Source organism: Hordeum vulgare, chromosome 6H, assembly GCF_904849725.1.
Source record: "Hordeum vulgare subsp. vulgare chromosome 6H, MorexV3_pseudomolecules_assembly, whole genome shotgun sequence".
In the NCBI taxonomy this organism is placed as follows: Eukaryota; Viridiplantae; Streptophyta; class Magnoliopsida; order Poales; family Poaceae; genus Hordeum; species Hordeum vulgare.
The window spans coordinates 287,698,687-287,770,775 of NC_058523.1; the positions used below are offsets into that span (position 1 = coordinate 287,698,687).

Here is a 72,089-nt window from a genome sequence, read left to right on the forward strand (position 1 = left end):
CCTGCTATGTGATCTAGAAGGGTACGTAGATCCAAATCCCCTCTCATAGATGGACATCACCATGATAGGTCTTCGTGCGCGTAGGAAAATTTTTGTTTCCCATGCGACGTTCCCCAACAGTGGCATCATGAGCTAGGTTCATGCGTAGATGTCATCTCGAGTAGAACACAAAAGTTTTTGTGGGCGGTGATGTGCGATTTGCTGCCCTCCTTTGTCTTTTCTTGATTCCGCGGTATTGTTGGATCGAAGCGGCTCGGACCGACATTACTCGTACGCTTACGAGAGACTGGTTTCATCGCTACGAGCAACCCTGTTGCTCAAAGATGACTGGCGAGTGTCGGTTTCTCCAACTTTAGTTGAATCGGGTTTGACCAAGGCGGTCCTTGGAGAGAGGTAAAATAGCAATTCATACATCTCCGTTGTGGTGTTTGCGTAAGTAAGATGCGATCCTACTAGATACCCATGGTCACCACGTAAAACATGCAACAACAATTAGAGGACGTCTAACTTGTTTTTGCAGGGTATGCTTGTGATGTGATATGGCCGACGATGTGATGTGATATATTGGAAGTATGGGATGATCATGTGGTAATAGTTAATATTGACTTGCACGTCGATGGTACGGCAACCGGCAGGAGCCATAGGGTTGTCTTTAAACTAATGTTTGTGCTTGCAGATGCGTTTACTATATTGCTAGGACGTAGCTTTAGTAGTAATAGCATGAGTAGCACGACAACCCCGATGGCTACACGTTTATGGAGATCATGGTGTGGCGCTAGTGACAAGAAGATCGTGCCGGTGCTTTGGTGATGGAGATCAAGAAGCACATGATGATGGCCATATCATGTCACTTATGAATTGCATGTGATGTTAATCCTTTTATGCACCTTATGTTGCTTAGAACAACGGTAGCATTATGAGGTGATCTCTCACTAAAATTTCAAGACGAAATTGTGTTCTCCCCGACTGTGCACCGTTGCTACAGTTCGTCATATCGAGACACCACATGATGATCGGGTGTGATAGACTCAACGTTCACATACAACGGGTGCAAAACAATTGCACACGCGGAACACTCGGGTTAAGCTTGATGAGCCTAGCATGTGCAGACATGGCCTCGGAACACATGAGACCGAAAGGTCGATCATGAATCACATAGTTGATATGATTAGCATAGGGATGCTTACCACTGAAACTATCCTCAACTCACGTGATGATCAGACTTGAGCTAGTGGAATTAGATCATGAACCACTCAAATGACTAGAGAGATGTACTTTTTGAGTGGGAGTTTAGCAAGTAATTTGATTAGTTAAACTCTAATTATCTTGAACATAGTCTAAGTCCACTTTGAAAATATTTGTGTTGTAGATCAATGGCTCACACGACAGTCACCTTGAATTTTAATACGTTCCTAGAGAAAGCTAAGTTGAAAGATGATGGAAGCAACTTTGTAGACTGGGCTCGTAATCTTAAGTTGCTCTTGCAAGCTGGGAAGAAGGATTATGTCCTTAATGTTGTGCTAGGAGATGAACCACCCGCCGCGGCTGACCAAGATGCTAAGAACGCTTGGTTAGCACGCAAGGAGGACTACTCACTAGTTCAATGTGCAGTCTTGTGTGGCTTAGAGCCGGGACTTCAACGTCGCTTTGAGCATCATGGAGCATATGAGATGTTCCAGGAGTTGAAGTTTATCTTTCAGAAGAACGCCCGGATCGAGAGGTATGAGACCTTCGATAAATTCTATGCTTGCAAGATAGAGGAGAATTCATCTGTCAGTGAACATGTGCTCAAAATGTCTGGGTACTCAAATAGTCTAGCTGAGCTGGGGATTGAACTCCCGCAAGAGGCTATCACTGACAGAATTCTTCAATCACTGCCACCAAGCTATAAGGGCTTTGTGTTGAACTATAACATGCACGGGATGAACAAGTCACCCGGCGAGTTATTCGCGATGCTGAAAGTCGCAGAGTCGGAACTCCGTAAAGAGCATCAAGTGTTGATGGTGAATAAGACCACTAGTTTCAAGAGAAACGGCAAAGGAAAGAAGGGTAATTCAAAGAAGAGCGGCAAGCCTGTTGCCAATTCGACGAAGAAGCCCAAAGCTGGACCTAAGCCTGAAATGGAGTGCTATTATTGCAAGGGTATGGGTCACTGGAAGCGCAACTGCCCCAAGTATCTGGCTGATAAGAAGGCGGCCAAGGAAAAATCAGGTATATTCTATATACATGTTATTGATGTGTACTTAATCAGCTCTCGTAGTAGTGCCTGGGTATTCGATACCGGTTCTGTTGCTCATATTTGCAACTCGAAACAGGAACTGCGGAATAAGCGAAGGCTGGCGAAGGATGAAGTGACGATGCGCGTGGGAAATGGTTCCAAGGTTGATGCAATCACCGTCGGCACAGTTTCACTTCAGTTACCATCAAGATTAGTTATGAACTTAAATAAATGTTATTTAGTGCCTGCGTTAAGCATGAACATTATATCTAGATCTTGTTTATTGCGAGACGGTTACTCGTTTAAGTCAGAGAATAATGGTTGTTCTATTTCTATGAGTAATATCTTTTATGGTCATGCACCCAATGTGAGAGGATTGTTCATATCGAATCTTGATAGTGATAATACACATATACGTAACATTGAGACCAAAAGAGTTAGAGTTAACAATGATAGCGCCATGTTTTTATGGCACTACCGCTTAGGTCATATTGGTGTAAAGCGCATGAAGAAACTCCATACTGATGGACTTTTGGAGTCACTTGACACATGCAAACCATGCCTCATGGGCAAGATGACTAAAACTCCGTTCTCCGGAACAATGGAGCGTGCAAGTGACTTGTTGGAAATCATACATACCGATGTGTGTGGTCCGATGAGTGTGGAGGCACGTGGCGGACATCATTATTTTCTCACCTTCACTGACGATTTGAGTAGATATGGTTATGTCTACTTGATGAAGCACAAGTCTGAAATATTTGAAAAATTCAAACAATTTCAGAGTGAAGTTGAAAATCATCGTAACAAGAAGATCAAGTTCCTACGATCTGATCGTGGGGGTGAATATCTGAGTTTCGAGTTTGGTGCTCACTTAAGATAATGTGGAATTGTTTCACAGTTGACACCGCCTGGAACACCACAGCGTAATGGTGTGTCCGAACGTCGTAATCATACTTTATTAGAGATGGTGCGATCTATGATGTCTCTTACCGATTTGCCGTTATCGTTTTGGGGTTATGCATTAGAAACAGTTGCATTCACTTTAAATAAGGGCACCATCGAAATCCATTGAGACGACACCATATCAGCTGTGGTATGGCAAAAGACCAAAGTTATCGTTTCTTAAAGTTTGGGGATGTGATGCTTATGTCAAAAAGCTTCAGCCCGAAAAGCTGGAACCCAAAGCGGAAAAGTGTGTCTTCATAGGTTACCCAAAAGAGACAGTTGGGTATACCTTCTATCTCAAATCCGACGACAAAGTGTTTGTTGCTAAGAACGGAGCTTTTCTCGAGAAGGAGTTTCTCTAGAGAGAATTGACTGGGAGGAAGATAGAACTTGATGAGGTTGTCGAACCTCTCATCCCTCTGGATGGTGGTGCAGGGCAAGGGGAAACCCCTGTCGTTGCGACGCCGGTTGAGGAGGAAGTTAATGATGATGATCATGAAACTCCGGATCAAGTTCCTATCGGACCTCGCAGATCGACGAGATCGCGTACTGCTCTAGAATGGTACGGTAATCCCGTCTTATCAATTATGTTGTTGGACAACAATGAGCCTGCGAATTACGAAGAAGCAATGGTGGGCCCGGATTCCAACAAATGACTAGAGGCCATGAAGTCCGAGATAGGATCTATGTATGAAAACAAAGTGTGGACTTTGGAAGTACTATCTGAAGGCCGCAAGGCTATTCAGAACTAATGGATCTTTAAGAAGAAGACGGACGCTGACGGTAATGTGACCGTTTATAAATCTCGACTTGTGGCAAAGGGTTTTTCACAAGTTCAAGGAATTGACTACGATGAGACATTCTCGCCCGTAGTGATGCTTAAGTCCGTCCGAATCATGTTAGCAATAGCTGCATTTTTCGATTATGAAATCTGGCAGATGGATGTCAAAACGGCGTTCCTTAACGGTTTCCTTAAGGAATAGTTGTATATGATGCAACCCGAAGGTTTTGTCGATCCTAAAAATGCTAACAAAGTGTGCAAGCTCCAACGATCCATTTATGGACTGGTGCAAGCATCTCGGAGTTGGAATAAACGCTTTGATGAGGTGATCAAAGCATTTGGGTACAAGTGGTTGGAGAATCTTGTATTTACAAGAAAGTGAGTGGGAGCTCTGTGGCGTTTCTAATATTATATGTGGATGACATATTGCTGATTGGAAGCAACGTGGAGCTTTTGGAGAGCATAAAAGGTTACTTGAATAAAAGTTTCTCTATGAAGGACCTAGGAGAAGCTGCTTACATTATAGGCATTAAGATCTATAGGGATAGATCGAAACGCCTGATAGGACTTTCACAAAGCACATACCTTGATAAAGTTTTGAAGTTCAAAATGGATCAGTCCAAGAAAGGGTTCTTGCCAGTATTACAAGGTATAAAATTGAGTAAGACTCAGTGCCCAGCAACTGAGGAAGATAGAAAGACAATGAGTTCCGTCCCCTACGCTTCAGCCGTAGGTTCTATCATGTATGCAATGTTGTGCACTAGACCGGACGTTAGCCTTGCCATAAGTATGGCAGGCAGGTTCTAGAGTAATCCAGGAGTGGATCACTGGACGGCGGTCAAGAATATCCTGAAGTACCTGAAAAGGACTAAGGAGATGTTTCTTGTATATGGAGGTGATAAAGAGCTCGCCGTAAAAGGTTACGTCGATGCAAGCTTTGACACAGATCCGGACGACTCTAAGTTGCAGACTGGATACGTATTTATTCTTAATGGGGGTGCGGTAAGCTGGTGCAGTTCCAAGCAAAGCGTCGTAGTTGATTCTACATGTGAAGCGGAGTACATGGCTGCCTCGGAGGCAGCTAAGGAGGGTGTCTGGATGAAGCAGTTCATGACGGATCTTGGAGTAGTGCCGAGCGCACAGAATCCAATAACCCTGTTTTGTGACAACACGGGTGCCATTGCCTTAGCAAAGGAACCGCGGTTTCACAAGAAGACCACATACATCAAACGACGCTTCAACCTCATCCGCGACTACATTAAGGAGGGGGACGTGAATATCTGCAAAGTGCACATGGATCTGAATGTGGCAGACCCACTGACTAAACCTCTTCCACGGGCAAAGCATGATCAACACCAGAACTGTATGGGTGTTAGATTTATTACAATGTAATTCGCATGACGATGTGAGGACTAGATTATTGACTCTAGTGCAAGTGGGAGACTGTTGGAATTATGCCCTAGAGGCAATGATAAAAAAGTTATTATTATAATTATTGTATCAAGATAATCATTTATTATCCATGCTATAATTGTGTTGAATGAAGACTTAGATACATGTGTGGATACATAGACAAAACACTGTCCCTAGCAAGCCTCTAGTTGGCTAGCCAGTTGATCAAGGATAGTCAAGGTCTTCTGACTATGAACAAGGTGTTGTTGCTTGATAACTGGATCACATCATTGGGTGAATAATGTGATGGACTAGACCCAAACTAATGAACGTAGCATGTTGATCGTGTCATTTTGTTGCTACTGTTTTCTGCGTGTCAAGTATTTATTCCTATGACCATGAGATTATATAACTCACTGGAACCGGAGGAATGCTTTGTGTGTATCAAACGTCACAACGTAACTGGGTGACTATAAAAATGATCTACAGGTATCTTCGAAGGTGTCCGTTGAGTTGGTATGGATCAAGACTGGGATTTGTCACTCCATGTGACGGAGAGGTATCTCGGGGCCCACTCGGTAATACAACATCACATACAAGCCTTGCAAGCAATGTGACTTAGTGTAAGTCACGGGATCTTGTATTACGGAACGAGTAAAGAGACTTGCCAGTAAACGAGATTGAAATAGGTATGCGGATACTGATGATCGAATCTCGCGCAAGTAACATACCAAAGGACAAAGGGAATGACATACGGGATTATATGAATCCTTGGCACTGAGGTTCAACCGATAAGTTCTTCGGAGAATATGTAGGATCCAATATGGGCATCCAGGTCCCGCTATTGGATATTGACCGAGGAGTCTCTCGGGTCATGTCTACATAGTTCTCGAACCCGCAGGGTCTGCACACTTAAGGTTCAAGGATGTTTTATGCGTATTTGAGTTATATGGTTGGTTACCGAATGTTGTTCAGAGTCCCGGATGAGATCACGGACGTCACGAGGGTTTCCGGAATGGTCCGAAAACGAAGATTGATATATAGGATGACCTCATTTGATTACCGGAAAGTTTTCGGACATTACCCGGAATGTACTGGGAGTGACGAATGGGTTCCGGATGTTCACCGGGGGGGCAGCCCACCCGGGGGAAGCCCATAGGCCTTAGGGGTGCCGCACCAGCCCTTAGTGGGCTGGTGGGACAGCCCAAGAGGCCCTATGCGCACGAATCAAAGGAAAAAGAAAAAAAAGGGGGAAGTGGGAAGGTGAAGAAGGACTCCACCTTCCAATCCTAGTTGGACTAGGATTGGAGGAGGACTCCTCCTCCCTCCCTTCGGCCGACCCCTTGAGGCTCCCTTGAGCCTCAAGGCAGGTCCCTCCTTCTCCCTCATATATATACTGAGGTATTAGGGCTGATTTGAGACAACTTTGCCACGGCAGCCCGACCACATACCTCCACGGCTTTTCCTCTAGATCGTATTTCTGCGGAGCTCGGGCGGAGCCTTCTAAGATAGATCACCACCAACCTCCGGAGCGCCGTCACGCTGCCGGAGAACTCATCTACCTCTCTGTCTCTCTTGCTGGATCAAGAAGGTTGAGATCATCGTCGAGCTGTACGTGTGCTGAACGCGGAGGTGCCGTCTGTTCGGCACTAGATCGGAGCGCGTCATGGGACGGATCGCGGGACGGTTCGCGGGACGATTCGCGGGGCGGATCGAGGGACGTGAGAACGTTCCACTACATCAACTGCGTTTCTTAACGCTTCCTGCTGTGCGATCTACAAGGATACGTAGATCCAAATCCCCTCTTGTAGATGGACATCATCATGATAGGTCTTCATGCGTGTAGGAAAACTTTTGTTTCCCATGCGACGTTCCCTAACAAAACTTTCGCTGAAGGTTTTCCTCCACCCTCTGTCGTATTGGGCGTGTCCACTCGTATGGCCCTCATCCACCTACCATACCGTGTAGCACGACCAGCCCGCCAGGTTGGAGCCGCTGCTAGAACACGGCACTTTCACTGAAGGTTTTCCTACGTCGTATTAGGCAGGCTCAGTATTGAGTCGGTTCACTCGTGTGTGCGTATATATTGAAAATACAAGTGATGATATGGGGGAACACACAATCGATCCCTCGTCTCCATGCAATTCGATTGGTGCTCTGCCCAACCCCTCGCATGGTAAGTTTGTATGGCGCGTCCTACTTGAGGCCTTTTCGAGATGATTTTTCCTGCTTTTCCTTTTGTTTCTTTTATTCTTCTTCTCCATTTCTTTCATTATTTCTTGCATTTTGTTTCTTTGTGTTTGGTTTTTTTCCTTTTGTTGCTTCTCAAATTTTTGCTTGTTTTCTTTTTTCTTCTTCATTTTTTGTTTTTCTTCTATTTTTTCTTCTATTTTTTTTTTCATTCTACATTTATGTATGTGTCAAAATCATTTTTTATTAAGTGATCACATTTTTTGTATACACGTTTAACATTGTTCGAACGCTTATTCAACATTTTTGAAATACTTGTTTTACATTTTAGTACTTATTCAACATTTTCCAAATGTTTGTTCAACATTTTTCAAATATTCAATTAACATTTTCTAATAGTTATTCAACATTTTTAAAGACTTGTTTAACATTTTTGAATACTTATTCAACATTTTTAAATACTTGATTGACATTTTTTAATACTTGTTCAACAATTTTAAATCATATTTAAAATTTGTCAAATACTTGTTGAACATTTTTAACACTTATTCAAAAAATTCAAATATTTGGTCTACATTTTTTAAACACTTATTTAACATTTTTAATACTTATTCAACGTGTGGAATAGTTATTCGCCACCCTGGGTCTTATGAATAGGTATTCGTCATCCTGGTTGAGGAATTGTTATTCTTCATCATGTAGAACAAAACAAAATTTATGAAACATAAAATTATGATGCATTGATATCAAAATAGAGGGATGAATAATAACTATTCCTCACCTAGGGTGACGAATAGCGCGACCCTGCGTGAAGAATAGTTATTCTGCATCCCTCTATTTTCATATCAATGCACCGTAATTTTATGTTTCGTAAATTTTGTTTTATTTTATACATAAAAACAGATCGCAAAAAATATATAGTCATCGTAAAAAATATTTTATGTCATGTAAAATTACAAACACAAAAACATAGTGTAAAATATACTAAAAATATGATTTTTCTGGTATTATGACCTATATTTTTTTATGTCATACTTTACGTACTGAATCGATATAAATGTTACTATTTGCATATAGAATATAATTTATTTATAAAACGATTGTAAGATTACCTTGGATGAAGAATAACTTGTTTTTTATGTGTCTATTCATCATCCCAGGTACAAAATAAGTTATTCTTCACTCAAGGTAATTTTACGATATTTTATAAATAAATTACATTTCAAATGCAAATAGTTACATTTATATTGATTCACTACATAAAGTTTGACATAAGAAAACAAATATATAGGTCATAAGACCAAAAAAATGTCGTTTTATGTATATTTTACACTATGTTTTTGTGTTTGTAATTTTACGTGACATAAAATATTTTTTACGGTGACTATATATTTCTTACAGTCTCTTTTTGTGTATGAAATAAGACAAAAATTACATAATGTAAAATTACGATGCATTGATATGAAAATAGAGGAGGGGTAATAACTATTCCTCACTCAGGATGACGAATATATATATATATGACTAACTTTCTGTACTCCTGGATGTATGTACTCTCATTCTTAATATATTTTATATACGCATTGGTTATATCTCTTTATCATTTTCAATATACTTCATTAAATATTCTAATATATCTCAATATGAGTTTTGTTGAAAAAGCATTAGTTGCGACGTACTTTTTATAATATACCTCTTTCACGTATAAACAAAGCGGTATATACGTAAACCTTTCGAAATATGTAAACTCACATGATTTTTTTCATTAAAACTCAATTGAAGGTATCTAATAATTATTAATGAAGTATATTAAAAATAACAATGAATTATAAAAGATTCATCTGTGTGATACATAAGGAGTGGGAGTATGTACTCCCAAAAGTACATAGTCATATAAAATTTATAGACCTAGGTTCCTAGTGCCTGGGAACCTAGGTCGGGGCCAACCTGTTATTACATTTTTTGGTTTCTTTCCTAATCTATTTGCGTGCAAGACATTCCATCTATGAAACAACATCAAGCATTTCCTTTTATTGATTTTCCCTTCATACCTTTCCACATAAAATTTATAGATCACATATTTGTGAATATATACCAAAAAAGTATATGTATGGTGCCCACACATTTAAGTGGACTTATATCCATAGAACAATTGGGTATCATACCCACTTATTTGTGATTATGTACTTCAAAAAATAATTAGGTATATATATACCTACATATTATTGGTGTATACTCATATATTTCAGTACGGTATGTACGTTTAGTAAAATGTTTCACGCTAGGGTAAGTAGATGTAGGGAAATATATATAAGCAATTAGGTATAATACCTATGAATTATTGAGGTATGTATTCGTACATTTTTCGCTGAGGTATGTTGTTGTAGAGAAAAGTGAAGACAAAAATCTTATGAGTATATACTCAGCTAAAAAATCTATACGTACAATGCTACAATTTTTTTAACTATATTTTACACAGCAATAGTTTGCAATCTCTTCACACATTAAATAATCAGATTTGGCTGTTTTCATAAAATGGACGCCATGCAAACATCTATGGAAGGTAATTCATTTGGACAATTAACACGTATCATAGCCATGCAAACAAGTATGGAAAGTTTTTTTTCCTTGTTAATGGATCAAATCCAGTAACTCATGATGAACAAATTCACGATGCAATCGGACGGCATCTAGTCAAGGTGCCTGGACACCTAGGTACCCAAACGGTCGTTATATATATATGTGTAAAATACACTGTTGTCGTCAGATTAAACTAGATATTTTTTTGCATGAGATTGCTATGGCTAGCCTTTCGGTTTTCCTGGAGCTGCCTCCCGTATCTCTAGAGATAAAGGCACTGGTTGCATCCAGCAATTATGCATGCATCCGATCCCGGGAGGCCCCCATTGAGATCTTTCGATCATGCATGCATCATGTACATGCATGGAGTGTACTCTCATCCGATTATGCATGCATCATGTAAGTGCATGGAGTGTACTCTGATCGGATGCATCACCTAGATATCTTTATACAAACTCTGTTGTAAATCACGTTCATTGTACTTTTTATATATGTATACTCAATATATACTCTTTTTTGTATATATATATATACTATATGCTACTGCTAACTACAACGTGCTACCCTATATGGCTGCCACAGAGAACTACATTGTATCGTGATCAATGCAATGATCCTGATTAAATTGGACATGGATGTAGCTTGTTTGCGTATGGCACTCAACCCTAAATACCTACATTTTTTCTCGACAGATATTACTACATAATAAAAGAAACTATGTCTACTTCAAAAGATATACTACATACTCTTTGTGAAAAAACAATTACATCTAATATACACATACTCCATGTGAAAAATTGTAAATATACTCCATACTATAACAGTATAGTAGTACACGTAGTATGCACTATAATTCTAAAACAAACTATATATATTACATACAAAATACTGCTTTTTCAAGACACGTATTTTGTACATTCACGTAAAAGAGTATTAATACTCTATATACTTCAGCATGGTGTTAATTAATACTCCATACTCCAATTACATGTTCATAGTGCATACTCCATACTAAAATATATATATATATACCTTAATACTACATACTACAAGTATACATGAGTATAATCTATGCGGTTCTAAAAAAGGTAATATATTTATTACTATAATAGAAGAATCCAAGAAGAATTATACGTTCAATACTACCTGTTTTCAACAAGAACTCCTCGCTAAAAAAATGAAGGATTCAACTATGCAGTGGCACCGCATGCTGGTGCTCCCATGCGGCGGCTCGCATGCACATGCATCACGTAAAGATTATCTCCAACGTTTAAAATTCAAAAAGTTTTATCTTTAAAACCTTTAATTCAATCGATGATTTGTTTTCACCGTTGGCTTTGTCGCGACGAGATCTTCGAAACTAGATCCCATATCGACATGTTTTGACAAACATTTTTTTTCTTTCGTAATTGCCACATTGTTCCACTCACTTGCTATGTTATTAACCACTTACTTATCCAATAAAAATAACTTAATTGCTAAAAATTTTATGTCGTTTCGTGCAAAGATTGTTGATCTCATGTGATCACACTTAATTTTTTTGCTCATACTTATCACATTTGTTGCACTTACTTGTCATATTAGTAAGTACTCCCTCCGTTCCAAAATAAGTGACTCAAATGTGACTCAATTTTGCACTAAAGTAGTGCAAAATTGAGTCATTTTTGAGTCACTTATTTTGAGACGGAGGAAGTACTAAGCAAGTGTAGTTGCAAAAAATCTATACACACGATTGTCAAGTTGACAACTAAGTTAATTAAATATGGCTACTAAGTGTCTCATAATTTAACAACTAAATAATAGTAATATGGCAATTATCGATGAAAAAAAAATATCGAAACATGTCGACATGGGAACTAGTTTTGAAGATCTCGTTGCGAGAAAGCTAACGGCAAAAACGGATCGTCAATTGAATTTATAGTTTAAGAGATAAAACTTTTTGAAAATTCAACATTAAAAGAATCTTTGATGATGTCATATTGATGTACTAGTTTGCATGCATAGAGGTTGTCTTCGTGCCCCGCCGCATGCCAAGGCAACCGTGCACACACTGCTGATTAGAATTTCCTAAAAATAAATATGTACTCTAGATAAAAAATTATGATATATGATGCCTATCAAGGATAATCAGTATCACGTTCACATGCTTATCCAATGAAAATATTGTTGTACGCAAAAAAGATTAAGGAGCTTGTTGCAACAGCCTGTCACCGGCTTACGGATTATTTAATAGTAAAAGCTTAATTAGTTTCTACCTCTTAACTGCATCGGCACCCGTATGCATTGGCCGGTAGACTTGATCCCACGTTTGAGGGAGGGGGAAGAGGGACATGTGAAGTCCAAAGAAGATGATGATAACTACCACTCTTTGTAGATTATACTATATATATATATATATATATAGAACAAATTTTATCTACCACCAGTGATAGTTACCACCACTTGCGTTTTGTATGTTGTATGGAGTATGTATCAAATTGGAGAGTATGTATGCGTAGTATATAGTATATAATCATGTTTACGTAGTATATATACTGTTTTTTTGGTAGTATGTATCATATTTTGTGTATGCTCTTTTCTACATACAAATATATATGTATTTCACAAATATAATAAAAACTATGGATCAACTTGTAATTTTTTCATGTAACTCACTTTGAAAAATCTTGTACATAGTATATGAACATAACTAAAATGATAAATTAGTATATATACTCCCGCATGGTAGTAGATTGAACATGTGGGGTAACTACCCTGGGTGGTAGGATGTATTTTTCCTATATATATATATAGGAAAAATACATCCTACCACCCAGGGATAGTTACCCCACATGTTCCATATACTATCATGCGGTAGTATATATATTAATTTATTATTTTTATTACGTTTATATATTATATATATGATTTTTCAAAGTGAGTTACATGAAAAAATTACAAGTTAGCCCATAGTTTTTATTATATTTGTGAAATACACATATTTTTTTACGTAAAAAAGAACATACACAAAATATGATACATACTACCTAAAAAATAGTATATATACCACTTAAATATTATTATATAATACATACTACACGTACATACTCTCCGATTTGACAGATACTACATACAACATACAAAACACAAGTGGTGGTAACTACCACGGGGTAGATAAAATGTGCCCTATATATATATATATATATATATATATATGGATTGACTATTTGTCATCCTGAGTGAGGAATAGTTATTCTTCAGCTTCCTCAATTTTAACATCAATGCAATGTAACTTTATGTTTCATAATTTTTTTTTATTATTTCATACACAGAAAGACACTGTAATAAATATATAGTCACCACAAAAAATACTTTATGTCACGTAAAATTACAAACATAATAACATAGAGTAAAATATACATGAAATGCGATTTTTCTCGTCTTATGACCCATATTTTTAATTTTTTACATCAAATTTTACGTAATGAATCAATATAAATTTAACTATTGGTATTTTAAATGTAATTTATTTATGAAACGGCCGTAAGATTATCTGAGTAAAGAATAACTTATTTGGCACCGTAGGAGACGAATAGACTTTATATATATATATATATATATATATATATATATATATATATATATATATATATATATATATATATATATATATATATATATATATATATATATATATAGGAAAAATACATCCTATCACCCAGGGGTAGTTACCCCACGTGTGTCATATACTACCACGCGGGAGCATATATACTAATTTATCATTTCTATTATGTTCATATACTATATATAAGATTTTTCAAAATGAGTTACATGAAAAAATTACAAGTTGATCCATAGTTTTTATTATATTTGTGAAATACGCATATATTTGTATGTAAAAAAAAGCATACACAAAATATGATACATACTACCAAACAAATAGTATATATATAGTACATAAACATGATTATATACTACATACTACGCATACGTACTCTTCGATTTGATAGATACTACATACAACATACAAAACACAAGTGGTGGTCACTACCACCGGTGATAGATAAAATTTGTACATCCTACCATCTAGGGATAGTTACCTCACATGTTCCATATACTATCATGCGGTAGTATATATTAATTTATCATTTTAATCATGTTCATATACTATATAGAATATTTTTCAAAATGAGTTACACGGAAAAATTACAAGTTAACCCATAGTTTTTATTATATTTATGAAATACATATATATTTGTACGTAAAAAAGAGCATACACAAAATATAATACATACTACCAAAAAAATAAACTACCTAAACATTATTATATACTACATACTACGCATATATATATATATATACTACCTCACGAGCCGTCAGATGTAACACAATCTATCAGCTAAACGTATTCCTTTACTTTGCAACAGAGCTCGTGTTACGAAAATATTGCAACAAAGGTTATGTTATGGATTTTTTTAACATAGGTTGTCTTGCAGGGTTTTTTCTGTAACATGAGTCGTGCTGCAAAAAAGAAAATTACTTACAACATGGATCATGTTGTAGAATATATTTTTTCAACATGGACCACTCGAGAATCTAGTCTAGTCAATTTGCAATAAGGGGCTAGTTACAGAACGCCTTCTGAAACGATGGACCAGTTACAAAAGATGGACATGTTTGGCTTCCAACCATCTGATTACGAGTTCATCCAACAATTATAAAGGCGACGGATGATTGCACAAAGATTGGTCGGTTGAAGGAAATCATTTTCCATATTTTATGCATAAAGAAAAGTAAAGAAAAAACAAGAAAAAAAACACGATAAAAAAAGCGACCTCCTACTCCTACATGGCTGGACCGGTCCATCTAGGATCCGCCCGACGCGAGGCCTGTCCCTGTGCTTGCTTAACGCGAGACATAACTCTGCCAGCGGATGCTGATACAGAATTGCCTCTTGTGACAAATAAAAATCAGCAAACTGATTCAGCTTCCTCTGAACAATTTTCACAGCCCTCGTATAATCCAACTCATAATAGCTCACTAGTTAAAATAATTCAAGACACAAATCAATCTACCATGAATTAAGTGATCACGCATCATGATTTGTTAATGAAGTTCAATAGTTCATCAAATGTTGGCGATATGACTACGGATGCTCTTCCCTGTTCATACCACGACAATACAGTACACCGACCACCAGCACAAGATGCTAGCCCCCCTACATGCATGTACAGATGTACTATTATATACAGGGCTGATGTACTATTACGTACTTCCTCCGTTCCTAAATATAAGTCTTTTTAGAGGTTTCACTAAGGAACTACATACGGATGTATATAGACATATTTTAAAGTGTATATTCACTCATTTTGCTCCGTATGTAGCCTCCTAATGAAATCTCTAAAAAGACTTATATTTAGGAACGGAGGAAGTACATGGCTACATCGGGTGCTACCTCTAACATTATAGGAGGCATATGAATGATATGATACAAGTTTCCTAGTAGGGTATGACTATATTCTATCTACACATAGTATGACTCAAAGTACAAGTGTAACCTATCTTGTACATAATGACCGACATAACTCCAACAAAGACCACTCCTTTGTCTTGTACAATACATACTTGTAAGTCAAAAAATATATCTAATACTCTTTTTTTCTTATATGTGACAACGCACAAATATTCAGCTAGTATTATGTAAAGACATAGTAAAGATAAAAGTGAGAGAGCAATCCACCTAAAAGAGAATGAGCGCCACAAATCAAATTTGAGCGACTCCACAATGAGGAACATGAGGGATCTAGTTCTTTTAGCCACCAAAAGAAACTTGAGGGATGTGAAGAGATCTAGTTCTTTTAGCCACCAAAAGAAACTTGAGGGATGTGAATGAGAATTCACAACATCTGTGAAATGCATGGACACACACATTATGTAAAACGTATGTGAATGAAATGTTTCCATGTTCAAGACTTACTTTTGCAAATAATATGTGCAAGAGACAAAAGATCATCCTGAACAATCTTATGTACGAAAGTAGTCACAAAAAACTAAACGACATGTCTAGCAAACAAGATTATACTCTAGCTAACTCCGCTAGTAATCATAATGAAAACACTAAACCTAGAACAAGGATTTATTCATGTTATGTTTCTTTTATGCAAAACGCGACTTTTACTTCTTTGCAATAGAACATATAAAATTGGATCAGTTGAACAATAATAAGCCATCACAATACCAAACACATCATAAAAAAACTATTGAGAAGTTAAAACACCATGTGCTTAATACAGTATATAGGGTTTTTTTAAGCATCAATACTTTGTACATGTTTTATATACACATAACAAGTACTCCCTTTGTAAAGAAATATAAGATCTTATTTACACTGGGAGATCTTATATTTCTTTACAGAGGGAGTACAAGTTCAACATACAGCAAGTTATCTACTCCCTCCGTTCCTAAATATAAGACATTTTAAAGATTGCACTATGAACTACATACGGATGCACATAGACATATTTTAGAATGTAGATTCACTCATCTTGTTCTGTATGTAGTCTTTTAGTGAAATCTCTAAAAGGTCTTATATTTTGAAACGGGGGGAGTAAGTTATAGGAAAAAAGGACTCGTGTTGGAGTACATGCAGTTTAACTAGCTAATTTTTTTTTAAATATTGCAATTTTTTATTGTTTTAAAAAAAATTGTGTCATTTCAGAAATTTTCAAAAATGTGATCCTGTCGGCCTAGCCATAACCGATAGGGACTAATTGGCCTAGCCAAGACCATTTAGTCCCTGTCGGCTATGGCTAGGCCGATAGGCCTGTCGGGCTTAGAGATCCTATCGGACTTGGCTAGGCTGATTAGTATTAATCGATCTAGTCGTGACCAATTAGTACTAATTGGCCTAACCATGACCAATTAGTACTAATTGGTGTTGGCAAAGCCAATAAGTGCATGAATTTTTTTACTATGAAATGCACAATTTTTTATGTCCATGATATGAAAATCGCCCCTCTATAAATTTTCATGGCCATATCGTGGGAGGAGTGGCGTGTACGTACGTACGTGGTGAATACTCCTACCTACCTACAGACCCGGCAGACGGCGGCAAGGAAACTACTACCGCTACTCCTGCATATGTCGTGAAACCGCCGTAGTTACTAATAGCTCAATGCACAACTCTTTGCTCAAAGTGCAGTACAAGTACTACTGACGCGCTTCATGTGCTGCTAGACAAGCGTGCTACTCCCAAGTTTCCTTTTTAAGTGGGCAAACTTACCATGCAAGTTTTCTTCTTCACCAAGAAATCTTGCACACCAAGTCTCACCAACTGCGTCAAGTAGTGGGTGAACTATGTCACTAATAGTTTTATTTTTTTTAGAACAACATGCATTAATAATATGGAATATTTTCCATAAACTGTTAACATATCGAACATTAAGTGAAAAAGTAGCTACTTAAACTTGTATATACACACCATAAGTATGCAAGGCTCATATACGCTGGCAGCAGCCACAACTCAACACGTGTATCTCCACGTTCAGTACTAGAGGTCAGCCCCACGTTGTAGTTTGCAACACCACCTTTGAGACATATTTATGCAACAATGTCGTTATTGCAGAACAGCGACATCGACGATTGCACAAATGGTGCAACGCGACCAAAGATGTTGTTTTATTTTTTGCAATAATGATGTTGTACAAAATTAGGCGTGACGACGTAAAATGTTGTCGCAATTTTCATATCGTGGACATCACAAATTGTGCATTGCATGGTAAAAAATCCATGCACTTATTGGCTTTGCCAACACCAATTAGTATTAATTGATCATGGCTAGGCCAATTAGTACTAATTGATCACGGCTAGGCGCCTAGCCAAGGCCGAAGCCGGATAGCCCGACAGGCCTGTCGGCCTAGCCATAGCCGACAGAGACTAATTGGCCTGGCTAGGCCGACAGGATCACATTTTTGAAAATTTCTAAAATGACGCAATATTTTTCAAAAACAATTTAAAAAATGCAATATTTAAAAAAAAAGTGTTTAAGTACACGACACAATTCATGATTTCTCCAGGGTTATGGCATATTCTTTCTTTTAAGCCCTCATAACTCATGTATACCTTTCATCATACGGTGCCGTTGGCATGCACCACCGTGATAAGCAATGAAACTTTTGACAACATATGGCTTTAAGCAAGCAGGATTTCCACACAAAGAGCACATTATCAGGTGCTGGTCCTACCAATCCACGATAAATGCACGTTTCATGAAAAGTCCCAAGCCAAAGGGAACAAAGGCGTGCCATATACATAAGTGCGCAAGAAGGGGGCAACAGTGGGGAAAAGGTTAACATGATTTCTAACAGAAGATCATGGCCTTGGTTAAAAGTATACAGTAGATCAGCAGCAACTACTGATCCAGCAATGAGACTACTGTTTCCATCACCAAAGGCCGATCCGATCATGATGGTTGCTCTAGAATTCAGTTTCGAAGCAAGATGCCATCACTTTCGAAACAACTGATCGTGCAAAGGGTATATAGCTTAGACTGTACCTGCACATAACAACAACTGTAACTTCAGAATTGCTGCCCCATCACTGGTGCTCTTGGGATGCTAATTTATGTAGTTGCACCAATTATTTATTTAAAAATGTTTCCCATTTTATGTGACATGATGAGATATCAGATGGGATAATGTTTTTATCCATGGCATATACAGACTTGCACTGGTATCTCAATCAAGCTCTAATGTAAAGTGGCGTTGGCTGGAGAAAGTTGGGCAAGACAAGCCCTGGGCAGGCCTTCAGATTCAATTACAGCTGGAAACGGATGAGTTGTTCGCGGCGCCTATGCGCTGCACTCTGAAGAATGGACATCACCTTCGTTTCTGGACTGACAAATGGATTCACCGGGTTAGCGTGGCCCAAGTTGTGCTGGCCTTGCTTCATTTTGTCTGGCCTGCTGTGTTACGATGCCTAGTGGTGAATGCCCTTCCTGAGGCAGATTGGGTGAGGGATCCTATCTGTGCCCGCGGTTGCATACAGCTGTGGAGGACCCTGCTTGATTTTGAGCTGGGACTGGATCCTAGCGAGTTCAGGTGGCGACTTTAGCCCGACAGCAAGTTCTCTGCCCGTTCCACTTACAGTCTTTTCTTTCTCGGTCGAGAAATTTGCCCCCTGTGAGACGGACCTTTGGTCTTCTTGGGCGCCTCTTGAGATTGAAATCTCCATATGGCTTGCGCTGCATAATCGGTTGTGGACTGCGGACAGACTTGCTTGGCGTCAGTTGCAACACCTCCCGCTTTTTGTTTTCTGCTGTCAGGAGAAAAATGCTAACCACCTGCTTTTGGGGTGCCCCTCCTTGCGGGAGATGTGGTATAATGTGCTGCTCCCCTTACGGTTGCACGGTTCACGCCCTTCAATCTGGCTTCGCTAACAAACTGGTGACCGCCTGTCAGTCATGCTGTTCCAGCACGCAACCGCATGGAGGTGGACGCACTGATTTGTCTGACTCTCCAGCTTCTCTAGCTCGAAAGGAACAGCTGTGTCTTCGACAAGCTGGCATCAATGCCCTCGCTGGTCATCAAGTGGATTAGTGAGGAATTTTCTTTGTGGAAGATTTGCTAGATCACGTGGGAATGTGAGTTAGCACTTTCTTTGCCCATGGCGGGGTGCTTTCTCCTGCGGCTGCACCCCTGTATATAACTGATGTAACGCTCTACCTTTCTTTGTACAAAAGACACGCAGCTTGTATTTCTTGAAAAAAATCTCTTTGGGTGCCTGCTTAGCTATGGAATATTTTTAATAGAAAAATAGCAACAAATATTGGTACATTTTAAAGTAATCATCCAGTGAGTTTTTCTTACACACGTTGTACCTAGGAGAAATTATGAGTGTGCAGTTGGGTCAACATTATGCAAGGTGAACAGAACTCATTGCTAAAATTCAAACTTTAAAAGATATTCAACTTACCAGATAAGGGCACCAAATTCCAAGATGATGGCAAGTAGAGTCAACAGCTTACTGTGAACCTGTTTGGAGCAGAAAAGACAGATATTTGGTTGGTTATAGAACTAACACATAAACCTGGCAGAAAATTTATGAAATATGCCAGATTTCTCTAATCATTTTACTTACTAAGAGAGCGCAGAATAGAGAAACTATGATGCTTGCAATGTATATAGCAGTGGCATATATACGGACAGGATCAAGCATCATATCAAACTGTCTCTTGGGACCTATAAGAAACGCTGTACTGTCAAACAAATGATCTCAGCATTAGCTGACATGAGGAGAAACTTTGATACATAAACCATAATCTAGTTAAGGAAGGTGAATGAACATTACAGCGCATATGAAATAAACACCAAGGTAGTTCCTTGGATACGTCAGTACTCAGTACTGAGTACATGAGGTGTGATTTCAGTAAGTACTAGGCACAAGGAGGAGGAGGTTGGTTAGCCTTGATGGGCAGGCAATACCTACAAAGCATGGATACGGCAGAAACTGCCGAATTGCCGTCCTAGTACCGGGGGATACGGGGACTATCGCGGATACGCTGGGATACACGTATCCTGCAGTATCCCATCTTTTCCGAATTAAAAAAGGGGGAAGAAATCAAGACATGGCAGATAAGGTGTGGACATGGTGGGGACTCAGGAGCCAGCCTCGCCGCAGCCTAGACTTGAGGCAGCTGCTGCCTGGACTTGCTTCTCTGGTCGCCGGCTCGCCGCCGTCATTTCCCCCAAGCCCAGCTCTTCCCCCGACGAAGAACATCCATCCATTAGAGACGAAGATGGCTTGACGGCAAGGAAGATGGACCGGGCGGGGAGAAAGATGGGGACTGCAGCCAGCAATGAGGAAGAAGATATAAGCGGCGGCGCAGTATTTTCTTCTGCTCTCTGCAGCTTTCAGGCGGCTGTAGGAGACGAGAAGAGAACAGCTCAAGGAGCTGAGTAGCTGACTAGTCTAGGGTTTCAGCAACTGGACCTTATATGGGTTCTGAATGGAGAGCTACATGGGCCTGAGTGGAGGGTTCGTATGGACCATGGGCTGCCCCAAAGTCTTTTATCAATAGAAATGAGGCAACATATATCCAGTAATTCCTTTACAAAAAACACATGTCCAGTACAAAATCTCTGATCTAAAAAGTATCATTAAATCTTTATTACATGCTATTTTTTCTATATATTTATATACCTTGCCATTAACTCCGCCTATGTTGTCTCAGCATAGCCGGTCCCAAGCCCGGGTAAAGGAGGAGGGTTGTGATAGGCGTGACGAGCCAACGTGAAAAACCCAGCCACTCTTATGGAGATGAAACCCAAAGGAAACTCGTTGGGGCGTAACCCTCTTAGCGACGCGCCACATCGGAACCCGGGTGTGGTGTCAAATGGGCAAGGGCCGGGCCGTCACCCCCTTGGTGGCGCGCTGTATCTTGATCTGGATACGGTGATAAGTGAGCAAGGGTCGGGTCGCCGCATCCTTAGTGGCGCGCTGCACCGACGCCCCGGTGTAGTGAAAAATGAGCAAGGGTCTTCGCATTTGACTCGACGAGTGCGGAGGGTAAGGAAATTAGCCGAGCCTAGGAGGATACGCTTAGGTAGCTGGAACGTAGGGTCCCTGACGGGTAAGTTACGAGAGCTAGTTGATACGGCGGTTAGGAGGCGTGTTGATGTCCTATGTGTCCAAGAGACCAAATGGAAGGGACAAAAGGCGAAGGAGGTGGAGGATACCGGCTTCAAGTTGTGGTACACGGGGACAACTTCAAACAAGAATGGAGTAGGCATCTTGGTCAACAAGAGCCTTAGGGATGGAGTTGTGGACGTTAAGAGGCAAGGGGACCGGATGATCCTTGTCAAGCTGGTAGTTGGGGACTTAGTCCTCAATGTTATCAGCGCATATGCCCCGCAGGTAGGCCACAGTGAGAGCACCAAGAGGGAGTTCTGGGAAGGCCTGGAGGACTTGGTTAGGAGGGTACCTATTGGTGAGAAGCTCTTCATAGGAGACCTCAATGGCCATGTGGGTACATCTAACACAGGTTTTGAAAGGGTGCATGGGGGCTTTGACTATGGCATCAGGAACCAAGAAGGAGAAGATGTCCTGAGCTTCGCTCTAGCCTACGACATGGTTGTAGCTAACACCCTCTTTAGGAAGAGAGAATCCCATCTAGTGACGTTCAGTAGTGGTCTACACTCTAGCCAGATTGATTTTGTCCTCTCTAGAAGAGAAGACAGACGCGCTTGCATTGATTGTAAAGCGATACCTGGAGAGAGTGTTGTCCCTTAACATAAGCTTGTGGTTGCTGACTTCCGCTTTAGGATTCGTGTCCAACGGGATAAGCGCGCCAAAGTCGCTAGAACGAAGTGGTGGAAGCTCAAGGGGGAGGCATCCCAGGCTTTCAGGGAGAGGGTCATTAAGGAGGGCCCTTCCTTGGGAGGAAGGAGGCGATGCAAACTTGATGTGGACGAGTATGGCGACCTTCTTGCGGAAGGTCGCTGTAGAGGAGTTTGGGGTGACCAAGGGAAGTAGAAGGGAAGCTAAGGACACCTGGTGGTGGAACGATGAGGTCCAGAAGGTTATTAGGGAGAAGAAGGACTGTTTTCAAATGCCTATATCTGGACAGGAGTGCAGCTAACATGGAGAAGTATAAGGTGGCGAAGAAGGCAGCAAAGCGGGCGGTGAGTGAAGCGAGAGGTCGGGCGTATGAGGACCTCTACCAACGTTTAAACACTAAGGAAGGCGAAAGGGACATCTATAAGATGGCCAAGATTAGGGAGAGGAAGACGAGGGATGTCGGCGAAGTCAAATGCATCAAGGACGGAGATGATCAGCTTCTTGTGAAGGATGAGGCGATCAAGCGTAGATGGCGGGAGTACTTTGACAACCTTTACAATGGAGAGGTTGATAGCTCTACCATTGAGCTAGACGACTCCTTTGATGATACCAGCATGTGCTTTGTGCGATGTATCCAGGGGTGTGAGGTTAAGGAGGCGTTAAAAAGGATGAAAGTAGGCAAAGCGATGGGTCCTGATGGTATCCCCATCGAGGTGTGGAGAGGCCTTGGAGACATAGCGATAGTATGGCTAACTAAGCTTTTCAACCTCATTTTTCGGTCAAACAAGATGCCCGAAGAATGGAGGCGGAATATTTTAGTACCAATCTTTAAGAACAAGGGGGGTGTTCAAAGTTGTACTAATTACCGCGGAATCAAGCTGATGAGCCATACTATGAAGCTATGGGAGAGAGTCATTGAACACCGCTTAAGAAGGTTAACAAGCGTGACCAAAAACCAATTTGGTTTCATGCCTGGGAGGTCTACCATGGAAGCCATCTTCTTGGTACGACAACTGATGGAGAGATACAGGGAGCAAAAGAAAGACCTTCATATGGTGTTCATTGATTTGGAGAAGGCATATGATAAGATACCTCGGAATGTCATGTGGTGGGCCTTGGAGAAACACAAAGTCCCAATAAAGTACATTACCCTCATCAAGGATATGTATGATAATGTTGTGACAAGTGTTCGAACAAGTGATGGCGACACCGATGACTTTCCGATTAGAATAGGGCTACACCAAGGGTCAGCTTTGAGCCCTTATCTTTTTGATTTGGTGATGGATGAGGTCACAAGGGATATACAAGGAGATATCCCATGGTGTATGCTCTTTGCGGATGATGTGGTGCTAGTCGATGATAGCCGAACGGGGGTTAATAGAAAGTTAGAGTTATGGAGGCGGACTCTAGAATCTAAAGGTTTTAGGCTTAGTAGAACTAAAACTGAATACATGAGGTGCAGTTTTAGTGCTACTAGGCATGAGGATGGAGAGGTTAGCCTTGGTGGGCAGGTGGTACCGGAGAGAGACACGTTTCGATATTTGGGGTCCATGTTGCAGAAGGATGGCGATATCGATGAAGACGTGGGCCACCGAATCAAGGCTGGGTGGATGAAGTGGCGCCAAGCTTCTGGCGTACTCTGTGACAAGAGAGTGCCACAAAAGCTAAAAGGCAGGTTTTATAGGACAGCTATCCGACCTGCGATGTTGTATGGCGCGGAGTGTTGGCCAACCAAGAGACGACATATCCAACAATTAGGTGTAGCAGAGATGCGCATGTTGAGATGGATACGTGGCCACACAAGGAAGGATCGGGTACGGAATGACGATATACGAGAGAGACTTGGGGTAGCACCGATTGAAGAGAAGCTGGTCCAGCATCGTCTCAGATGGTTTGGACATATTCAACGGAGGCCATCGGAAGCGCCGGTGCATAGCGGACGGATAAAGCGTGTTGAGAATGTTAAGAGGGGTCGTGGTAGACCAAACTTGACATGGGAGAAGTCTGTTAAGAGAGACCTGAAGGTTTGGAATATCGACAAAGACTTAGCCATGGACAGGGGTGCGTGGAAGTTAGCTATCCACGTTCCAGAGCCATGACTTGGTTTCGAGATCTTATGGGTTTCAACTCTAGCCTACCCCAACTTGTTTGGGACTGAAAGGCTTGGTTGTTGGTTGTTGGTATTTATATACCTTGCCATTGTTAGAGTATATATAATATAGCCATGTACCCCTTCGTATTTATCTCATTGTATAAGGGGTTTTCTGCATATAGTCCACACCTGTACATGTATATATATTGTACATGTATATATATCGGCCTATGGCCTCATGGGAATACAAGTTGCATATTCCTAACATGGTATTAGAGCTAGGTCAATTTTCTGCACGCTGCAACTCGTGCGATTGATCCGTCTTTGCTCCCGATCGAAGCTCGTCCTCGATCTCCTCCTGCCCGTTCCGCTCGTCCCGCTCGAAGCTGCCTCTACTCGTTCCGCTCGAAGCTGCCGGATCTCGATCGAAGCCTCGCTCCCTAGCCGGCCCCGATCCCAGCGGATTCTCGATCGAAGCTGCCTCGGCCTCGCTCCCAGCGGATTCTCGATCGAAGCTGCATCGGCCCCGATCCCAGCGGATTCTCGATCGAAGCTGCCTCGGCCTCGCTCCCAGCGGATTCTCGATCGAAGCTGCATCGGCCCCGATCCCAGCGGATTCTCGATCGAAGCTGCCTCGGCCCCGATCCCAACCGAAACCTCCGCCCCCGCTCGAAGCTGCCTCGGCCTGCATCAAGCCAGCTCTGCCCGTCCTCTAGCCGATTCCCCTGCTGCGTCGCGATCCAGCTCCGTTCCACTGCGTCTTCCGCTCCGTACACCAACCCCGCTCCGGATCGCACAACACCCTGTGCGGATCGCACCAATTGCTGGACATATCTGCTGCCGGGAGATATTCCTAAAAAAATGTCTGCTGCATCGGGCTATGTTGCTGTTCCTCGTTGTTCGGTGATTTCTGATGGTACTAACTACACCGAGTTCATTGGATTCATGCGCATTCACATGCGTGGCATCCGTCTATGGGGCGTTCTTTCTGGCAAGGTCCGTTGTCCGCCACGTCCGGTTCCTCCTGTGGCCCCCACTCCGCCGACGCCACCGGTTCTTCCTGCGGATGCTCATCAGGTTGCGAAGGATGCAACTAAGATTGTTGATAAGGCCGCTATTCGTGCTTATGATGAGCAAGTTTTGACTTATGAGGAGGCTCTTCAAGCATATCATGGTGCTCTGTCTGTTTACACCCAGTGGCTTGATGATGATGCTCGTGCTGCAGTTGTTCTTACTGCTAGTGTTCTGCCTCAGTTTGCCTCTGAGTTTCTAGGCCTTCCTACTGTCTTTGAGATGTGGACCTGTCTTCGTCAGCCCTATGAGCCCTCTGGTGATGCCTTATACCTCTCTGTGGCCCGTCAGGTGCATGCTCTTCAGCAGGGTGACTCCACTGTTGATGATTTCTATGCACAAAGTTCTGCTATCTGGCGCCAGCTTGATTCTCTCTGCAGTGCTAATTGTCGTACTTGCCCGTGTTGCCAGGCTGTGCAGGCCAATTTGGAGTTTCATCGTGTCTACGAGTTCTTCTCTCAGCTCCATGAGGAGTTTGAGCCCCGGCGTGCTTAGTTGTTTGCTCGGGGCCGTATTTCTCTCATGGAGGCGCTTTCTGAGATTCGTGCTGAGGAGACTCGCTTACGTGGCGCTGGTCTACTAGAGGTTCCCTCTGTGCTCGCTGCTCGAGCTCCCACTACACCACATGCTGCACCAACTCCTCGCTCGAGTACTCCGCCACTCTTGCCCACTCCTCCTGGCGGCTCGGGCCGCCCCCGTCCACATTGCGGCTACTGCAACCTGGATGGTCATGTCGAGTCTCAGTGCTTCCAGAAGAGGAAACACCTGCTTAAGGCGCGATCATCATCTTCAGGGACTTCGTCTACTACCTCGACATCTTCAGCCACTGCTTTCACTGAGCAGGATATTCTGAGACTTAAGCGTCTGCTCGCTGCTTCAGGTTCTTCCTCAACGGGTACTGCTGGTTCTGTGACTGATACTTCTCGCACTGAGCAACCACCTTCTACACAGTCAGGTACATCCCCATGGGTTCTGGACTCTGGAGCTTCTTTTCATATGTCTTCTCATTCTTCCACTCTGTCCTCTCCTCGATCGCTTGATTCTCCTGTTCATGTCCTCACTGCTGATGGTCCTCTTTGTGTTGCTAGTAGAGGCAATCTTACCACTCCTTATTCTGTCCCTGATGTTGCTCATGTTCCTCGACTTACCATGAATCTGTTTTCTGCTGGTCAACTTACTGATTCTGGTTGTCGCGTCATCCTTGACGTTGACTCTTGTTCTATCCAGGACCGTTGCACGCACACTCTGGTTGGGGCTGGCCCTCGCCGCCGTGATTCTCGGGGTCTTTGGGAGTTAGACTGGCTTCATGTTCCTTCCGCTGCCACCACTACCGCCAGTTCCTCCGCTTCGGTCGCCTCTGCTACCAGTTCCTTCCAACAGTGGCATCATCGACTTGGTCATCTTTGTGGTTCTCGTTTGTCTTCTTTAGTTCGTCGAGGTCTTATGGGGTCTGTCTCGGGAAATGTCTCTTTAGAATGTCAAGGTTGTCGTCTTGGCAAGCAGATTCAGTTACCATATTCACATAGTGAGTCATTGTCTAAGCATCCTTTTGATTTAGTCCATTCTGATGTATGGGGTCCGACTCCCTTCGCTTCGAAAGGGGGTCATAAATACTATATTATTTTCATAGATGGTTTCTCTCGTTACACATGGCTTTATTTCATGACTTCTCGTAGTGAGGTGTTGTCTATTTACAAGCGTTTTGTTGCCATGGTTCACACTCAGTTCTCTTCGCCCATTCGTGTGTTTCATGCCGACTCCCCTGGCGAGTATATTTCTAAGATGTTGCGTGGTGTTCTTGCTGAGCAAGGGACTCTTTCTCAGTTCTCTTGTCCTGGTGCTCACGCTCAGAATGACATGGCTGAGCGAAAGCATCGTCATCTTCTTGAGACGGCTCGTGCATTGATGATTGCTGCCTCTCTCCCGCCTCATTTTTGGGCTGAGACCGTCTCCACCTCCACCTATCTCATCAATCTACAACCTTCTGCTGCTCTACAGGGTGGTGTTCCTTTCGAGCGTCTTTTTGATTGTTCTGCTGATTATTCGATGCTTCGCTTGTTTAGTTGTGTTTGCTATGTTCTTCTTGCCCCTCGCGAACGCACCAAACTGACCGCTCAGTCTGTTGAGTTTGTCTTCTTAGGCTATCGTTGTTGGGATCCTATCGGTCGTTGGATGCGTATCTCTCGGGATGTGACTTTTGATGAGTCTCGTCCCTTCTACCCACGCCCATCTTCCTCGACCTTTTCAGTGGAGGATATCTCTTTCCTCACTTTTCCTGATACACCTCTCACCCCATCGAGCCTATGTCTATTCGTTCTACTACCTCTGCTTCTCCACCTCTTGCCGATTTGCCACCACCATCTCCCACGGTTTCCTTCCCTAGCATGTCACCAGATTCTGCACCTTCATCTCCCGTGACTTCTTCGTCTTCACCCCCCGATTCTACCTTGACGATCCCTCCTTGCATTGTTCCATCTTTTCCTCAGTGTTACACTCGTCGTTCACGTCACGTGGATGCCTCTGCGGATGTGTCGTCATCCTCGTATCAGCCTCCCTATGGCTTGCGTTCCCGCCCTCGTCCGCATGTTGATCGCCTTGGATTTCCCACCGCCGGTGCTGCTGTTCTTGAGCCGACTTCGTATCGTCAGGCTGTTGTTCATCCTGAATGGCAGTTTGCGATGGCAGAGGTGATTGCTGCTAATGAACGCACTGGTACATGGGATCTTGTTTCCCTTCCCCCCGTGTCCGTCCCATCACTTGTAAGTGGGTCTACAAGGTTAAGACTCGCTCCGATGGTTCTCTTGAGCATTATAAAGCTCGTCTTGTGGCTCGTGGCTTTCAGCAGGAGCATGGTCGTGATTACGACGAGACTTTTGCTCCTGTGGCCCATATGACCACCATTCGTACACTTCTTGCCGTGGCCTCTGCATGCCACTGGTATGTATCTCAGCTTGATGTTAAGAATGCCTTTCTTAATGGTGAGCTGCGTGAGGAGGTGTACATGCAGCCACCACCTGGGTATTCTGTTCCTGATGGCATGGTATGTCGTCTTCGTCGCTCTCTCTATGGCCTTAAGCAAGCCCCCCGCGCCTGGTTTGAGCGATTTGCTTCTGTGGTAACTGCTGCTGGTTTTTCAGACGGTGCTCATGATCCAGCATTATTTGTCCACCTTTCTCCTCGTGGTCGGACTCTTCTTCTCTATGTTGATGACATGATCATCAATGGTGATGACCCCGAGTATCTTGCCTTTGTAAAGGCCCGTCTTAGTGAGCAGTTTCTTATGTTAGATCTTGGTCCTCTTCGTTACTTTTTTGGGATTGAAGTCTCTTCTACCTCTGATGGCTTTTTTATATCCCAGGAAAAGTATATCCAGGATCTTCTTGCTCGTACTGCTCTTCCTGACGAGCGCATTGTTGAGACTCCCATGGAGCTCAATATACACCTTCATGATACTGATGGTGACCCCCTGCCTGACCCGACGCGTTATCGTCATCTTGTTGGCAGTCTTGTCTATCTAGCTGTCACTCGTCCGGATATCTCTTATCCGATTCATATTCTGAGTCAGTTTGTCTCCGCTCCCACCTCGGTTCACTATAGTCACCTCCTTCGTGTTCTCCGATATCTTCGCGGCACGATCTCTCACCGTCTTTTCTTTCCTCGCTCCAGTTCTTTACAGCTTCATGCCTATTCGGATGCTACGTGGGCTAGTGATCCTTCAGATCGCCGTTCACTTTCTGCTTACTGTGTTTTTCTTTGTGGTTCTCTATTGCCTGGAAGACGAAGAAACAGAATGCAATTTCCCGTTCGAGTGCAGAGGCTGAGTTGCGAGCTATGGCTCTTTTGACGGCAGAGGTGACTTGGCTACGGTGGTTACTTCAAGATTTTGGTGTTTCTGTCACTACACCTACTCTGCTCTTATCTGACAGTACGGGTGCTATTAGCATTACGCGCGATCCTGTGAAGCATGAGCTCACCAAGCATATTGGTGTTGATGCTTTCTATATGCGCGCTGGTGTGCAGGATCAGGTTATTGCTCTTCAGTATGTGCCTTCCGAGTTACAGTTGGCAGATTTTCTGACGAAGGCACAGACTAGAGCAGAGCATGGCTTCTATCTCTCCAAACTCAGTGTTGTTAATCCACCATGAGTTTGAGGGGGGTGTTAGAGTACTATATATGTAGCCATGTAACCTTTCGTATTTACCTTATTGTATAAGGGGTTTTCTGCATATTACACACCTGTACATGTATATATACTGGCCTATGGCCTCCTGGAAATACAAGTTGCATATTTCCTAACAATATGAAGGTGACGAATCCTTATAAGACACAAAATAGCCAATATCAAGGTCATCACAAGCATCATCCTTTGGTAGAGCCTTCCTTGCTACTTCACCCTTCCATGCTGCTTCACGTGTAGCCTTTCGCAACGCAATGGGCAGCTCCATCGTGTCAGATGAGCTTGCCTCACTGTCTTGCTGCCCCCCCCCCCCCGTCTGTTGCCTCACTGCCTTGCTGCTCCCCATGTACTCTTGCCTCACTGCCTTGCTGCTCCCCCTGCACTTGTGGTTGCCGTCGAGAGTACACCAGGGTATTCGTCTGCCATCGATCTTGAATAGGAACCTGGAGCGCACCAATCCTAAGTGTATCGACACTTGGTTCGACATGAACCTGCACATCATCATTAGTGAGAGTACTAACCGAAATTGTACCCACTATTGGTTGGACCTGAACCTGCACATCATTATCAGTGTTAATGCCGACAGAATCACTGTGAGTATGGGACACCTCCTTCTCCCCCTCTTGACCATCATGCATAGGGTGTAGGTGGTCAAGCTCTGCAAACAGCAGACTGAGATCAGTCGGCTCGCCATAGAATGGCTCAGACTCCCTGAAGGTAACATCCATACTTACAAACCTGCGTTTTTTAGAGGGACACCAACATTTATACCCCTGCTGGCTAGAAGAGTATCCCAGAAAGATACACTTCACTGCTCGAGGATCAAGTTTGCCAACAGATGGTCGGTGATCACGAACAAAACAGGTACTACCAAACAGCTTTGGGGGGGACAACAGACTTATTATCTCCAACGAGCAACTCAGACGGAGATTTCATGCCTAGTATCCTGGAAGGTGTACGGTTGATCAGGTATGTAGCTGCCATAATTGCTTCATCCCACAAGAACTTAGGCACATTCATGGTAAACATCAACGACCGAGCAACCTCAAGAATATGACGATTCTTCCTTTCGGCCACTCCATTCTGAGGGGGAGTCCGGACATGAAGTTTGATGAAGAATCCCTTGGCCAGCCATGAAAACCCCAAAAATGTTGTTGACATACTCTGTGCCATTGTCAGTCCTAAGCACCTTGACCTGCACCTGAAACTGGTTCTTTACAAGAGCATGGAAGTTCTGAAAACAACTAAACACCTCATCTTTGTGACGCATCAAGTAAATCCAAGTCATACGAGAATAGCAGTCGATGACGGTAACAAAATACTTCTTTCCATTTATTGACACTATTGGGCTAGTCCATACATCCGAGTGAACAAGCATAAAGGGAGATATGCTCCTAAGCCCCTTACTCACATATGAGGCTCCTCTGTGTTTTGCATATTCGCAAGCATCACATGTCAACTTGCCCTTGCTTATTCCACACATAACATCCGGAAATATTCTACTCATCTTATCAAAAGATACATGCCCCATCCTGCAGTGATGGATCATCGCCTGCTTCTCCTTGTCCTCCATGGTCGCAGCATACACAAAGTCCGGCTGCACCTCCTAGTCCATGTACCAGAGCCCCTTACGCCTGGTGCCAGTCCCAACCGTCTGGTTCGTCTGGCGCTCCTGAATCAAGCAACCAAACTTGTCAAGGATCACACGACATTCTATTTGATCAATGAGAGCACTGAAAGAGTCCAAATTAACAGGAAAAGCTGGCACATGTAAAACTGAGGATAGCGAGATAGTTGAAGTGCACTTGACTGTGCCAACCCCTATGACAGGCTGATTTGGCACATGTAAAACTGAGGATAGCGAGATAGTTGAAGTGCACTTGACTGTGCCAACCCCTATGACAGGCTGATTTGCACCATCGGCAGTTTGAATAGTGCCCTTGTGAGTAGGAGGATGCTTATTGTAAGACTCAAACACACAGGACTTACCCGCAACATGCTTAGATGCTCCAGAGTCTAGGACCCACTCTGGAGCATCCATATTAGGAGTAAGAGATGCCTTTGTCGAATTACCTTCATCGGTGGAGGCCCAATGAGCAAAGTCTCTATAGGTAGACTCATTAACTTCCTCGCCTTTTGATTTCACGGTGTCCGCTTCAACTATCATATGTGCCCTCTGGCCCCCTGGGTTTCCTGAGTGGCCACCTCTGCCCCAAGAAGGTTGACCCCCCCGAGGTCCCTATGTATCCACCTCTGCCTCTAGCCTGCCTGCCTCTGCAGTTCCTCCTCTGTTGTATCCCCTGCCTCTGCCACGAGTTGGACGTTCCCTCTTCCAGTGACCTACCTCCCTACAGATATGACATTTGTTGGGATCTTCCCACTCCATGCGCTCGGTGACTGCAAATGTCAAAGCCGGCGCAACCTTCACGCCTGCATGCTCAAGAGATAGCCTCACCTCCTCTTAAGACATTGCTGCAATAGTCTCCTCAATAGTTCGCAGGAGAGGTTGGTGCAACAAGGATGCCCCCCATGAAAGCAAACTCTGAGCCCTTCCAACAGTTTCAGCACACGCCTGCGTGCAATCCACTTGCGCCTTGACTCGATGCAAGCCGCATCATAGAGTTCCAAAGGATCACAATTATCCTGCTCCGCCCACAAAGCCTGCAGTTCTGCCACATAGGCCATCACTAACATGTCGTCACCTTGGCGCAACCGACTGATCTTCCCCTCAATCTAAGCGAGTAGCATGAAATTACCCTTGCCTGAGTATTGGGTGGATAGGGTCTTCCATATCTCGGCTGACGTGGATAGTCCCTCCACAGAGCGTCCAATGGAGGGCACCACTGAGTTCAACAACCAGCCAGCGAGCACAGAGTTTATGACCTTCCACCTCTTTCCCTCCGCGGTATTCTTGTCTCCTGGTTCATCAATCGTACCCAATAAGTGCCCATCAAGTTCCTTCTGTTCTACAGCCAGCAATGCCCTCCTAAACCAACTCAAGTAATTTGTGGCCCCCTCCAGCTTCATGTCCAGGGGTGACATTTCGAGCTTCTGAGCCACTTCCTGTCGAGGAACGATGGCCCCAGAGTTGGACTCTGCGAGGATCTTAGCGAGCTTCTCGAAAGCCTCAGCAAGCGCATATGATTCAGCCATCTTCGATCCGGTAACCAGCAACAGCAGCCCTCAGCAGCACAGCCCTACAGCTGCACGGTTGGTCCCTTTACGCCCCCTGGCTAGCAGCAGCACCCAAGTGCAAGCAGCAACCACAGCCGCTTCCTCCAGCAGCAGTTCTCTTCCTCCTTCCTCTACAAACAGCGGCAGTTCTCCAGCTCACACAACAGCACAACAGGGAGCTGCCCTTCTCCACTACCCTTCAATTCTTCTCCTCCCGCAACACCACAACGCGCCACGCTGAGGAGCAAGCAGCAGCCGCAGCAAAATTTCAGAGGGATAGCCAGGTGACAGTTGTTAGGAAAGCAACTTATCTTTATTGAACGCCCAAGGGGCATATATATATTACACAAGACTTGAGGTGCAAGGAAAGTAAACATAGACTATTAAGGACTCCTAGATTAATACTAATAGACTAATAAGGACTCCTAGACTGATACTAATACTTTCTAACACCCCCCCCTCAAATGCAAAGCGTATGCAATAGCATTGCATTTGAAGAAGTGTAATACTAAAAAAAATGATAATCCAAATCCGCGTCTTGAAAGTGTCGTCGTAGCATGAAGAGTCTTCAAAACTTGTCGAGTCGCCGAAGGAGTGAACGAAGAGATGGCACATCAGAGGTAGACACCGCATCACTTGAAGATACAAGATAAGTATCAAGAGAAGATGGGTTGTCAAAAGAAGATAGCACATCAAGAGAAGACACCGAAGAGATGGCACATCAGAGGAAGACACCGCATCACTTGAAGATACAACATAAGTATCAAGAGAAGATGGGTTGTCAAAAGAAGATGGCACATCAAGAGAATAAAGCATTGCGCAGAAAATCATAGTCCACGACAACCGACGGCGAAAGAAGCTCGGCGGATAAGGCACGATGGACGTAGATCGACAATGCAAAAGAAGTCCAGACAATCCTATAGAAAACAACAAGGGCAAATAGGCCATTAAAGTTGTATAGGAGGATCAGGACTGGAGAAAGGCGGACTGACTAAGGTATGGTGGACTCGCATGGCATGAGAAAACACAAAATATCAACGGATTTGGTGGACGCAGCGGAAAACAAAGAAAAATAGAAAACACACACTAGATTAGGGATGATGGCAGCGGAAGAAAATCGGAAAATTTATGGCGGCGAGAAAAACACAGCAGAGTGGCAGGAGGCCAAGTGCCCACGTACACAACGGGATCTTGCGTACAAAATCAGAAGCAATTGGAAATAGCACCAACTTGCGGCAGTAGGCAGAGGAACACGCAAGCAATAGCAAAATCATGCAACACGCTAGCAGCACACATGCTCAGGGAAGAGCAACCCCTGAGGAGCCTGGGACGTCCAAATCAGGCAAGAGAACAGCCGGGCGGGACTGGGCCAGTTGATTGACGTTAAGTTGACCAGCGGTTCGCCGACCTTGGATGAGATCCACGAGCTGAGAGGCCACCCACCAAGCTTCAACATGATTGATCCTTGGATGAGATCCACGAGCTGAGAGGCCACCCACCAAGCTTCAACATGATTGATCTGGAGTACGCGCGAGCATGCAGGAGGAGCCGCTGCCCGACGGGAACGAGCCAGAGAGGAGAGCGGCGGCGTGGAGCGCGCGAGATTGGATCGGGAGGGCGAGTTGCGCCGCCCAAAAAAAATAACCTAAGCTCTAATACCATGTTGTTGAGGCATAATTTATGCGTAAGTAATTTTGGTGATTGATGACAGTACCGTACAGGACTAATCGTGTGTGTCAAGGTTTCAGGCAACATTCGTCAACGGCACAAGACGACACGACTCCTCTCTTCGGGAACGGAAGCACGGCGCTATCCTAGATTCTCTTCATTTGAGTCATAGGAAAGCCGTACTATTAAGAGGGGATCCGTAGTGGAAAGGTTTGGGTGGAATCTATCTTTGCACACGCACACCTCTATTTTCTCCCTTTCCTTTATCCTTGGAGCGGCCCTCGCCGGTTTGTTCTCTGCGTCTCGGCAAAATGGTCCCCAGCGGTAGTACCGCTGGACTGCCAGCGGTAGTACCGCTGCAGCCAGCGGTAGTACCGCTAGCTGGCGGTAGTACCGCCCCTGGTCAGCGGTAGTACCGCTGGCCAGCGGTAGTACCGCCCCTGGTCAGCGGTAGTACCGCTCCAGGTGCCCTGTTCCACCTACCTAGCGGTAGTTCGTGGACGGACCCTTGTGCTAAGACTTTCCCGGCGGTAGTAGTGTTTATGCACTACCAAGGGCCAGCGGTAGTACCGCTGGTTTCAGCGGTAGTACCGCTGGAAGCCCCAGCGGTAGTACCGCTGGTGCCAGCGGTAGTACCGCTGGAAGCCCCAGCGGTAGTACCGCTGCACGCAGCGGTAGTACCGCCGGGCAGCGGTAGTACCGCTCCTTCTCAGCGGTAGTACCGCTGGATCTCGGGCAGAGAGTGGGAAAACGGTCTGAATTTTCCCCCCACTATATAAAGGGTTCTTCTAGCTGAGGAACTCTATCTCTTACCTCTCTAAGCTCCATTGTTGCTCCACAAGCTTAAAAGTGCCCGATCTCTCTCCCTAGCCAATCAAACTTGTTGATTCTTTAGGGATTAGTTGAGAAGGCCTAGATTCACACTTCCACCAAGAGAAAAGTTGATTCCCCCACCTATCCCTTGCGGATCTTGTTACTCTTGGGTGTTTGAGCATCCTAGACGGTTGAGGTCACCTCGAAGCCATATTCCATTGTGGTGAAGCTTCGTGGTATTGTTGGGAGCCTCCAATCTTTGTGTGGAGTTACCCCAACCTTGTTTGTAAAGGTTCGGTCGCCGTCTTCAAGGGCACCTATAGTGGAATCACGGTACCTTGCATCGTGCGAGGACGTGAGGAGAATACGGTGGCCTTAGTGGCTTTTTGGGGAGCATTGTGCCTCCACGCCGCTCCAACGGAGACGTACTTCCTGTTAAAGGGAAGGAACTTCGGTAACACATCCTCGTCTCCATCGGTTCCACTTGTGGCTATCTCTAACCTTTACTTTGTATTTGCTCTTACTTGTGACTATATCTTACTTGTCTTATTAAGTCTTGTTGGTAGCTTCTATTGGGGTCACCTCTTTGTCATATTATTTGAGCACTCGTTTAGTGTTTTCCTTAACTTGTTAAGATTAGTTAAAAAGTGGTCGTTGTCTATTCACCCCCCCTCTAGCCAACCATATCGATCCTTTCACATGTTAGGAAAGCAACTTATCTTTATTGAAGGCCCAAGGGGCATATATATTACACAAGACTTGAGGTGCAAGGAGAGTAAACATAGACTAATAAGGACTCCTAGACTAATACTAATGGACTAATAAGGACTCCTAGACTAATACTAATACTTCGTAACAACAGTCAGGCGCAGCAAGAGGTACAAGATCGCTCCACTCTCGAGGAGACCAAGCAGCTCCTCAGCTGCCTCCTCCTTCCTCTGCCGCGCAGCACAGCAGCTCCACCTCTCCTTCTTCCCGCCACGCAGCCAACGAGCCGCACCTCCTACGCAGCCACGCCACGCCTCCCAGATCCGCCGCCCCCCGTGCCGGACGTCCCCCAAATCCGCCGCCACCTCGCCGGACATCGCCGCCGTCTCCTCAGGCCCCGCCGTCGATGGCCTCTGATACCATGTAGCGGAGAGAGAGGGGTACCTGGTCGAGCTGTTGCCTCGTGCGCTAACAAGGAGTCTCTCGTGTGGCGGTTGGCTCACACGGGAGGGACTGGGAACACCTCCTTCTAGGTCATCTCAAGGGCTGGGCCTTGTGGGCTTAAGTGAGGTGGGCCAGACAGCCCATAACGGTTCAACACCAAATTAGTCTCATGAGATTCTTTATGAGATACATTTTTTGTACTGTGTGTATTTGGTGATGTAGATCTTACCACATTTTTCTGTAGGAGTTGGTCAAACTTAAGTTTAACTTAGGACAAACCTAGAACTTCGATTATTTTGGAACGAAGGGAGTAATGTTTTAGAATAAGAATACGTAGTATGTGATTAACTCATTTCTACGGGATCAAAAACTAAATATGAAGAGATATAGACAATTCTCAGAAGCAATACAAAGAAAGAAGACACAAATTCTATTAAAAAGAACTACAAATAGTGTAGCAGACCTTCCGAGTGCCATCGCATTGCCAAGCGTGAATGTAACTCCAAACTTCACAGGATTGAAGAAAACAAGCATTGACTGCAATGACAGATACAAAAGCCAAATAAATAACACAGTTGGACTAAATACTAGCAATTGCAATGACAAACATCTATATTTCTATATAGTATAGGAATAAGTTATAATGCTAGCCATTGATACTACTGCTTCCAACGGCAGAAACTGTCGTGAATCCCTGTGTTTTAAGTCATGGATACATTGAATCAAACGACAAATGTTCTCTTCAAGCTCGGCTCTAGAAACTTCGCTTGCACCCGTTTCCCTAGCCACTAGGGCCTCGTGAACAAGGCGTTCTTTGCATCCTAACCTAAAATCCAGTGATCCGCCTGCAGAAACAACAACCAGAGCTAACTTGGTCCCACATAGAAGTAGAATAGAGATTAAATTAGAAAGAAGAAAAAAGGTGCAAATTTTGGAAAATAAATGCTAGTCATGGTTCCGATTGAGCATCAAAGCAACCGACAAATTGCAGCAAAATAAGGATATCTTCACATGAGAATGGGCCAACAAAAGTACCTTCCAATTTTCTTCTTTGTTGCTCCAGCGTAAAATGGATGCCCTGTACACCCTCACTCCAACAACCCAGTTTCTAGACCCTTTGTGCTTGCCTCATGCTTTTGGCACCAAATGGAACAACAACAGTTACCGCCCATGTCGAGATCAAAGACCAGCAGGTCACAACCAAGAGAATCGTCACGGTTTCCGCTATCAGCATTGATAACTCCGTCCAACTGTGGGTGTGGTGCCAGGTAAAGCCAAGAGATCAATGCGGCCTGGTACATCTCGCGGAGTGGGAGAGAAGTGACTTAGAAAGATGATGACATACGTCGGAAGGGATGCTGGAGAAGGGGGTCATTCCGCATGAAGTTGGGGGATGAAGATGTGAGAAGAGCGCGAGTAAGTGCCGTGTGCGTTGATTCTTCCATTTTGATGGATTATTGTGTTCTGAACAGAGCCAAAGATCGGGATGGAGAACTTCCATCGGGAAAAAAGAAGATTAGAATGCAGCCCCAACAACCCATGATAGCCTCGAAGTATAGAGAATGACTACAACTAAAACGATTATCCCTTCAGATAAAGAGGAACCATGACCACCAAATACATTGTGTGCATGAAAATTAGAAGTAGCTCCCTACAAATAAAGTAGCACTGTAGCTGATGTAACCCTTTGATAAGAACATATTTTTATTCATTTACAGGATTAGCCTTTTTAAAACAATTACCAATTAGAGCCATAAGAAAGCAATTCAACCGGTTCAGATTGATTTTATAGACATTTGACAAACTCTAATAAAATGTTTAGTGTAGCTGTTTTTTATTTTCATGGTTAGTAGAATTACCGGTAGTAAAAACACTGGGCAAGACACATGATATTAATTGAAAACAATAGCAATGACATTAGCGCAGAAATATATACAAGGCCCCATAGTTAGGCTTTATGTATCGATAACTGTTGAACCATTACGGGCTATCTAGCCCATCTCACTTAAGCCCACAAGGTGGAGTCCCCCCCCCCCCCCCCCCCCCCCCCCCCCCCGTTGAGAGCCAGCCGCCACACAGCCACACTTGAGCAACCAGAAAAGCTTGTCCCATCGGGAGGTAGTCCTCCCCCCTTCCCGGTACTACATGGTATCAGAGGCCAGCGACAGCGGGGCCTGAGGAGACGGACGGCGAGGTGGCGGCAGATTTGGGCGGCGTCTGGTGCGGCGGCGGCGGATCTGGGAGGCGCGGCGTGGCTGTGCCGAAGGTGCGGCTCGTTGGCTGCGCGGCGGGAAGGAGAGGTGGAGCTGATGTGCTGCGCGGCAGAGGAAGGAGGAGGCAGCTGAGGAACTGCTTGGGCTCCTCGAGAGTTGAGCTTTCGCAAAGATCTTGTACCTCTTGCTGCGGCTGACTGTCACCTGACTATCACTCTTAACTCTTGCTGCCGCTGCTGCTTGCTCCTCGGCGGGGCGTGCTGTGGAGCTGCGGGAGGAGAAGAGGAGAAGGGTAGTGGAGAAGGGCAGCTCCTTGTTGTGCTGCTGTGTGAGCTGGAGAACTGCTGCGGGGGTTGGGGGTTGGCTGCTGTTGGAGGCCAAGATCCTCTAGAACTGCTGCTGTTTGCAGAGGAAGGAGGAAGAGAACTGCTGCTGGAGGAAGCGGCTGTGGTTGCTGAATGCACTTGGGTGCTGCTGCTAACCAGGGGGCGCAAAGGGACCAACCGTGCAGCTGTAGGGCTGTGCTGCTGAGGGCTGTAGTTGCTGGTTACCGGATGGAAGATGGCTGAACCAAATGCGCTTGCTGAGGCTTTCGAGAAGCTCGCTAAGATCCTCGCAGAGTCCAACTCTGGGGCCATCGTTCCTCGACAAGAAGAAGTGGCTGAGAAGCTCGAAATGTCACCCCTGGACATGAGGCTGGAGGGGGCCACAAATTACTTGAGTTGGTCCAGGAGGGCATTGTTGGCTGTAGAACAGAAGGAACTTGATGGGCACTTATTGGGTACGATTGATGAGCCAGGAGACAAGAATACCGCGGAGGGAACGAGTTGGAAGGTCATAAACTCTATGCTCGTTGGCTGGTTGTTGAACTCAGTGGTGCCCTCCATTGGACGCTCTGTGGAGAGACTATCCACGTCCGCCGAGATATGGAAGACCCTATCCACCCAATACTCAGGCAAGGGTAATTTCATGCTAATCGCTCAGATTGAGGGGAAGATCAGTCGGTTGCGCAAAGGTGACGATCAGTCCGCTATAGCCATTGCTAATAATTTAGTTCAACATGACAGGACAAAACATGTGGAAATCGATCGCTTCTTCATTAAGGAGAAACTTGATGTTGGGATCATCAGTCTTACTCATGTCAGCTCTGGGCAGCAGTTTGCAGATTGCTTGACAAAGGGACTGGGAACAAAGGACTGTAACTTGGCATGTGACAAGATGGGAATGCTAGATATCTACCACCCATCTTGAGGGGGAGTGTTGAACCATTATGGGCTGTCTGGCCCATCTCACTTAAGCCCACAAGGCCCAGCCCTTGAGATGACCTAGAAGGTGGAGTTCCCGGTCCCTCCCGTGAGAGCCAGCCGCCACACAGCCACAACACCACACTGGAGCAACCAGAAAAGCTTGTCCCATCAGGAGGTAGTCCTCCCCCCTTCCCGTTACTACAATAACTCACGGAAGTCATGGATGATCCTGATTCCCAAGTTCTCCTACTCTCACGTGAACTATAAATTCGAAACAAATTCAAAAACATTAAACTTTTTTCGCACTCGAGTGTGCTTTGTGCGAGCAAGAATTCATGAACTAATGACATCCAAGGAGATCTATGTTGAGTCAAACTTGTCTACAAAGACCACATGTCGGCAGCATGCACACAAGTGCAGCAGCAGCAGTTTTTCTAGCTAGAATGCAATGGGCAGGTCGGCAACGGCGGCTGCATGCCTTAGTAACTAAGGGAGTAAATAAATCAAGGTAGCTTACTAGGTAAGGTAGTATCAGGGCTGTGAGGTAAGTGCTTAGCTCACTACTAGCAAAATATCCTAGCTCTATGTCGGTTTAGAGTGCTATATAAGGAGCACTCACCTCCGGTTGTAACTCAGGCCATTTTTTCATTCCGATCAATCAAGCCTCAAGTGGTACTCTTACTAGTACGTGTGTGTGTTCAGAGTAAAAGCACCACAACTACTAGTAGTGTAGTACGTGAGCTCCATCCTCATACATGTGTGTGTGTGTTCTCCTAGTTCGGACTAGCTACAGTTGTCAGGTAGCATCCTCAAACATGTGTGCAATGTGTTGAGAAAAACCTTGTCTTAGGTAGCATGCATACAGCGACAGGAGCAGCAAATACCTAGCATGCAAAAGGTGCAGGTCGGCAGCAATATCTATTGCATTTCTTAGTAGTTAAGGAAGTGGTAGTAGAAACGTAGTTTACTAGTGCAGCTAGTAGGTGACGTGAGTGCTTAGCTAAGGTCCAGCTGATATTTATGCTTAGGTCGGTTCACAACTGCTATATAAGGAGCAGCTCACAGACGGTTGTAATCATTCCATTCCAATCAATACAAGGCAAGAAGCCACTCAGCTACATATATAAAGCTAGTAAGAGTAGCTCCATCCCAGTGTATGCGTGTGTGTTCTGCTAGTTTATACTAGCTGTAGTTCAGGTTGTTATCCCTCAACTTCGTCGGATCCTCAGAAGCCAGCTACTCCGTAGTCTGGGCTAACAATTGGTATCAGAGCCTCAGGTTGCGGTAGCCATGTGGGATGGTTCCAAGTCGCAGCTATTACAGGACGGCTCCAAGTAGGGCGCAGCCGTGGCTCAGTCGTGGCGGTGAGGTCGTGGTTAGGGAGATCGTGCGCGAAACCGTAGTCACTGGTAGTGTGCCCATCACCTTCCTGATGCTCACGCGCTCGAACTACAACGAGTGGGCGTTGATCATGGAGTGCAACCTCCATGCGGCGAGCCTCAGGGTTCCCATGAAGGACGACACAATCGAGAGGAAGGAGGACAAGAAAGCCGTGGCGGCACTCATGCGCGCCACGCCGTAGGAGATGCATGACATACTCGCGACGAAGGCAGGCGCCAAGGAGGCGCAGGAAGCCATCCGTACCAAGCGCCTCAGCAGCAACCGCGTGCGCGAGGCAAACGTGCAGAAGTTGCGGGCGGACTTCAAGAACATCGCCTTCAAGGAGGGCGAGCTCGTTGACGACTTCGCCATGCGGATCTCCAGCCTTGCGTCACAGCTCTGGGCGCTCAGCGACCCCATGGACGACGCGAGAGTCGTGCGGAAATTTCTCCGTGTCGTGCGGAAACCTCGTCCAAGCTGAAGAGGATGGTGGGCCAGCAATGATGATGGCTTGCGTCGAGACAGTGCAGGACGGCCCAACGCCTCTGGCGACCATGGTCCCGACAAGCATCGAAGACGTCAGCGACCATGGTGCCGGCAACCGTCAAGTTCGTGCGGGAGGCACGGAGCTCTTCAACTAATCCCCTCCCGACAACGGTAGCGCTCTCCCCGACAACAATGTTTTCAGGGACCTACGATTGGGAGGCGATGAAGACCCGGGTGTGGGGGAGCCACACCCCAGCAACCATGTCCCCTACGACGTTGGTCAAGCCCGTGCAAGTTGGCACAGCAACGGCGTCCCCGACAACCTCGAGACCCGACAAGCCAGTGCAAGTTGACATGGCGTCCCCGACAACCTCGAGACTCGACAAGCCCATGTCAGGAGGCACGGCAACAACACATCTGGTGAGCCACGTCCCGACCATGATGCTGGCGACCAGTGAGCCCGTGCATGAGCGCACGTCAACTCAGGTCGGCCACACCCCAACTCACCCTGGGCGTTTGGGTACCCGAACCCGCTACCCGAACCCGAACCGAATTACCCGAATTGTCAGGTAATTCGGGTATCGGGTAAGGGTTCGGTTCTCATTTCTTGACTATTCGGTTTTCGGGTTAGGGTTCGGGTTCTAGTGTGGAAAACCCGAAATACCCATACTACCCAAATTATTCATACTGTCCAAAATTTTCATGTTATTATACCCATACTAACTAAAATACTCATATTACCAAAAATACTCATACTATCCGAGTTATTCATATCAAAAGTTGATGTATGCTCAGAATATTTTGGGTATTTTGGGTACCCGAATTACCCGAACCGAAATTTTGGGTAATTTGGGTTCGGGTATTTTTTTTGACAGAAATAATTTTGGTTCCCATTTTTTAATACCTGAATTACCCATAAACCGAACTACCCGAACCGAAATAACCAAAATACCCGAATGCCCAGGCTGAACCCCAACAACCAAGTTCTCAGGGTTCTCGCTGAACCCCAACAACCAAGTTCTCAGGGTTCTCCAAGCCCGTATGGCTGCCACGACACTCTTCATTTGGCTCAACACCAACTTCGATAGGCCACTCCCCGACAACATTGTTTTCAGGGCCTATCAACTGGGAGCGATGAAGAGACGGTCATGGGGCGGCAAGGCCTCGACCATGACATTGGCGACCAACGAGGCCGTGCAGGAGGCGCGGCGCTCTCTGGCGGCCACATTGCGACTTCAATGCGCTCGGGGTCCATCGAGTTCGTGCAAGAGGCACGACACTCTCTGGTGGAACACGCCCCGACCACGCTGGTGGCGACTCTCGAGACCGTGCAGGAGCCACGGTGCTCTATGGTCGGCCACGCCACAACCCCAACATGCTCGGGGTCCATCGAGTCCGTGCGAGAGGCACGACCCGTGACTGTCGGGGGAAACCCGACAAGCAAGTCCGACAGGAAGAGCGACAAGGATTCCGCTGCCCGGAGAGGAGCCACTCCGGTTAGTGTAACGTACGGCATATCAACCTGGGAAGGGAGTTCCCGGGCAATTCGGCGTCTGGCACAACGACCCCAGGAAGGGAGTTCCCGGGTAGTGCGATGTCCGACAAGTCATCCCACGAAAGGAAGTTCTTGGGTAGCATGACGTCCGACGCGAAGACCCCGAAAAAGGAGTTCTCGGGCGGTGTGACGTCTGGAACTATGACCCGAGCAATACTAACGCCCACGACAAGGCAGTCCTCCAGAAGCTACACGACAAGGCAGTCCTCCAGAAGCTACACGACAATATTAGAATCGTCGACATCAAGCTCCTTCAACAAGGTTGAGGGGGAGATTGTTGAGTCAAACCTTGTCTTAGGTAGCATGCATACAGCGACAGGAGCAGCAAATACCTAGCATGCAGAAGGTGCAGGTCGGCAGCAATATCAATTGCATTTCTTAGTAGTTAAGGTCGTAGTAGTAGAAACGTAGTTTACTAGTGCAGCTAGTAGGTGACGTAAGTGCTTAGCTAAGGTCCAGCTGATATTTATGCTTAGGTCGGTTCACAACTGCTATATAAGGAGCAGCTCACAGCCTGTTGTAATCATTCCATTCCAATCAATACAAGGCAAGAAGCCATTCAGCTACATATATAAAGCAAGTACGAGCAGCTCCATCCCAGTGTATGTGTGTGTTCTGCTAGTTTATACTAGCTGTAGTTCAGGTTGTTATTCCTCGACTTCGTCTGATCCTCGGGAGCCAGCTACTCGCTAGTTGGGCTAACACTCTGGAGAAATAAAAATGGAGCCAGCTACTCGCTAGTTGGGCTAACACTCTGGAGAAATAAAAATGGGGAGCGCTACGCATCCACAGGTAGATGCCTAATAAATATCCACCACTACGACAATCGTCGGATGTTCACGCGCACAGTCGTTCGTAACCATCCGATCTAATTTCTGGCATGCGGCTTGGTCGCCTCCTCAACACATTAATTCTTGAAACAACAAACCAGTTGCGGAAACAACCTCTTTGTTTCGGTCCCGACAGAGCTGTAAACGACTATATTTTTTTCTGTCATAAAGATTTAATACGGGATGACCGACTGATTAGGTTACAACTTCTGCAATAAGCATAATGTTGCGTTCGGATGTTTGTGATATGGGCCGTATTGAGGAACTTTTGCAACATAGATATTGTTGCAGAATTTTTCTGCAACAAAACTAATGTTGCAGATTTTTTAACTTTACATTGGTGTTACGGAAAAATATTCTGCAACATAACTAATGTTGCAGTTTTTTTTTTTTGCAACAAGGAGGATGTTACAAGAAAAAACACAAATCCAGCTATTCGTCCTCCCAGCCAGACGAGCCCCGAAACATCCCTAAGAAAAAACACAAATCCAGCTATTCGTCCTCCCAGCCAGACGAGCCCCGAAACATCCCTAAGAAAAAACACAAATCCAGCTATTCGTCCTCCCAGCCAGACGAGCCCCGAAACATCCCTACTGTTATCCAGTATCAAGAATACACGTTCTGAAACAACATGTCAGTTGCAGGAAACGAAAGCGGCTTTAACACACGCAAGACGATGTGCGACTGTCTGATCAAATCAAACGGCCACGAAGCTGACGGACGGCCGCGCACGATCGGCACGATCGGACGGTAGAAGATAATCTTTTTCCAATAAAAATCAGCTCTCCAAAATGCTTTTTATTTCAAATTTACTGCTAATGTCGGGTGCCAAATTGGCAAAACATCTTGAATACTAACAAGAACTCCTAATCATATACGATGTTATCTCCATATGAAATCCAAAAGGAGACGGCCAGATAATGCAAAGAAGATTGAATTAAACCCGAAAGTAAATAACATACTGCAAGGGTGTAGCATCGGAATAGGTACAAATGACAGCATTCAGGAAGGGGGAAATATTAATCACGCGATGTTACATGTACGGAAAAAATAGGGGGAAATGCGCATATGGATGCTGATAAGGCAGGTAAACTCACCAAGAAAGTGCAAGTCAAACCGGCAGCCAAGCATATCGCAAAACCATACAACCTCTGCACACAGAAAAACAAAATCCAACGGTCGTGAATTTCAGTTCTGTGGTACAACCACCATATACAACAAGAACAGTAACCCAGATTTAATGAGCAGCGTAGCCGCATTGATGGAGCGGTTCTACCGCGGCCTATCCTATTACCATCAATCCTTGCTGGTCAGTCCCCGAGAAGGTAATGACTGCCACTAGTTAGCATTAGCTTGGCTGATAGTCCCGGATGACTCTCACGGACAGATCTGAGCGAAGACGCCTTGGGTCCGAGAGGTAACAAGTAAAAAAGATGGGGAACGGAGGAGGAGGTGGAGGCGGCGGCTTTCCTGGGTGGTGTTGAGGGCGCAGTGCCGGTTGATGTCGTCGAAGAAGGACTGCTCCTCGGGCGGCGGCGGCGCGGATTCCTCGTCGAACTCCATGCCGACCAGCATCTTGGCCCGCTCCAAGGCATCCCGCATCTTATCCATGCTAGCAGGTGCTCGGCGTCTCCGATGAAGGCAGCCCCGAGAGCACGGCCAGCGACCCTTCGGTGAAGGCTGGTGCGGGAGGATCCCGTCCAGCGAGGAAGATGGCAGTGTTCTTTCACGGCCAGCGGATTTCACAATTGAGCCTAGGGAACAAATTGGTACTACCACTTTACCTTTTTTTTCTCCCAAAGACCGGGACTGTGGCAACAAAGTTTGTCCCAATGTATGGTCTTCTAGGATGGTTGTAATGGGAGTATCATATATACTAGTGTATAAGAGCAAGTATAAGGCCTTCCGTAATGCATTGTCTCTTAGCGCGGTATCCTAGGTAGTATACGATCGTTAGATACAACCATCCTAATGTATTGTATGTTAAGTGTCGTATCTTAGTAAGCATGTATTTAATGATTTTGGTCTCATACTAATATGTGATTGGTCTAACAAGTTATTTTGCCTATGATACCGTGCAAGAGCCGTATCCTAAATAAGATACAACAACCTCCTCTTTCCTCAATAAATATAGTGCCACGTCAGCATTTTGCCTATGATATTGTGCCAAGATACTACCATTACGGAAGGCCTAATAAGATACAGTCAGCAGGCTGTAACAATTAAAATACAATAGTTTGCTGAGTTGCTGAGTTGGATGAGCTCTAGCACGTGCTCCTAGGTGCTTTGTGAGAATGAAAGGTGGGTCATATATGATAAAAGTAGTACTCTTTTATAGCTAACTATTATACAAACTGGCTATAAGATAGGCTATAAGACTGTTTATAGCCAGCAGTTGGTTATAATATTAACCATGCTCTGATACTACGTTCGTAATGCATAGTATCATATGTTAGTATCATAGGATAGGTCATTTATTGTCATGCATGACATATAGTAGCACAACATTTAATATGATACGGTATCATGATATGATACTCGACCCTTTCTTTCTTCATTTAATTCTATGCCACCTCATCAAAATTGCTTAGTTGGCATGCATGATACTAGGTATGATACTTCCATTACGACGAGCCTTATCACATTATTATAGAGACATTAATAATTTAAGATACAATCATGTCAATGCATTGTTTTTTATGAGTTGTATCTACATTTAATGATTTTGGGTAATGCATGTATATGATTGGGCTAGAATTATTTTTTGCCTATGGCCACGTGCAAGGAGTATGTTAGCTAAGATATAATTTACTTTTTTTTCTTCATTAACTAGTATGCCATGTCAGCAAAATGTCTATGAAACCGCGCTAAGAACTAGCATTGGCACAGGCCTAATAGTATAGCCAGCTGTTGGCTATATAATGTTGTCATGTCATCTATAGTCAAACTTATAGCCACTAAATACAATAGTTAGTTATTAAAATGTGCTATTTTATTAATACATGGTCCATCTTCCATTCTTACATAATGCTTAGGAGTACGTGGTGTAGTTGGCTCTTATTATGTAGTCGGCTCACCTTCTCTCTCCTCTTCTCTCCCCTCCATGTCATCATAAAAATAATATTTTAACTTTTATAGTCTGCTTACATAAGCTTATTGTACATGCTCTTAAGCTGATTAGGCTGGTTCTATCATCCATATCATACTAGTGATATTACATCTGTAATGTATAGTATCATATATTATTTTAGTATCATAATATAGTTTATTTAAGCTGTAAATCGTACTAGAGAAAATACACGCGTTTCCTACCCTAGCCGCCGCCCGGAGCCACACGACTAGGGAGGGGTTTTTCTTTCAACGGATCTCAACCAGCTAGGGCATTGGCCCCTCTCCCTCCGGCTGCAGGAGGGAGGGGGCCCGTTCCTTTGGTCTCTAGTTAGGGTTTGGATCTATAGGTCATGGTGTGTCGTTTGGGTGGTGGGAGCGACGTTCGGACGAATAAATCGGCCTTAGCTTCACTCCCATACCGATGGTGTCTTTCATGGTGACGCCTCGGAGTTGATGACATCGTGTGTTTGCCGATCATTCAGATCAGTGGCGTTAGGGTTCATGGATGGTGTCGACGAGGCAGCAACGGCGATTCCATCAGGTGCGTTTCTCCTTCTGCTCTATTGTCGTTGCTATGGTGTTGTCTCCGACGTCATGGTAGATCAAGGAGGTTTCGTCGTTCAGGAGTACGCGCAGACGGGTGTCTACGCAAGTGACAAGTGGAAGATGGTGCATCTTGTGCTGGCTTTTGTGGTCGGTGGATGACAGTTTTGGTTTCCTCCTCCGACGTTGTCGTCATGCGGGTGTGTCATATCTGTTCGATGGCGTAACCAGGGACATGTTGCCTCGGTATGATTCTTTCAACGACAAATGATTTTATTCTCGCAACTACTTTGGAGGCCCGTAAAGTTGATGATCAGTGACGGAGCCGCGTCAAGCTCGGATAAAAAGGTGATCTGGCTTTTTTTCTTTTGGTGGTCACTTTGGTGGTGTCAAAGGAGAGGGACACGCGATGGCATTTTGCATCAATTTTTTCTATCTTTTCAGTCTTGTAAGGTCGGTGTTTACGTGCCTTGTAACTTGATTTTATTCTATAAATAAGACATGTATTATCATGCAAAAAATATAGTTTATTTATTATCATGCATAACACATAGTAACACATTATTTAATATGATATGGTATCATGATATGAAACCCAATTCTCTTTTTCTTCATTTAATTCTATGCCACCTCATTAAAATTGCCTAGTTGGCATGCATTATACTACCTATGATACTCTCATTACGACCAACCTTAGGCTACTCATAGTGGAAAATGTCATATACTAGTATCATGCGTATGATACTGGTGTATGATACTACCTATATAGTGCATAGTATCATATAGTATTATCATATATGGTCTCATTTATTGTCATGCACGACACAAAGTAATACAATATTTAACATGATGACCTATCTATGTTACTCTAATGTGACAGCCCGATGCCGACGTTCCAGAAGATTCCCCTTTATTCCGTTTTCGTCGTGTGGGTATTTCATTTGTCGCATCATCATCGCATCATGCGCATCATCAGCGTTGCATCGACATCCCGTTGCCGACCGTTTCCAAAACTTGCATCCGTTCTTAGTTGCCGGGTCGCGTCGTTGTCTGTTCTGAGCCCGACCGCACTCGCACACGCCCGCGGCACCTTCGTGACCCTGTTTTTAAAGTGCGCGTAAAACTTTCTCTGATTGGGTTGAGATTTGACGTGCGGTCTTATTTTAATATAGGTAGGCCGCCTGTCGAATTTCGTCATGATCATAGTCCGTCTGGTACCCGAACGGTCGACCGTAGTGGCACCGTATTCGGTCTACCGTCGGACGTCTGTCGGTGTTTTAAAATTCGTTGCCGCACCGCCCGTTTTCCCTCTCGTCTCCGGTAAACCACTCTACACAGCCACCTAGACATTCCCGCGTCCGTGGCCGTTCGATCGCGATCACGTGGTCGAAAACAGAGTCGGATTCGGATAACCCTAGCCCCCTTTCCTATTTAATCTCCTCCTCCTCTCATTTTGGACACCAATCCCCCTTGCCTCGCTTTCCGTGCAACCCTAACCCTAGCCACTCCACCTTCTCCATCTCTCAGATCTGATCTAGCCTCTCCATCGATCTAGACCATTGGTTCGGAGATCCAATGGCTGAAAATACTCATGAGCCTTCCATGGAGCTCCTCCCGTGCCTCTCCTCGTGCCCGAGCTCCTTCCTCCCGAGCCAGGCCGCAGCTCCTCCCCGTTGCTGGAGCACCACCGCCCAGGCAGCAGCAGCCGTCGGAGCTTCTTCGCCGGGCCTCCACCTTCTCCTCCCCCTTCCTCTCTCCTTCCACTCCCTCTCCTTCCCTGCCTCGTCCTCACCTTCTTCTTCTTCTTTGCAGGTTCATTGGCCGTCGTTGAGCTCGCCTCTGCGCCTCTCCATGTCCTGTCTCCGACCAGATCTGGGATGGAGCTGCCGGATCCGCTCGTTCCCATGCTCCTCTGGCCGCCCTCGCCCCAACCAGCCCCGTCACCCGGTTGCCGGCGCGTGCGAGCATCTCCATGGCCGACGGGATCCGTTTCCCTGTAAGTAACTTTCTGAATCGTGTTTCTTTCCCTAGATGCGTATCTGATGCGTAGAGGTAATATTCATTAGACGCTGCCTTTAATCACGAGTTCAACGCTAGCCGAGTTGGCTAGCGCAGCTGATCCCATCTCCTAGCACCAGGAGATCGTGGGTTTAAGTCCCCGCGGATGCATTTGTATTTTTCACGAATTTTACCCTTTCCATAGGATTAGTTTCTGCCTCGGTTCACTTAACTTCGAGGCCATGTTGGTTCACACAACAGGAGCCAAACCAAGTGGTTAGTGCCCTGGATTAAACCCAGGGGTCTGGGGTTCGAATCCCAACTTTGCCCCATAATTGTTTCCCCTGTCATTTTTTTTGCTGCACTAGGATTGTGCTAATCTTCAGAAAAAATCATATATTTTCAAACGCCCGTAGATTCTATTCCGTGTGTCGGATTTCGACGAGTTAGATATGTAACTTGGCTAGAATTTTGCGTAGAGTAATATTTTTCAACTATCATGCATAATTAGAAATGTTTAGTGTGCTGTTTGCATCGGTTTGTGTGTCGACGTGTTGGAAACGGGTTAGGTCATAACTATTTGTTCGTAGCTCCGTTGGAGACGTGCCATATATATAAATGTTGCAGAACGACGAGTAGAATCACGTGAACCACTTGGTTTCTCCGTTTAACAAACCTAAAATGTGATTAGGACAAATCTGTACAGAATTAAGTTTTAACACGTGGGGTCATTTCGGAGATGCTATATGTCATTTCCGACCTCATTTAAAATGTCTAGATAGGTAGTTTAATTTCTGCTTCACCTCTTGCATGTTTGACAACATTAATGTTGCCGTGTAAATAACCAGGAGTGAACTAAATAATTAAACGTGGAGTTTCGTCGATATGCAACCCGTTGCATATCGAGCTTCATTTAATGTGTAGTGTTTGCGTGAGGTGTTTTGCCATGCCATCCCTTGCATGTTGACCTGATCATGCATCATAGTAGGTTGTGCATCATGTTGTGCATCGTGTGGTGAAATATCTGTGTTGATGTTTGTTTCCGGTTTGCTCCGTCTTGATAGAGTTCCGCAAGCGTGTCAGAATGTGAGGAACCGTTCGACTACGTTGGTTCGCCGACTTCTCGGAGTCATTCTTCTTCCAACCGGGATATCAGGCAAGATGACCATTTCCCCAGATACCATTACTATCATTGCCATGCTAGTTTTTATCGCTTCTATCGATTATGTCTCGTTGCCTACCACATGTTAAATATCAGCCTCTCTACAATGCCATGAAACCTTAAACCTGTTCAACCTAGCAAACCATTGATTGGCTATGTTACTGCTTGCTTAACCCTGTGTTAGCGTTGCTAGTTGCAGGTGCAGTTGCTTCCATGTGAAAGCATGGGTTCCTTGTTATATCACCATATTAAATGCTATTTAATTTAATGCACCTATATACTTGGTAAAAGGTGGAAGGCTCGGCCTTTCTAGCCTGGTGTTTTGTTCCACCTTTGCCCCCTTAGTTTCGGCTACCGGTGTTATGTTCCATAATTGAGCGCTCCTAACACGATCGGGGTTGCTATGGGGACCCCCTTGATAATTCGTTTTAGATTAAAGCTGGTCTGGCAAGGCCCAACATTGGTACTATTTGCCCAACATAATAATTTTGACAAACTGAAATGCATAGGGAGTTAGCGCTACCCGAGGAGTAATTCAACATAATACACGGGGGCCATTGCTGTTGGTGCTGGTCCAAAACTAGAGCCGTTTGCGGGGCCAGCCCGGGGCAACTCGGGAGATTTCTATCAGGCCACCGTACGCTGTGCTTATCCGTCGTGTCGTGAGAACGAGATACGCGGCTCCTATCGGGACCGTCGACACGCCGGACGGCCTTGCTGGATTAGTTTTACCTTTGACGAGATATCTTGTGCATCGGGATTCCGGTGATGCTTTGGGTAATCTCAGAGTTGAGGTTTTCTACTAGGGAATCCAAGGAGATCGCGAGCTTCGTGATTGAGGATTTCTATGCGGCTTGTGGTAATTTGTGATGGACTAGTTGGAGCACCCCTGCAGGGTTAAATCTTTTCGGAAAGCGGTGCCCGCGGTTATGTGGCAACGTGGATATTTTGTTTAACACTGGTTCTAGATAACTTGAAGTTAACGTAATTAAAACATGCCAACTGTGTGCGTAACCGTGACTGTCTCTTTCGTGAGTTCCTTCTCCGATCGAGGACACGGTGGGGTTATGTCTGACGTAGGTAGGTGTTCAGGATCATTCATTTGATCATCAGTAGTCACGTCCGTTATGCGCAGATCTTCCCCCTCTTATTTCTGGTACTCGTAAGTTAGCCACCAAATACATGCTTAGCCGCTGCTGCAACCTCACCACCTAACCATACCTCACCCATTAAGCCTTGCTAGTCTTGATACCTTTGGAAATGAGATTGCTGAGTCCCCTGTGGCTCACAGATTACTACAACACCAGTTGCAGGTACAGGTAAAGGTTACTTGACGCGAGCGCGTTGATTGTTCATTTGGAGTTGCGTCTTCTTCTTCTTCATCGATCTAGGATGGGTTCCAGGCCGACAGCCTGGGATAGCAAGGATGGACGTCGTTCTTCTTTTGTCGTTTGTTTTCGTCCGTAGTCGGACCCGGCTCTTACTCTTGATGATTATGTAATGTACTGACGTGACTCTGATGTAGCTTGTGGCGAGTGTAAGCCAATTCTATATATATCTCTTCTTTTCAGTACATGTACTTGTAACGATATCCATTCTTGCGACACGACGAGATGCGCTTCTATCCCTGACGAGGCCTTCGTGCCAAATTGAGGATAGGGTCGCATCTTGGGCGTGACATCTAACCCCCTCTCTCATCTTTAATTCTCTATCACGTCAACATGTTTACTAATTCCGAGTGCATGATACTATATAAGATACCACCACTATGGTGTTTGTACCATTTTTTCATAGGGAAATTAACTGACAGAGCCCCCTTGTCAGGTGTCGACATGGCGAGGAGGCGCATGTCAACTGCTCGCTAGGAGTAAGTCCGACTCGCTCGCTCGATTTGGTTCGGCTAGGGACGAATCCCACGAGCTGTGCGGCGTAGAGGAACCCCGCCTCTCAAGCAGCCAAGCTCGTACGTGACGCTAAGCTCCTCCCAAACGGTCGCACCCGACGGCGGCTGATGTGCTCTCGTGTATGATGTTTGACTAGCAAAAGAGCCCGTGTGTTGCAACGGAAGAGAAAATAACACACGCTCCGAACGCAATATGTTTTCACATGACATCACATTTGTGTTGCCCACGATGGCCTTAGTGCTCACACAACAAAAACGCGTTTGAATGTACAGTCACTCGGAATAAGATGAGAAATATGTTGTTTCTCCCCACGAGGTTTTCCAAAAGTGTGCATGTGTTGTTAACGATGTTTTCTTTCCTCTCAATTTGGTTTTAATTTAATGGATGTTTATTGCAATTCGTATCGTCGTCGGAAATAGAGAAAAAAGTACCGTACACTATAGATTAAGTTTGCACAAAAAATAATATTTAAGAAGTATTCACCAGTTAAAAATAACATTTTATTTTGATTCTACACATTTTTTTAATCAAATTTCATATATAACACGTTAAAATCAGAGTTACGGTTTAAAAGATATGGATAATTTTGTTTTAGATAAAATGTGGATTGATTAACTAAAAAGTCAGGTTTTTTTTGTAAAAACGAAAAAAAACGTTTCGGCTGACTTAAATTCGGATTGTGGGTTGATTACGTGAAAAATCAGGGTGTTTTCTGAAAAATACAAAAAAACGATTCGTTTTCTGACTTAAATCAGGACTGCGGGTTGATTACCTGAAACATCACGGTTTCTTTAAATGCAAAAAAAATGATTCGTTTTTTGACTTAAATCCGGACTGCGGGTTGATTTCAGAAAACGTCAGGGGCTTTTTTTATAAAAGTGACACGACGAACGATAGAAGCGAACGACGCTTTATTATTAGGAAGAGATGTATGCGTGCGTGGTAAACCATTGTGTGTTGTGGTGTACACGTGTGTGTGAAGTGCGCGGTCGCGGGCCGCCAACTAGGTGTGAGTGGGCCGTCGATGTCGGGTCGTGTGCGCGGCTGCGCAACCATGTGTGTGGCTAGTCGTACCGTGAAGCCTGCCGTGGATCTCCTCCTTGCGCGCCACGAGGCACCGCATCTTTGCGTGGTCCAGGACCAGTAGAGCACCACGGCCTTCATCACCTTGATCACCCATAGGATGAATGTCAGGGGTGGGAATTTGCCCACCTCCCCCACGAGGACCAGCCACACGTGCCGCTCCATGCTGAAAATATGCCCTATAGAGTGTAACACTGTGTAATTAAGCTAGGGTGATTTCCCTCTAGTTATGCCAAGTCATCATGTTTGGCAAGGCTTAAATGCCACTTGTCCCAAATTCAATTCATATTGCAAGTCAAAAATTATTTCTTCGAGCAATAAAACAAAAATGTTGGTAGCATTCCAAATAATCTCTAAGTAATTATCTTAAGAAAAACAACGTCGCCTAAATTCCCAAAATGATCCTAAAACAATTAAACAGGGCTAACAACATTTAACTAAGTCATTTAAATATAAAAAAGTATTATAAATGCTTGCAAATAGCCTGAAACTTTGTATGCAACCCTGTAATGTGGCGTTGCATTTATGTGAAAAGTTTCATGAATAACTAAATTCATCCGGTGCTAAAACATAATAGAAAACATAAGATAGAATAAGATACACAAACGGAAAAGGACAAAAAGGTTCACTATGCACTCGGGCCTGACATAACACAGTGCGGCCTGGGCCAACCCACCTCAGCCTTTCTCCTACCTCTCGTCGTGGAGCGTCGGCCATCCAGCGACCCCCTAGGTGGATAAGGACGATGCATGTGGTGCCCTGGGCGAATCCTAGCTCCCAAATACCCTTTCTGCTGTCGCTCTCCTCTCCACGCCGAAACCCATGGTCGTCGTTGCCATGGCCATCGTCAGTCTCGCGACCACCAAGCTCCCCGCTGGCTGAGACCGTGTCCAGGAGCTTCGTCTGCCTTGTCTGTGTTGCCTCCGAGCATCAAATCAAGTCGGGAGCCCATGTGTCGAGCGGATTGAGCTCGTCCTCTTCCTCAATCGACGTCGTTCTACCTCGTCGATTTGTCGTCCTCTTCTATTCCTAAGCCATCACAAAGCCTCCTTGCGCTCTGCAGTGAGCTCCTCGACATTTCCTATGACAGCCTGAGACCGACGCTCTAGAAGATTCCCCCTTTAGTCCGTAGATGCCGTGTGATTATTTGTTTGCTGCATGCATCATCGCATCATCCGTATTGCATCGACATCCCATTGCCGCCAGTTTCCAAAATTGCATCCGTTATTAGTTGCCGGTTCTCTCCGTTTTCCGCCGTTGTCCGTTTTGAGCCCGACCACACACGCACGCGCCCGCGGCATCGTCAAATCCTTGTTTTTGAAATTATGTATAAAACTTTCTTGCATTGGGACGAAACTTGGCGTGCGTCCTTATTTTAATATAGGTAGGCCGCGTGCCAATTTTTATCGCAATCGGAGCCCGTCTCGTACCCGAACGGTCGACCGTAGCGACATCGTGTTCGATTATTCGTCGGGCGTTTTTCAGTATTTTTAATCACGTTGCCGGGTGCCCGTTTTCCCTCTCTTCTCCGGCTAGCCTACTCTACACAGCCCCACCTAGCCATTCCCGCATCCGTGACCATTCGATCATGATCCCGTGGACGAAAACGGAGCGTGATTCGGATAACCCTAGCCCGTTTTCTATAAATAGACACCCAAACCCTAACCCCCCTCGTTTCCCATGCAAAACCCTAAGCCTAGCGCCACCTCTCGTGCAGCTGTTCCTCCCAGCCGCCGCGGCCCTGCGGAGCCCACGGCCAGCCCGCCCCAAGCCGCCCGGGCCCGAGCGCGCCCCGCAACCGAGCCACCGCTGCACCGCGCCCTCCTCCCGCGTCCCTGCTGCCGCACCGCGAAGATCGCGCCGCCGCCTCCATGTCGCGTCGCGCTACCACCCCCGGCAAGCGCAGCCGCGAGCAACCGTCGTCCCGAGCCCGCGCAGCCGCCCGCACCCTACCGCATCTCGCAGCCGCTCGGAGTTCCAGGCCTCCAGCTTGCCTCTGCCCCGATCTGGCCGTAGACCGGACCCAACGTCCTCCCATGGCCAGATCTGGCCGGAACCGCCCTGCCCCCGCCACCGGAGCGCTGCGCCGCCATCCCGCATCGCCATCGGCACTAGCCGCCGTCGACCCAGTTGTTCGATGCCATCCCGATCCGATCTGGATCGGGAGGAGGCATGCTAACCGCAGCGTTGGGCTGCCGTGCGCCTGGGCCGCACCGCCCGACCGGCCCAGCCGGCCCAGCTTCGTCGCCCCTTCAGCCAGGCTTGCACCAGCCTCTCCTCCTCCGAGCCGAAGCCTGCTAGGGTGAGCCGCTCCTATTCCCCACCCCCAGTGCACTTTAATTATCTTGCGCTGTTCCTGTTGAGCCTATTAGCAGATTCGACCCGCGTAGATTTTTATTTAACCGCGAATTATTCTTTTTCAGAAAAATGCTATAATTTCAAATGCCCGTAGATAATTAACCGTGCGTCGGATCGCGATGATTTAAATATGTAACTTGATTAGTTTTTCGCATAGAATAATATTTTGCAACTTGCATGCATGTTTGGAGTGGTTTGACCGTCGTTTGCCTAGAATAGCGTGTTGTCCTAATAGATTATTTGATGCATTGTTATTTTGGTGCGCGTACGGATTGCTCAAATCCCGTATATAAAATGTCCATGTTGTTCGTGACCCTTTGCCATGTATTTTAGAGTAGTTATTTCCATTTTTGCATGTAGGTTCCGTCGCTTGTTTGCTATGTCGTATTTAGGACATATTCTCGCATATATGTGTGGCGTTAGTTTTACTTTGCAACCCCACATATTATAAATGTTTTCGAGGTAGAAAAATCCATAGAATTTAACTGTTCATTTAGTTTTGTCTTTTGAGGAAATTAGTGTGCATGATATTTTGCCATGTTGCCATCTTGTTTATTTTGCGGGATTTATTCCGTGCGTGATATGCATGAGTTGCGAACTAGAGATATGCCCTTGTATATGCATGCTAGCCCCTGGTAATTTTGGTTGCAATAGAAATCCATGTTTAGGTGTTGTTTGCATGTTGTCAACATGCTGGAAAATAGTACTGATTTGGAGATGCTGAAATATTTCTACGTCTGAGATATGTTATATTTTGTTGTTGTCTTGCCATGAGTTTTGCTAGTGATCTACAGCTCCTTTGAGGTTGGTGCAATGGAGTTATTTGTAGTCGTTAAGATTCTCTAGCATGTTGTAAATTTTCATGCCATTCGGTGCCATGTAGCATATAGTTTTGCTGCTGTCAATATGCCTTCAAATCGAAAATTGCACTGTCAACAGTGTCATTTTCACTAAGTCCGAAACTGTTTGTGAGATGCCACTTTGTAGCGATTCATGATTCCATGCTAGATGTTATTAGTAGCGTGTTGTAGTGCATCTTGACCACTAGTGCCTCATGTATTGTTTGAGAATTTTAGAATTATGTAGCTTGCTGTTTTGGTGTGTAGAAAATGTCATATTGCTATTTTTGGCAGATTATGACTATTTCTTGTGTAGCTGTAGTTGTTGAACCGTTGCTCTGTTTTGATCGTGTCCTATATGAAACTTGCTTAGAATCTCGTGTAGTTTAATATTATGTTGCTGCCTTTTTGTTTTGGTATGTTCGTGGTTGTTATTGCATACATATTGCATTCATGCCGTCATATCTTGCGGTGATCATATCTTTTGAACCGTAACTCCGTTTGCCATGATCTCTATGTGTAAATTGATTGGAACGACGCGTAGAATCACGTGAACCTATTTATTTTACTGTTTAACAAATATTAAAACGTGTTAGTTCAAATATGGACAGAATTATAAATTAACGTATGAGGTCATCTTGGAGATGCTATATGTCGTTTCTGACCTCATTTAAAATGCCTAGATAGGTAGCTTAATTATGCTTCACCTCTTGACATGTTTAACCACATTTAATATTGCCGTGTACCTAATCGGGATAGAATTAAGTAATTAAAGATGGATTTTCGTCGATATGCAACTCGTTGCATATTGGACTTCACTTAATGTGTAGTGGTTGATTGTGTGAATTGCCATGTCATACCGTGCGTAAATGAAACCGTTCTTGCATCATATGTGGTGTGCATCGTGTGTTGATTCTTGTTTCCGGTTTTCTTCGTCTCGCTAGAGTTCCGCAAGCATGTCGGAAAGTGAGGATCAGTTCGACTACATCGGTTTGTCTGCTTCACGGAGACATTCTTCTTCCAAGCGGGGTCTCACGCAAGATGACCAATTACCCAGATATCATTACTATCATTGCCATGCTAGTTTTATCGTTTCTATCACTATGTCTCGCTGCGTACTATCTGTTAAACATCAGCCTCTCAACATTGCCATGAAAACCTTCAACTTGTTCACAACCTAGCAAACTACTGATTGGCTATGTTACCGCTTGCTTAACCATGTGTTAGCGTTGCTAGTTGTAGGTGCAGTTGCTTCCATGTGTTAACAAGGGTTCCTTGTTATATCACCATATTAATTTCTATTTAATTTAATGCACCTATATACTTGGTAAAAGGTGGAAGGCTCAGCCTTTCTAGCCTGGTGTTTTGTTCCACCTTAGCCCCCTTAGTTTCGGCTACCGGTGTTATGTTCCATAAACGAGCGCTCCTAACATGCTTGGGGTTGTTATGGGGACCCCCTAGATTCTCGTTTTAGGATAAAGCTCGTCTGGCAAGGCCCAACATTGGTACTATATTTGTCCAACATAATAATTATGTTAATACCGAGAAACATAGTGAGTTAGCGCTACCCGAGGAGTAATTCAACATAATACAGGGAGGGTCAGTGCTGATGGTGCTGGTCCAAAAACAGAGCACCGTGCGGGGCCAACCCGGGGCAACTCGGGTGATGTCTATTAGGCCACCGTACACTTCGCTTATTCGACGCGTCCTTAGAACGAGATATGCGGCTCCTATCGGGATTGTCGACATGCCGGGCGGCCTTGCCGGACTTGTTTTACCTTTCTCGAGCGTCTTGTGCGAGGGATTCCGAGGATGCTTTGAGCCAACTCAAGGTTGAGGTTTTCCAATAGGAACTCGAGGAGATCACGGGTTATCCCTGATCGAGGTCATTCCGTCGCAGCGTGTGGTAGTTTGTGATGGACTAGTTGGAGCACCCCTGCAGGGTTAAATCTTTCGGAAAGCCATGCCCGCGGTTATGTGGCAACGTGGAAACTTTGTTTAACATCCAGTTCTAGATAACTTGAAGTAAGCTTAATTAAAACTTGTCAACTGAGTGTGTAACCGTGACTGTCTCTTTCGTGAGGTCCTTCTTCGATCGAGGACACGGTGGGGTTATGTCTGACGTAAGTAGGTGTTCAAGATCATTCATTTGATCATCACTAGTTCACGTCCGCTATGCGTAGATCATCCCCCTCTTTATCCGTGCACTCGTAAGTTAGCCACCAAATAAATGCTTAGTCGTTTCTGCAACCTCACCACTTAACCATACCTCACCTATTAAGCTTTGTTAGCCTTGATACCTTTGGAAATGTGATTGTTGAGTCCCCTGTGGCTCACAGATTATTACAACACCAGTTGCAGGTACAGGTAAAGGGTTATTTGACATGAGCGCGTTGATTGTTCATTTGGAGTTTATTCTTCTTCTTCTTCATCATCGATCTAGGATGGGTTCCAGACCGGCAACCTGGGATAGCAAGGATGGACGTCGTTATTTTATCGTTTGTTTTCGTCCGTAGTCGGACCCTGCTCTTCTACATGATGTTTATGTATTGTATTGACGTGACTCTGATGTAGCCTATGGCGAGTGTAAGCCAATCCCATATACTCTTCTCTTCAGTACATGTACTTGTAATGATATCCATTCTTGCGAAACGACGAGATGCGTTTATATCCTTGTCGAGGCATTTGCGTCAAAATAAGGATAGGGTCGCATCTTGGGCATTACAAGTTGGTATCAGAGCAGTGCCGACCTAGGAGCCCCCTTGATTGATCGAACTTGGCCTAGTCGAGTCTAGTGAAAAACGGCTTTGAGTCTAGTTATATATCACAGAGTAGGATTCTTTTTTCTCCTCTTCTATGCTCCGGTGAGGATTCTTGACGTAATAATTTTAATTCTACTCCTCTTCTCACTCAAATTTTTTTAGGATCACGCGGATATTTTTGGAATCTATATGATGCCGATGTGACGGAGTTCTGTCTTGGTGCCTCCTGTCTGACTTGATTTCTTCCCGGGAGTTGAGCTCCAGGGGATTCTTGAGCACATCGTTATCATTCAGATTTCTTAGTATCTCAGGACAAAGGATGTTTGAAATTGCTTCAATACTAGTAGTGGCGAGAGGAGTCCGGCTTCCCCAATATTGGTGCAGATATATCCGGATGTGTCGCCACACTTAGTATTATTTTGATTACGAGTGTCTGAGATAGATGAGTTTCCGAGATCTCTGGTTATGTGTTGACGTATGTGATACACTCGACGGGTTAGTATAGGAGTTGAGTGTTATATTACTCCTTGTATCTGTTGACCAAATTGCATGACCAGAAATTTCGGGAGTTCTTAGGTGGGAATTCAAGTAGTTACTTATAGGACAATCTTCCAACAGATGCATGATGTGAGGTTGGGGTTCGACATCTAGTGGATTCGTTTGTTCACGGTCGTCTTACAACGTTTCTCGTTGTGTCTTAAAGAGTCCTTGTAGCTTGCTACGAGACTCAGGAACGCTTCGTATGTCGTGTGCACTTCCTTGTACATGATGGCTACTGTAGGATAGAGCCCGTGCGAGCCTCATCCACGAAAATATCGGACGAAATCTCTCTCATCAATTTGTTCTGGCTTGTTTCGTAAGCCTCATCCTTTGGTTTGTTTGAGTATGGTAATTCGAGTTGCTTCGATGTCAAGTGGTGATTTCAGATCTTTCCTAAGTGGTGTTCTCATATTTTTTATGAGAGTGCTAATCCTTTTGCTTAATCAATTGTCATATCAATTCCTTTTCAACTGGAGTCATCGTGTCAATTCTTTTCAACCGGTGTGCTTCTCTTCAAGTCAATTTTATCCTTTTCAAGATTTGTAAGATCAATCTCTCATTTCTTTCCGGAGTTCATCTCATCTGTCCCAAGTTGTCTTTGTTTTTCCCTGCCCTCCCACCCTTTCCTTCTCTGATTCAATTATCTTCCAAGTGCCTTTCTTTTCATCAATGCTTCCGCTATCTTTTCTTTCGTGTCCTATCCGGTGATTCATTGTGATGATTCTCAAGAGTTTCGTGTTCATCATTTTTCATTCTTGTTCTCTTTTCCAGTGGATTCAATTCAACCTCTCAGTGTTCATCTTATCCTTTTCATTCGCTAGTGCTTTCCAGTGTTGGTAATACTCATCAAGCCTGTCTTCTGATTCATCCATCAGTGTTCTATTCAGAGTGTTGAAGTTATCTCAGAAGTTTCTTGTTTTCAACCCTTTCAATCATTTCGAGGTTCTCAACCTCATCAAGTTTTCTTTATACCGGTGCAATATCTCTCTTCTAAGCAACCTTTTCAATGGTGGTTTCTTTGAGTGGGCCCATAACCCATAGGTTCTTTCCCAGGATCTTATCTGGCTCTTGTAATCTTTTCGGAGTTCTCTTATTCTTTTCAACTATGACATAAGTATGAATTTCATCAGTCATATTCCTTCTTCAAGATCAATTTGGATTAATTCTCATATTTGGCTCAACCTTGCATATTCTTTATTCCGGAGTGTCTTAGTTATTCTTGGTGGTGTCTCTTCTCTTCATTTTCAGTTCGATGTGATCCTCTCAATTGCTTCCACTCATGATTATTCCTTCCATATCTAGCCGGTGCATTTCTGAGTTATTTTCATTCTTGATCCTCCGAAGGCCATCATTTCAAAAGATTTCTTCATTCTCAACTTTCAGCTTTCGTTCTCAAATTCTTCTCAATTGTTGTCTCTTCGTTCGTCTCAATATTATTCTGGTGCCTTGTTCTATTTTCTGTTAGACGGCTCAAGATCTCTTCATTCTCAAGGTGTTCTTCAAGATTCTTGTGGTAGTAGTTATCTTTTTCTTCTTCCTTCCTTCTTTCCAAGATATATTTTATATTCTTTGTAACGGAGGTTTTGTGATGTTGCTATCTTCAATCTATCATTTTGTATTTTCAAGACCATTTTGTTCCCTTGTTCAATTTAGTTAGTTTGTTGTGAATCTTCTCAAGATCTTTCCATTGTTTCGAATTTTGTCCCCTTTTTCTACCGAAGTGGTGCCGAAATTTTGTGTTAATTCTTGCTTGTTTCTCATATCATTCCTCATCTCTTTGCAACCTTCAAGGATCGTTGGTTTCACTCGTTTGTCAAAAAGCAACTAAGTTTACCTCTTGCTCTTTGTCTTCCTCTTCCCCTTTCATCCTTGCATCTCGGGTCGAGATCGTCTTGTAGTGTAGGAGAGTTGTGACAGCCCGAGACCGACACTCCAGAAGATTCCCCCTTTAGTTCATGGTTAACGTGTGATTATTTGTTTGCTGCATGCATCATCGCATCATCTGCATTGCATCGGCATCCCATTGCCGCTAGTTTCAAGACTGCATCCATTATTAGTTGCCGGTTCTCTCCGTTTTTCGTCGTTGTCCGTTTTGAGCCCGACCACATAAGCACGCGCCCGCGGCATCGTCAAATCCTTGTTTTCCAAATTGTGTATAAAACTTTTTTGGATTGGGACGAAACTTGGCGTGCGGCCTTATTTTAATATAGGTAGGCCGCCTGCCAATTTTCGTCGCAATCGTAGTCCGTCTAGTACTCGAACGATCGACCGTAGCGACACCGTCTTCGGTTATTCGTCGAACGTTTTTCGGTATTTTTAATCACGTTGCCAGGTGCCCGTTTTCCCTCTCTTCTCCGGCTAGCCTACTCTACACAGCCCCACCTAGCCATTCCCGCGTCCGTGACCGTCCTATCACGATCCCGTGGAAGAAAACGGAGCCGGATTCGGATAACCCTAGCCCGTTTTCTATAAATAGACACACATACCCTAATCCCCCTCGTTTCCCGTGCCAAACCCTAAGACTAGCGCGACCTCTCTCGCACCCTGTTCCTCCCAGCCGCTGCGGCCCTGCGGAGCCCACGACCGGCCCGCCCTAAGTCGCCTTGGCCCGAGCGCACCCCGCAGCACACCCACTGTCACGTCGCGCCCTCCTCCCGCGTCCCTGCTCCCGCACCACGAAGCTCGCGCCGCCGCCTCCCTGTCGCGTCGCGGTGCCGCCCGCGGCAAGCGCAACTGCCAGCAACCGTCGGCCGGAGCCGACGCACCCGCCAGCAGCCTACCGCATCTCGCAGCCGCTCGGAGTTCGAGGCCTCCAGCTCGCCTACGCACCGATCTGGCCGGAGACCGGACCCCAGCGTCCTCCCGTGGCCAGATCTGGCCGGAACCGCCCTGTTCCTGCTGCTGGAGTGCCGCGCCGCCATCTCTCCTCGCCACCGGCGCCAGCCGCCGTCGACCCAGCTGTTCATTGCCATCCCGTTCCGATCTGGATCGGGAGGAGGCACGCTGACCGCAGCGCTAGGCTGTCGTGCGGCTCGGCCACCCCGCCCGAACGGCCCAGCCGGCCCAGCTTCGCCGCCCCTTCAGCCAGGCCTGCCCCAGCCTCTCCACCACCGGGCCAAAGCCCGCTAGGGTGAGCCGCTCCTATTCCCCGTCCCGAGCGCACTTTAATTATCTTGCGCTGTTCCTATTGAGCCCATTAGCATATTTGGCCCGCTTAGATTTTTATTTAACCGCGAATTATTCTTTTTTAGAAAAATGCTATAATTTCAAACGCCCGTAGATAATTAACCATGCGTCGGATCGCGATGATTTAAATATGTAACTGATACGTCTCCAACGCATCCATAATTTTGATGGTTTCATGCTATTATCTTGTCAAACTTTGGATGTTTTGCATGCCTTTTACAAATTTTTTGGGACTAACTTATTCACTCAGTGCCAAGTGCCAGTTCTTGTTTTTTTCATGTTTTTGACCCCTTTCAGAGGAGATTTTGAAACGGAGTCCAAACGGAACGAAGATCGGGAAGCTGGGAGCCAAGGCAGGGGAGCCTCAGGGGCCCCACAAGCCCCCACCCCGCGGAGAGGGGGGTAGGACGCGACCCACAGGCTTGTGGGCCCCCTGGGCGCCCTCTGCCCTAGGGGTTGCGCCTATATATTCCCTAAAAATCCCCAAAAAAAACCAGGAGATCATCGAAATCACTTTTTCGCCGCTGCAAGCTTCTGTCTCCGCAAGATCCCATCCGGGGCACGTTCTTGTGCCCTGCCGGATGGGGGATTCGGACACGGAGGGCTTCTTCATCAACACCATGACCTCTCCGATGATGCGTGAGTAGTTCACCATAGACCTACGGGTCCAAAGTTAGTATCTAGATGGCTTCTTCTCTCTCTTGGATCTTCAATACAAAGTTCTCCATGATCTTCATGGAGATCTATCCGATGTAATCTTCTTTTGCGGTGCGTTTGTCGAGATCCGATGAATTGTGGATTTATGATCATATTATCTATGAATCTTATTTGAGTTTCTTATGATCTCTCCTATGCATGATTTCATATCCTTGTAATTCTCTTCGAGTTGTGGGTTTTGTTTGGACAACTAGATCTATGATTCTTGCAATGGGAGAAGTGCTTGGTTTTGGGTTCATACCGTGCGGTGACCTCACCCAGTGACAGAAGCGGCAGCGAGGCACGCATCGTGTTGTTGCCATCAAGGGTAAAAAGATGAGGTTTTCATCATTGGTTTGAGATTATCCCTCTACATCATGTCATCTTGCTTAAGGCGTTACTCTGTTCGTCATGAACTCAATACACTAGATGCATGCTGGATAGCGGTGGATGTGTGGAGTAATAGTAGTAGATGCAGAAAGTATCGGTCTACTTGTCTCGGACGTGATGCCTATATGCATGATCATTGCCTTAGATATCGTCATGACTTTGTGCGGTTCTATCAATTGCTCGATAGTAATTTGTTTACCCACTGTGATATTTGCTATTTTGAGAGAAGCCTCTAGTGAACACTATGGCCCCCGGGTCTACTCCACACCATATTTTCAGCCTTACACTTTTTACTTCGTTGCACTTTCCGCCTTCAGATCTCACTTTGCAAACAATCTTGAAGGGATTGACAACCCCTTTGAAGCGTTGGGTGCAAGCTCGTTTGTGCTTGCGCAGGTACTCTTGACTTGACAAGACCTTCCTTCTGGATCGATACCTTGGTTCTCAAACTAAGGGAAATTCTTACTGCTCCTGTGCTGCATCACCCTTTCCTCTTCAAGGGAAAAACCGACGCAAACAAGAAGTAGCAAGAAGAATTCCTGGCGTTGCCGGCGAAGGACTTTTGCTGCCGTAGCAGAAGAATTTCTGGCGCCGTTGTCGAGGAGGATCAAGTCAAGAATAGTCTCTCGTCAACATGCCAATTTTTGGCGCTGTTGCCGAGGAGGAATATCAAGTCAAGAACTCATCCAAGTAAGTGTCGTAGACTCATCTCTTGCATTTACTTTGTTTGCGAGTTGCCTCTCGTTTTCCTCTCCCCCACTTCACAATTTGCCTTTTTCGTTTGCCTTTCCTTTGCTTGTGTGCTATGTGCCTTCAATATGCTTGCATCTTCGCTTGCTGAAAATCTAGTGATATGGATCCTCACCCACTTGCTAATCTCTTTAAGAGATCCACTTATGTGGAACCAATTGCTAGTGATTTGAGTGCACTTGACTTTCTCTATGGAGTTTTGCTTGAGATGCATGAATCTGAAAATCATGATGAAGAAATTTATGAAATGATTCACGAGGGCTCCTTGAATGAAAAGCATGATTGCAATGATTTCATTATAAATTCTATTAATGACAGTCATGCTTGAAATATGCAAAACCCTAAGCTTGGGGATGCTAGTTTTGCTATGTCCACTACTTGTTGCAATGATATTTGCAATAATATTGAAAGTAGGTTTGGAGAAGTCATGACTTTAGTTGACGACAATCCCACTATTTTTGAAGAGCGTCAACTTTGCATGCATGTGGATCATGAAAAGAATATCCTTTGTGATAGCTATTTTGTTGAATTTGATTATGATTCCACATGTAATTGCTATGATAGAGGAAAATATTGTGGTACAAACTTTCATGTTACCAAGTTACCTCTCGTTATGTGGAGATTGCTATTGTCTCTTTGTTCTTCCTTGCATATGGCAACTATTGGTTGTCTTGACAATCTGTTTTCCTATAAAATGCCTATGCATAGGAAGTATGTTAGGCTTAGATGTGATTTTCACATGCTTTATGATGCTCTCGTTGTGCTTCAGTTCTGTTCTTTTGTGTGGGCATCATTCATCTATCAATGCCTAGCTAAGGGCGTTAAACAATAGCGCTTGTTGGGAGGCAACCCAATGAATTTATCTTTTTCTTTCTACTTTGTTCCGTTCATACCATCATAATTCTGTTGTGATTGTTTTTTTTATGTTTCCTTTTGTGTTTGAGCCAAGCAAAACTTTTATGACTAGTTTTGGTAATGGTTGTTTGATCCTGCTGGAAAAAGACAGAAACTTTTCGCTCACGAGATGATTTTTAATTTTTATTCAGAAAGAGCTTTTGAGTTGATTGTTTTTGCTGCTGGTTCATATGCTTTTTGCCCAGGCTGTCGTAATGTTTCAGATTTTTTGAGGTACCAGAAGTATACGAAGTATACAGATTGCTACAAACTGGTCTGTTTTTGACAGATTCTGTTTTTGTTGAGTTGGTTGCTTGTTTTGATGAAACTATGGTTAGTATCGGGGGGTACTAGCCATGGAAAAGTGAGAATACAGTAGACCAACACCAATATAGATGGAATTCAAGTTTGCTACAGTACCAAAAGAAGTGGTAGTTTGTTTTCTTGTACTAATGTTATCACGAGTTTCAGTTTAAGTTTTGTGTTGTGAAGTTTTCAAGTTTTGGGTGATGTTCTCATGGGAGATGAGATAAGGAGTGGAAAGAGCTCAAGCTTGGGGATGCCCAAGGCATCCCAAGCCAAATTCAAGGACACCAAAAAGCCTAAGCTTGGGGATGCCCCGGGAAGGCATCCCCTCTTTCGTCTTCAATCCATCGGTAACATTACTTGGAGCTATATTTTTATTCACCACATGATATGTGTTTTGCTTGGAGCGTCTTGTATCTTAGGAGTCTTTTATTTTTGTTGTGTCATGATATTCCTTGCTGCACATCTTTTTGAGAGAGAGAGAGACATGCACTCATCATGATTTTGCTAGAATGCTCATAGTGCTTCACTTATATCTTTTGAGCTAGATACTTTTGCTCTAGTGCTTCACTTATATCTTTTAGAGCACGGCGGTGCGTGATTTGGTGGTTGGCTTATGCTATGAAAGTAGTCCCAAATGTGATAGGTACCCAAAGAGGATGCAAAAACCTCCATCTTCATGTGCATTGAGTAGAAAGAGAAGTTTTGATTCCTCTCAATTAGTTTTGAGACATGGATTTGGTAATATTAAGAGCTATGTTAGTAGGGTGTTGTGAATCTAGAAATACTTGTTGAAGTTAGTGATTCCCGTAGCATGCACGTATGGTGAACCGCTATGTTAGGAAGTCGGAGCATAATTGATCTATTGATTGTCATCCTTTGTGTTGAGGTCGGGATCGCGCGATGGTTAACACCTACCAACCCTTCCCCTAGGAGTATGCGTTTAGCACTTTGTTTCGATGACTAATAAAAACTTTCGCAACAAGTATGTGAGTTCTTCATGACTAATGTGAGTCCATGGTATAGATGCACTTTCACCTTCCACCATTGCTAGCCTCTTTAGTGCCGCGCAATTCTCGCCGGTACACAAACCCACCATATGCCTTCCGCAAAACAGCCACCATACCTACCTACTATGACATTTTCATAGCCATTCCGAGATATATTGCCATGCAACTCCCACCGTTTTGTCTCACGACTTGTGCTGTCACTCTCATATTGCCATTGCATGATCGTAAGATAGCTAGCGAGATGTTTTCAACGTCATACGCCATGCTAGATCGTTGCACATCCCGGTACACTGTCGGAGGCATTTCCTATAGAGTCATCATCGTTCTAAGCTTTGAGGTGTGAGTAAATAAAAGTGTGATGATCATCATTATTAGAGCATTGTACCATGTGAGGAAATAAAATAAAATAAAAAGAGGCCAAAGAGCCCAAAAACAAAAAAAAGAGAAAAAAAAAGAGAGGCCTAAGAGCCCAAATGAAAAAAAAGAAAAAGAGAGAAGGGCTAATGCTACTATCTTTTTCCACACTTGTAATAGCACCATGTTCTTCATGATTGAGAGCTTCCTGCTTTGTCACTGCCATATTCTAGTGGGAATCTTCATTATATAACTTGACTTGTATATTCCAATGATGGGCTTCCTCAAAATTGGCCTAGGTCTTCGTGAGCAAGCAAGTTGGATGCACACCCACTAGTTTTCCTTTTGAGCTTTCACATACTTATAGCTCTAGTGCATCTCTTGTATGGCAATCCCTACTCATTCACATTGATATCTATTAATGGGCATCTCCATAGCCCTTTGATACACCGAGTCAATGTGACCATCTCCTCCTTTTTGTCTCACAACCACCACCACACTCTATTCCACTTATAGTGCTATATCCATGCCTCGCGCTCATGTATTGCGTGATAGTTACAAAAGGTTTGAGAAAGTAAGTGTGCGAAAACAATTACTTGGCCAATACCGGGGTTGTGCATGATTTACATTAGTTGTGTGAGGATGATGGAGCATAGCCAGACTATATGATTTTGTAGGGATAACTTTCCTTGGCCTTGTTACTTTGAAAGTTCATGATTACCTTGCTAGTTTGCTTGAAGTATTATTGTTTTCATGTCAAAAGCAAACTATTGTTTTGAATCTTACAGATCTGAACATTCATATCACGTGAAATAAGTTGCAAAGGACAACTATGCTAGGTAGCATTCCAGATAAAAAATTCATTCTTTATCACTTCCCTACTCGAGGACGAGCAGGAGTTAAGCTTGAGGATGCTTGATACGTCTCCAACGTATCTATAATTTTTGATGGTTTCATGCTATTATCTTGTCACACTTTGGATGTTTTGCATGCCTTTTATATATTTTTTGGGACTAACTTATTGACTCAGTGACAAGTGCCAGTTCCTGTTTTTTCCATGTTTTTGACCCCTTTTAGAGGAGATTTTGAAACGGAGTCCAAACGGAAGAAAATCCCCGATATATTTTTTTCGTAACGGAAGAAGATCGGGAAGCTTGGGAGCCAAGGCAGGGGAGCTTCACGGGCCCCACAAGCCCCCACCCCGCGGCGAGGGGGGTAGGCCGCGGCCCACAGGCTTGTGGGCCCCCTCGGCGCCCTCTGCCCTAGGGGTTGCGCCTATATATTCCCAAAAAATTCCTAAAAAATCAGGAGATCATACAAATCACTTTTCCGCCGCCGCAAGCTTCTGTCTCGGCAAGATCCCATCCGGGGCACGTTCTGGTGTCCTGCCGGAGGGGGGATTCGGACACGGAGGGCTTCTTCATCAACACCATGACCTCTGTGATGATGCGTGAGTAGTTCACCATAGACCTATGGGTCCATAGTTAGTATCTTGACGGCTTCTTCTCTCTCTTGGATCTTCAATACAAAGTTCTCCATGATCTTCATGGAGATCTATCCGATGTAATCTTCTTTTGCGGTGTGTTTGTCAAGATCCGATGAATTGTGGATTTATGATCAGGTTATCTATGAATCTTATTTTAGTTTCTTTTGATCTCTCTTATGCATGATTTCATATCCTTGTATTTCTCTTCGAGTTGTGGGTTTTGTTTGGCCAACTAGATCTATGATTCTTGCAATGGGAGAAGTGCTTGGTTTTGGGTTCATACCATGCGGTGACCTCACCCAGTGACAGAAGGGGTAGCGAGGCACGCATTGTGTTGTTTCCATCAAGGGTAAAAAGATGGGGTTTTCATCATTGGTTTGAGATTATCCCTCTACATCATGTCATCTTGCTTAAGGCGTTACTTTGTTCGTCATGAACTCAATACACTAGGTGCATGCTGGATAGCGGACGATGTGTGGAGTAATAGTAGTAGATGCAGAAAGTATCGGTCTACTTGTCTCGGACGTGATGCCCATATGTATGATCATTGCCTTAATTAGATATCGTCATGACTTTGCGCGGTTCTATCAATTGCTCGACAGTAATTTGTTTACCAACCGTGATATTTGCTATTTTGAGAGAAGCCACTAGTGAACACTATGGCCCCCGGGTCTACTCCACACCATATTTTCAGCCTTACACTTTTTACTTCGTTGCACTTTTCGCCTTCAGATCTCACTTTGCAAACAATCTTGAAGGGATTGACAACCCCTTTGAAGCGTTGGGTGCAAGCTCGTTTGTGTTTGCGCAGGTACCCTGGACTTGACGAGACCCTCCTTCTGGATCGATACCTTGGTTCTCAAACTGAGGGAAATACTTACTGCTCCTGTGCTGCATCACCCTTTCCTCTTCAAGGGAAAAACCGACGCAAACAAGAAGTAGCAAGAATAATTCCTGGCGTTGCCGGGGAAGGACTTTTGTTGCCGTAGCAGTAACTTGATTAGTTTTTCGCGTAGAATCATATTTTGCAACTTGCATGCATGTTTGAAGTGGTTTGACCGTCGTTTGCTTAGAATAGTGTGCTGTCCTAATAGGTTATTTGTTGCGTAGTTATTTTGGTGTGCGTCCGGATTGTTCAATTCCCGTTGATAAAATGTTCATGTTGTTCAGGACCCTTTGCCATGTATTTTAGAGTAGTTGTTTCCGTTTTTCCATGTAGGTTCCGTCGCTTGTTTGCTATGTCGTGTTTAGGACATATTCTCGCATATACATGTGGCGTTAGTTTTACTTTGCAACCCCACATATTATACATGTTTTCGGGGTAGAAAATCCATAAAATTTAACTGTGCATTTAGTTTTGTCTTTTGAGGAAATTAGTGTGCATGATATTTTGTCATGTTGCCCTCTTGTTTATTTTGCTGGATTTATTCCGTGCGTGATATGCATGAGTTGTGAACTAGAGATATGCCCTTGGATATGCATGCTAGCCCCTGGTAATTTTGGTTGCAATATAAATCCATGTTTAGGTGTGGTTTGCTTGTTGTCAACATGCTAGAAAATAGTGCTGATTTGGAGATGCTGAAATATTTCTACGTCTGAGATCTCTTATATTTTGTTGTTGTCTTGCCATGAGTTTTGCTAGTGATCTACAACTCCTTTGAGGTTGGTGCAATGGAGTTATTTGTAGACGTTAAGATTCTCTAGCATGTTGTAAATTTTCATGCCATTTGGTGCCATGTAGCATATAGTTTTTGCTGCTGTTAATATGCCTTCAGATCAAAAATTGCACTATCAACAGTGTCATTTTCACTAAGTCCAAAATTGTGTGTGAGATGCCATTTTGTGAGTTCTTTTTCTAGCGATCCATGATTCCATGCTAGATGTTATTAGTAGGGTTTTGTAGTGCATCTTGACCACTAGTGCCTCATGTCTTGTTTGAGCATTTTAGAATTATGTAGCTTGTTGTTTTGGTGTGTAGAAAATGCCATATTGTTGTTTTTGGTAGATTATGACTATTTCTTGTGTAGCTGTAGTTGTTGAACCGTTGCTCCGTTTTGATCGTGTCCTATATGAAACTTGCTTAGAATCTCATGTAGTTTCATATTATGTTGCTGCCTTCTTGTTTTGGTATGTTCGTGGTTGTTATTGCATACATATTGCATTCATGCCGTCATATCTTGCGGTGATCATATCTTTTGAACCGTAACTCCGTTTGCCATGAGCTCTATGTGTAAATTGATTTGAACGACGCGTAGAATCACGTGAACCTATTTATTTTGCTGTCTAACAAATATTAAAACGTGTTAGTTCAGATCTGGACAGAATTATAAATTAACGTATGAGGTCATCTCGGAGATGCTATATGTCGTTTCTGGCCTCATTTAAAATGCCTGGATAGGTAGCTTAATTACGCTTCACCTCTTGACATGTTTAACCA

At 44.5% G+C, this 72,089-nt stretch overlaps 1 protein-coding gene across 1 annotated transcript; it reads right to left on the reverse strand.

Moving 5' to 3' along the window:
- Positions 1-18,244: 18,244 nt before the first annotated feature.
- On the reverse strand, positions 18,245-46,101 carry LOC123406303 (vesicle transport protein SFT2B). Its single transcript, XM_045099790.1, has 6 exons — positions 45,751-46,101; positions 45,378-45,431; positions 37,033-37,106; positions 20,223-20,340; positions 20,058-20,116; positions 18,245-18,639 (listed from the first exon to the last, which is right to left on the reverse strand). The coding sequence occupies exons 1-6, from the start codon at positions 45,889-45,891 to the stop codon at positions 18,561-18,563; spliced, it is 525 nt and encodes a 174-aa protein (XP_044955725.1). The 5' UTR covers positions 45,892-46,101; the 3' UTR covers positions 18,245-18,560.
- Positions 46,102-72,089: the final 25,988 nt, after the last annotated feature.

Excerpts from the sequence above, each read along its gene's own strand:
- LOC123406303 (XM_045099790.1), bottom strand. The coding sequence starts at position 45,891 with ATGGATAAGATGCGGGATGCCTTGGAGCGGGCCAAGATGCTGGTCGGC. Across the intron at positions 37,107-45,377 it reads GTTTGACTTGCACTTTCTTG|TCAATGCTTGTTTTCTTCAA; the intron begins GTGAGTTTACCT and ends CTGTCATTGCAG. Across the intron at positions 18,640-20,057 it reads GAATTTGGTGCCCTTATCTG|GTACAGTCTAAGCTATATAC; the intron begins GTAAGTTGAATA and ends TGTTATGTGCAG.